A 72,089-nucleotide genomic window follows, 5' to 3' on the forward strand; every position below is an offset into this window, starting at 1 on the left:
ATACGATAGTATCCTATTATAAAATAAATTGCTTCGTAGATTAATAGATATTTTAAAATTACATATATTGATTCAACATATTTCGAGATGTTAAAGATATTTCGATATTAAATGTATTATTATATTTAAAGATATTTGTGTTTTTTATTTGTGTGTGCGTGTGTGTGTGTGTTTGTGTGTATGTGTTAGATTTTATATGTTTCTTTATTATTTTTATTTAAAACCTTATATATAATGATAATTTAATAATTTTGAAAAACTTTAATGTGTAAGAAATTTTAAACTTAAATTGATTTGACTGCTATCATAATGTTGACATTATACACAATATATGATAAATAATAAAATTATTCATAAAATAATCGAAAAATTGTAAGAGTCGAAAAATAAATATTTTACGAGATATTTTTTATGATTTATGTAAAATTTTGTCAACTTAAAGTAATCTTTTATCAATTTAAAATATCACATAAATTATTCAATTTTTGGCTATCTTACTCTTATAATTTTTTCGGAAATATTGTGAGGAATCGATATATATATATATATATATATATATATATATATATATATATATATATATATAAGCAAATAAAATATAACTTTATCATTGAATTTGTACCAGCTTGTTGTAAATTTAAAATAATCCATTGATCTTTCTCAAGAAAGAGTTCAATTTTTGAATTCGATGGTGTTAACCAAATATTTGACCAAGTTATGGTAAAATTGGACTTCGATTCCGTAGTATAAGTAATAGGTATATAATATTGTTTCTCATCCAACTTGTTGTGAAATTGTACTGATATAGTTACAATATTATTAGAATAATTTCGCATCACCTCCAACACGGGGAAACATTTCTGCATGGCCCAGGAATATACTGTGCTTTCCACATTAAACTGATACTCGGAATCCCATTCATCTATGACACTTTGCATGGCATTCCATAAATTATCAGCAGTTTTTTCCATAGACTTAGTGTAACTATAAGATTTAACATGATGGTAAATGTTAATAATGTTAAACACTATGTATAATCAGCATCATAAAAAAGAAAATAACAATTTACACAATTTTCTTCGTACTTATGTATATATAAAAAATTAAACTATTACTAACATAGAAATATTTAAACTTTACAATATAATTTTAATATGCATAAATAATTATTTTAATTTTTATTACAAAAATTAAAGTAATTTTTATATTATCCGCATGTTGGTAAAACTTGTTTCGCCAAAGATTGTTTAGTTTGAATTGTTTATAATTCGGAAACTATCAATCTCTATCACTTATTTAGTATAAAAAACTCGAGTTGAAATTTATTCGAGAAAAATTTATAAATATATAACAGGATATAAATGTGACTCTTAAAATATTCATATTTTTTAAATAATAAAAGGATGTATATTGTCAAACTTATTATATGTAAATTTAGATTTTCTCTTCCTATACAATTTACATACATATATTACATTACAATATAATACTCACTGATTTTTTAAATATATGTTGAGAACTTTTGAAAATCCGTCATGCGATAATATTTGTTCTAACATGCGCCATATAATGGAACCTATGATTATTGAAATTAAAAAGAAATGTTTTAATAAATTATAATTTAAAATACCTTTCGTAATACATAAGTTTTTAAATAGCATTTAATTAAAACTAATTTTGTAACAAAGTTTGCAACTAATTGTAACAATTATATAGCAAATAATTAAGTATATGTAAAAACATTAATTTCAATAGTAGATAGATATTTACAGTTATAATTTAAAAATTATATTATGTAATTTAATAAAAACTATACAAAAAAGAGAAGTTAGTTTTTAGTTTTACATATTCTTTTAATACTGTCATTGCACAAAATATAATAAAATATGATAATAATAATAAAGTTAAATTACAAATACATTTGTTTATAATTTACATATTTAACTTTTCATGAAATTAACTTTCAGATGTTTAAAATTTATTTATTCAATGTTATTTACATACCTTTGAAATGAGAAAGAGAAGGAAATAAATAATTTTCCAGGTAACTATCATATTCTACAGCACAATTGATAACGACATAAGAATTTAAATCGAATAATTCTTGTTGAATTTGAACTACAAATAAATCCATTATCCGAAACTTTGGTAAAGCCTAAATGCAATATAATCAATATAATTAATGAAAAATAAAAGACTTAAAGTATATATACAAATTGGCTTTATTAAGTGCTTCTGTTAAAAATAATGTTTGTTCTTTCCTTAATAATTTAAATATAAACACATACATTCCTTATTTTTTATTAAATTTCTTTGTGTAGAATTATGAATTCTTAAAAAATTTGGAAAATATATTTTCTTTATATTTAAGAAATAAAATAACCTTATCGATAATATCTGTTTGGAAAAATATAGCAAAACCTTCGTTTAACCATAATTGAAACCAATTAGATGGACACAATAGATTGCCAATATATTTTTGTGTTATCTTACGTACTATTGAAGGTGCAATTATCATTTTGCGTGCGGTAGTATCTAATTCTTCATTATACATGATATCCGTTTCTCTAAAAATGATTATACTAATATGTCTACTTTATAAATGTATGAAAAATTTCGGATAATAATATAATTTTTTAATTAAATACCTTAACTTATTATAGAATATATATCTATTTTTAATTACATATACTACCTGTAAAAGACGAATCCAAAGATATCTTTGACTTTGTCTTGTAAATTCGAGATTGCGACATGATCCACTTTACTCTCAGATGAAACAAGAGTGCCCTCAACGACTTTCTCTGAATTATGCCAATATATATAATTTTTCAAGTACATAGTAACATTTTCAATAACATATAGCGCAAATTTTACATGCGGTATCAGTTGCGATCTGCACCACATGCTAACAGTCTCATTCAAGTTAATCCGATGAAAATCAAACACCATATAAATGCTACATTATCTATGGAGATTAAAGCAGTCGTGTTAAAATATATCCACACCATATCATCCTCTACCAGTCTAGATGTTCGTATCGGCATATTCGACAAAGCTCTGTACTTCCGATGATGCTTTATGTAAATATCAAAAGTAATTCCTAATTCGGGCTTATTCCAAAACGGAAATATTTGCTGTTCTTTTAATTGGATACCTGTTGTGATTAACCACCTGTGCCACATTTTAACTATATGCTTTAAATAATGGTTAACTTTAGACAATTATAAGCGCAGAATGCGTAAAGATACAATTTGTTATTTCAATATCATTTCATATGATTTCATATATTTTTTTACATACTCTTGATCTCTGTTTATGTACGGAGTTCCGAAAGAGTTTTTTGCGATATTAATTGGAATTTTAACCTTTATGTATAGATTGTACATTCCAGGCAACAAGACATTTTCGCAATTGAACACGAATGTATTGTTTTCATAATAATTTGTTGATATGTTTTTACAAACATTCATTTCACTGTTATTTTGCGTTAATTTCCACGTCCTTACATTATTTATTGGGTCCAGCATATGAAAACTTATATTTTGTGTTGCATGAATAATATAAATAGTAATTGTGCAGTACAAGATTTATATAAAGAAAGATACAACACAATACAATTTATTTATAAATAAAAGAAATCATTAATAAAAAGTAATTATAACTTAATGAAATGTTATATTAGATAATTTTTTTGAAAATGAATATTGGAAAACATAAAGAACATGTTTAGATGATTCCGAAAAGAACAAACAAATTAAACAGTAATTTTATTTGTTTATTTCAAGTTCAATTTCATCTTTATGATTACTTCTAGTGCAATTACATATTTCTGTGTTCTTCATATTCTAGTATTCTATATGTATAACAAGTTTTAAAAACTTTAATTTCTTCCTTACATATACATGTTAAATTTATAGAAGCATTAAAATATATGAGAAATGGAGAGATATTCTCAATATAGCCGGATATTATGAGTGGATATTATGTTTACTAACATGTTATCTTCAAAGTTTATATGTCTCTCCTAATATTAAGTAAGAGATGTATTAAAAACGAACGAACAATAAACATGTACCAAAATAAAGTTTATTTGAAACTTAATTGATATAACAATTCGGATCAAAAAAAGACGATATTAGTATATGTATAAAAGAATATGAAAAAAAGACGATATTAGTATATGTCATGTCACTTTCATTTTTTCGGACAAAATATTAATCTACTGCTCGTTCGTCATTCGCGTTAATTACATATTTAATTAAAAATGTTCTATTTAAGTAACATTAGGAGAGAATTTTTGAGAAACATTGGCTTTAGGCATTCATTAAAAAAAAATTTTTAAAAACAAAATACAGATAACATTAAATATTTTAAATATAATTTTATAGCTATGGTGTGTGTAAATTTAAACGCATATAATAATATTATAACGTCAATAAATACCTGGCTTAGAGAGATTTCATATTTTCAATATCAAAATATGATTAAATGATGTTATTACAATATACTTTTAAATATCTTCTTATTAGCTACATTATTTATAGAAAATAAAAATAATAATTGCAATATAGAAACATATCTTTTGAAAAGGAATGTCTCGTTTAAGAAGCAAAATAACTGCCTTATTATTCAACGTATTTTTGTATATATACATTCAAAGAAAAGGAGATTTATAAATATTTTATTGTAAATTTATTTAAGTAAATTAATTTATATAAAGTCTTACTCTACTTGTTGAACCAGACGTTTAAGTTAAGTTTAATTCCAAATAAACATTCAACAGCAATCTTATCGCTTCAAAAGACTGTTATAAACTGACGGCACTGTCGGCATACCTGATAGTAAATATACAAGATACATTGTGTATGTGTGTGTGTGTGTGTGTGTGTGTGTGTGCGCGCGCACGTCTTGTAAATATTTTACACACACCTTGATTGTATGTGTATATAACATAGGAATATTTTACTTATCGATAAAAATTAATATGTATATATTTGTTTTTATATGTTGTCTTTTTGTATACATTCTTTGTATTCCGTTTTCACATTTAAAGTTTTTATTTATAACGATGATTTTTCTGGAACGTTTGCAAGATAAAATTAATTGAGAAATCGCGTGTACACTCAATATATAAGATAAAAATATTCTGTATTTTATATATTATATCTTTATTATATCTTTTTTAGAAAATTCCAGAATTTAATTTAACTAAGTTTAAGAATGTAAAATAAATAAAAAAGCATTGTTCATATCGTATCGTAAGAGATGTCATTAAAATATCCATATCATTAAAATATTTTACACTATATTTCCTATTTGGCATTAATTTGTACGCAAATTAATATATTCGATCATTTAATCGCTATAGAGGCTGAAAATCCATTTTTTTCACATAGAATTGATTCTAAATTATTAATTATAGAAATTAGGGATAGTTTTCATCATGCATCGTCATAGTAGCCACAAGATAGATTTATAAAATTTCGATTACAAATCAATTAGTCGTTATAATATAAAGCAATATACAGTTAATCATGTCATTGACGGAATGATTTAAATGTCAGTAAAATTTTCAATAAATTTTAATTGCACATTTTCTGCTTTTAACTCAGAACAACTAAGTAATAATAAAATGATTGCAAATAATAGTATAAATATTCCCTTGCTTAAAAAATATGCTTATTTAAATTTTCGAATTTCTAAATGGTTTATTTTTAACAGTGAAACGACTAAGTAATAAATAGAGAAATTTTTTTATATTAATGCATAGAAAACAATATTGACACAGTAAATAAGTCTTCACATCTTCCTTTCTAGTACGCAAGAATTGTAGAATGATTTAATATAAGATGTTGGAATGGTGAAAATGTTCGATAACATTTGATAGAGAATTTCACTTTATGACGCAATAAATTGTATTAAATTGTATTAAATTTTATATAAATTTAAATTAATTACCTTTTTTTTATTTATCTTTAATTTACCTTTTTTGCGTTTTTCTTCGACTTGCGAGTTCGACCGCCATTTTTAAGTTTCATATTCGTGTTCAGGAGGTAAAAATATGTAGAAATTGAGTATTCTTACCTATTATTTCATATAGGTGAGTTTTCCAAAGGTTTACCTTATTTTTGTATTTATTATTTTTATCCTTTTTCAGTCTATATCTCCAAAGCTATTTGAGTCCGACCCTTATATATATATATATATATATATATATATATATATATATATATATATACGAAATTACTCGGGAAGATCTCCCCTATAACATATTTAAAAATAAAGCAAATCGATGAACAAATAAAGTAGAATGTTTATGTCAATATTTCTCACATTTATTTGTTAATAACTTTTGAATAAAGAACGACCGCCGGCTAAAACCTTCAGAATGTTAATCAGGGATAATATCTTCACAACATACGTCAATAACACATTTGTGCGAAGGTGGGCCCTTTTTATGCATAATTACCAAATTTAGTTACGAAGTTTTTAATAAATATAATATTTGTTTCAACTTGTAGGTGTTTACTGCTGTTATTTTTTATGCAGTTATGGCTCTGAAATATGTACTATGAATTTTCAAAATAGCTTTATGAACGTCGATAAATTTATACCAATATTATGAGATCACTTATCGACTATGTGAGAAGAGAATAACAAAAATTATATTAATATTGCGAATAAATTTATACATATTATCTTCTACTAAAAGAGCGAAGAATGCATCATGAAAAAGCTAACAAATATAAAATATCGTAAAACGGAACACACGATATCATCGAATAAAGTTTCCGAGCATTTTAATTTATCGGACTCTATATATATACCTCTAAGGCTATTTAGAAATAAAATTATGGGAAATATGTTGAGTTCATATATTAACCTTTTTTGCATGTTCGAAAAATGAGCGACAATCGGAATGTTAATGTAATGGTTGAAATATTTGTCCCATACATTGACATATTCATTAATTCGAAAAACGATATTTCTCTCGCTATGATACTCCGGGATGTTTATAATATTATTTCTTTAATTGCGGAAAGTTCAATTGTGAATTACAAAATTTGGAATTACATCATTCGATTATATACAGGTATTTCTTTATTATGGCGATTACAAATGATAAACGGTTACAAAAACAAGATAATGAGCATCTTTATTTAATATATGCTATAAAAATTAATTGCTTATATTGTTTATAAAAAATTAATTCTATTCTATATTATTTCTTATTTTAATTTTATGAGCAATAAACGGGTCTGCAAAATAGCTGTTATGTTGATGTTATACTTGCTTGGCCGTGTTCCTTCATAGCAAAGAAAAAAGAAAAATTAAAGAAATCTTAATTTACATTTCTCCACTCTTCGTTGATAACTTTTTTATTTCAAAGATGTAAGGAATATTCGTTGTTTTTCGATTTGATCTATTTTGATTGAAGATTGAAATTTATAGGTTTAAAGATCAAGAAATATTTTCTCTCTTCACAGATTATCAATATTCATAATGAATTAAACACACAACTTTGAATTCGTTGGTATCGAATAAGTGTTTTGGTCGATTATTGAAAAATACATGATAAATGCAGTATTAATGACATATTTAATTGAACTGCTTATATAATGCTAAATGTTTTCGTATTATATGTATAAGCATAGATTAAGAAGAAGATCATTTACAAAGATTATAAAGTGTAATTATTTATCTACTTTTCGTTTTTGGATTAATTAAAAATTGTAAAGGTAATTATTATTATAATAGCGAGTAATAAAAGTATCAAGTTTTATATTTTCTATATATTTTCAATCTATATATTTTAAATTTAATACACATACTTGCTAATTTAATTAATACATCCGAATTATAATGTTAAGTAAACATATATATTTAAGAATATTAAATTAATGTCATAAATGTATATGTATATGTATATAATAATATTTATGATAAATACATACATGTATATATAAATATTTATTATAAGTACATAATATTATAAATACGTATAAATATGTAATACTTATTATAATATGTATATATATATATATGTGTGTGTGTGTATATACATATATGTATTTATAATAAATATTACGTAAATATAAATCGTAACTACCTATATAAATATTAAATCTTATAAAAAGACCAACATATGTATAAATAACTTAAAATATAATTAAAAACAATTAAAGAATTATTAACAATTATATGAAAATAGTGATTAACATATAATAGCGGTTACATACATCAATTCATATATCTTAAAACAATTATGCTACATTTTCGGTTTCCAAATAGTTTATCGCGTTATAGATCTTTATATTTTTAATCAATGATTAAAGATTGAAGAAATATTGTCTGTTTTTCAATCTCTGACCAGCGTGTTTCTATTTTACGTTCAACATCCGAAAGAATTGATTGTTCAACCTCCTTTTTAATGAATTCTTTTATCTAAAAAAGATTATTTTAAGTTATCATCAGTAAATGATTTCGTAAATGTTATCGCATTATTATACAATCAAAGTTTCATTATTGACAGAATTATAAAACAAAATATGTAGAAGATTGTATATAAAATATATAACATATACAAATTGTGTGTTTTATTCGTTGTTACAAACTTCTGTGGTAGGTACGAGAGCTAATATTGAACATTTTTTGATAATAAACTTATATTCGCAAATGTATAGTTTCAATGCGATAGCAAATAAAAAAATAATACTTTCAGTCTAGCGTTTTAATGAAGACAACCTATCAAACGTTGCGTGGTAGGTGCATACTAAAGTCCTGCACGGGCTGTCGATTTATGAGACCTATTTTCCTATACACTGATTGAGCGGCAAAGGAAGTGCAATAGAAGTGTTTTGTTATATTTTTATTTTTAAATTATTGTTTTGTTCTTTTTTTTTTCAAAAAATGTTTCAAACAACAATTGCTCAAAATGAGCTAATTTATCGTTGTATGCATGGCAATGTCGGACTATGTTTCTGTTGATTCTATCAAAAATTTAACATCTCTAGCAAGGCTCTGAACAATATGAAAGTATTATTTTCGGATCGTGTTAAAATTATGAATTTGCAAACGTACGTTTACTATCAAAAAATTCAATTTTAGCACTTCTACCTAGCAAAAATGTGTGTAACATCGATCTTCAAACAACATATTGTAAAAAATAAATTTTATAATAAAAATTTAACGATAAATATCGAACTTTGATTCATTAAAATTACCTCGCCCAATTGTTCCTCAGAATACACATTGTTAATTATAACAATTAATACCGCCACCTCATTGATTTTCCTATCAGAACAAAATAGTATATTTATAATTAATATGTACAGTAAACTTTCGTAGCTATGTACTTTGAATTATGAAATATGAATTGTTACCCGTAATAAATTATAAATTTTCTGATATATTTTAATATATCTTTAAGCATATATTTAGTATTTTTGGCAAGATTAAAAAGAAAAATATTACCACATAAGGTTTCAGTTTTCTCTACCGATTTGGATTGATTATAAGATAGAAAATTGTTCATAAAATTATGTCGAAATGTTTCAAAACTAGCTGGTAATTTTTCCTCTATATAATTGAATATAATTATAAAACTTTCACTGTAAGCTAAACACTCTAAAATTGTGTAATCAATCTCTTTCATGGAAAAATTAAAACTTTTAATCCATATATTATGATCTGGCGTTTTCAAACCATTACAATATGTCCACCTCTTCCATCCAGGCGAAAGTCTACAGAAGAAAATTCAGAAAATAAGTAAAAATATTCTAGCGAAATTGTGCTAATTGTTTTAGTATTACATAAATAATTTTTGACGCAAATCATAATTAATTTCTCAATCATGCACATATAAAAAATACCTCTATAAAAAATCAAGTATTATAAGAAGAATTACTTGTTTCTTATAGGATTTATCAGATTCCATTTCAATTGTTCATATGCCGTCTCTTTGCATATGTAATCATTCATAAGACATTTCCACTTTGCGAGTTCTTGCTTTAAATCATTCAGTATGCTCATCATAGCTATCTTTGCTGAACAAATTCCATTCTAATTCAAGCGGCTTTCGCACTTCCTAAAATAGCATCATTTTATTTAAATTTTTTTCATATCTTCTTTTTTCGATGTTATATATAAATATGTCTTAAATGTACATATTACGTACAAATATCGGTTTTAAAAATTTCAAATTTGTAAATACTCATTTCTTATAAAACAGATATTTACAAATAGATTAATATGTGTTATATAGAATGTGATAAAATTAAAAATTTAAGTCAATTTGTATAAAATATTTTATGAAGTTTCTAATATCGCCACAAATATTTTATAACCGAAGAAAATTAATATAAAGCAAATAATTGTAATTGTATTCTATAATTTTCTAAAATTAAGTATAATTTATATTATTTATACTCTAAATTTCACAATATTAATATTACAAGGAAATAGCAATTCGAAAAATTCAAAATTTAAAAAATGTAATTATTAATTATTTATTTTCTAACGACATTCCGAACATTGAAAAGGAAATCGTGAAAAGATCGAAACGTACGTATGTATTATTTTCTTTTTTCAATCGAATCAATTTTTTGAGACATATTTTTGTATATTTATACCTAACTGATTATTAATATATTATGTCTCTTAGAGCTTTTATTATTATTTCTATGTTCTTTACGCTCTAACATCCTGCGCCACGGTCTTCCTTTTTATTACGTTTTGTAATTATTAAATTTAAAAACTAAGCGTCTCTTGAATTTAAATTTTTGAGTTTTGTTAGCGAAGAAGAAACTATATCATTAAGTTCATTTTTTTCAATTCTCTACATGAATCTAATTTTTAAAAATTTATTTCACTATCGGTATATCGATATATGAAATCACGATTATGATTTGTATTATGCATTGGCTCAATAGAAAATTTCTAGATTTTGTGTTTACCTTGAATTGAGGATAAAATTCAAAGAATGCGAAAATATTCGACATAAATTCAAAAGCTTTGATCATAGGATACCATGCTATATAATCTTCCTCTTTTCGCAAATAATTAACGAGTTCCCAAAATACGGAGAATTCAAGTTTCTTCTCTATCGCAAAATGAAATGCGTCATCGATGATTTGCGCTCGATTGAGAACATGTATATTTCTGTATTCTTCAGAATTTAAATATCGCGCAATTTTTCGCCAATTCTCAGTTTCATAATTGACACGATAGTATCCTATTATAAAACAAATTGCTTTTATCGATTATTAGGTACTTTGAAATTACATATATTGATTTAACATATTTTAAAATGTTAAAGATATTTTGATATTAAATGTATTATTATATTTAAAGATGTTTTTGTTTTCTATTTATTTATTTACTATCTTTATATGTGTGTGTGTGTTAGATTTGACATGTTTCTTCACTGTTTTTAATTAAAACCTTACATATGATAATTCAATAAATTTGAAAAACTTTAATGCTAGAAATTTTGTTTGAACTTAAATTGGTTTGATTATTATCACAATGTTGAAATTATACATACAATATAATAGATAATAAAAAAGTTTATCATTCATTGTTTACCAGCTTGTTGTAAGTTTAAAATGATCCATTGATCTTTCTCAACAAAGAGTTCAATTTTTGAATTCGATGGTGTTAACCAAATATTTGACCAAGTTATGATAAAATTGGACTTTGATTCCGTAGTATAAGTAATAGGTATATAATATTGTTTCTCATCCAACTTGTTGTGAAATTGTGCTGATATAGTTACAATATTATTAGAATAATTTCGCCTCACCTCCAATGTGGGAAAACATGTCTGCATAACCCACGAATATACCATACTTTTTACATTAAACTGATACTTATAATCTAATTCATCTATGATGGTTTGTATAACATTCCATAAATTATCGGAAGTTGTTTCCAAAGGCTTAACATGTCTATAAGATTTAACATTGTGGCAATAATATTAAACATTGTGTATAATTGATCAGCATCGTAAAAGAAAATCATAATTTGCGTAATTTATAGTTACACATTTTAATGTTATAATGTAAGTTTCATAGAAATATAGAAATTTTTTAATTTTAAAATATAATTTAATATTTAATACACTCGTCAACAAAATTATTGCATAGGTAATTTAATGTCAAATTTTCGCAAAACTTCAAATAAGTATAACCGTCAAAAATGGTCACATTTGAAAATTTTTTTTTCATTATCTTTTTTCACTTTCATTTTCAAATTTTATACTATCCATACGTTTGTATGTTACTTGGTTTTTGAAATATTATATAATTTGCATTTGAAATATTACATAATTTGCATTACACAGTTTGTAATTTAAAAATGATTAAACTGTACTTTACTTCTTAAGAAAAACTCAAGTTGAAATTCATTCAAGAAACATTCATAAATAAAAATAACAGCGGAAATCTGAGACTCTTCAAATATGTATCTCTTTTAAACAATAAAGAAAGAAAACATATTGTCAAATTTATTATACAGGGTGATTCATTTTAATCTTAACAGAGAAATGTTTCGAAAATATGCAATTTTACAAAAAAACTTTCCAAATAAAAGTTGTATGGTATAGAGAGGGACGTACAATGGTAACCTTCATTTGACCTTGAGACGTCTACTAAGGTCAGATGAAGGTCAACTTAAGTTTTTTAAATGGAAGGCCCTATTATTTATTATTCATTCTTGTAGTTTATCTCGAGAGCTTTCCAAAATACTATAATAAAGTATTTCTTCATTAAGCAATTGTTTCGAAGAAAAAATATGTAAATTGCAATTAACAATTACATATTTTCTTAAATACAACCATGTTTTTCCTTTACACCAATTGATTCCTCTCATTATTTTGTACATAAAAGTATTAAGGTAAGATAATCGGAAAATAAATATTTTATTAGATATTTTATGGTTTATGTAAAATTAAGAAATTATTTCAAGCCTCATAACTCGAAAAGTACTCAATGAAGAAATACTTTATTATAGTGTTTTGGAAAGCTCTTGAGATAAGCTACAAGAATAAATAATAAAAAATAGGGACTTCTATTTAAAAAACTTAAGTTGACCTTCATCTGACCTTAAGTAGACATCTCAAGGTCAAATGAAAGTCACCATTGTACGTCACCCTCTATACCATACAACTTTTATTTGGAAAGTTTTTTTGTAAAATTGCATATTTTCGAAATATTTCTCTGTTAAGATTAAAATGAATCACCCTGTATATTTCGGTTTTCTTTTTTACTACGATGTATTTATATTATTATATTACAATATATTATACTCACTGGTTGTTCAAATATATGTTGATAGTTTTTGAAAATATACTACGCGACAATGTTCGTTCTAACATGCGCCATATGATGGAGCCTATAATGATACAAATAAAAAAATAATTTATAATATATTTAAAATGCTCCTATTGTGCATTGCTTATAAGTTCGTTACATAAATAAATCTGAAATTAAAATTAAGTAACAAAGTTTGCGTATTTGAACCTATCTAACAAAAGTTAAAAAAATATTTAGTATATTTCAATGAAAAACAAGCAAAAAAATATAATAATTATAACAGATAGAAAGTATAAACGATTAGATAAATTTGATAAATTTTATTTACCTCAAATTCTTTTTGGTCGTGATAGTGATAGCATTACATCATAAAAAAATAAAAGATATAAGAAAAAAGAGAGGTAAACAATACATATATAACATGATTAAAAATTAAAAAGGAAAAAAATAAAATAAGAAAAAGTGAAAACAGACATAAAAAAATGTACGATAATTTTTAATTATTTTGTTTATATATACTATATAACTAAGATATCGAATCGGCTGTTTATTAAAGGGAATGAGCGTTTGAATAAAAAAAATCAATCTTATCTGAATATCTTTTTGTTGACAAACTATTAATAGACGTATATCTACCATATACAGGCATTTCGATAAAACACCCATGAAAAAACAAGCTCAGCTGAGATGCATTCAGAATATGCCAATTGAGTAACATTAAGTTATCGAAACAATCAGTGCAATCATTTATAACTTTATGTAAAAATGTGAGACCAAAAAGAAAGTCTTCTATTATGTAGATATAGCATTCAATTTAGTTCATTATAGGCATAATCATGACAAGTGCCATGATGCCCATAAACGTATTTAAAAAAAAAAAACATATTTTATGCAAGATATTGAACACATTCTCAATCAAAATGCTATACTGATAAGAAAATTATAATAGAAGTAAACTTTATGGAAATGAATTACCGCACAATAAAATAATTGAATAATATTGACATTAATGAACTATTTACATATTCAAAAAATAAAGCCTAGTTTCTGAAATACAGTAATTACAATTGTTCGAATATGTGTAGGAAGAATCTGTTTATATTTAAATATATTTAAATTTAATAAATTAAATCATTATACAAAATCATATTTATGTCTTTTCATATTTTTCGCAATTGTAACATGTGCAATTGTAACATGTTATAATTGGAAACAATATAAGGAAATAGGTCTTAAGATTTTGATATTATTTTCTTATTGTCATAGCAAGAATTAATTTGTAATAAAATATTATAATAAAATAATAATAAATAAGTAAATAATATAAATAAATAGTAAATAAATAAGTTGCAAATTACAAATAACTTTGTTTATAATTGATTCTTCTGATATTCATTCTTCTTTATGATATTGATTTCTTTATGATATTGAATTATAGCTTATTTGTTTATTTATACAATGTTATATGTACATACCTTTAACACGAGAAAGAAAAATGTATAGATAATTTTTAATATCGTCTTCATATTCTATAGAACTTAAATTGACATAAGTATTGAGATCAAGTAATTCATGTTAAATTTGAACTATAAACAAATTCATCATCCGAAAATCTGGCACAGTCTAGAAGTATAATTCGAGTAAAATTAATCGAGAAAAAGAAGTTGTTAAGACACATATAAAAAATTATAATCAATCGATGCTAAACATAATTTTATATATTTTGTACATTATAAAGTTTGAAACTATAGCAAAGCGTGTTTTTATATTTAAGTGTGTCATGGTCATAGACGTAGAATACATAGACTTCGCGTTTGGCTAAAAAGTTGAACAAATTTGAGAAGGAGATAACATGGTTTCGAGGTATGAGTTTCTCTATCTATCAATAACAAGAGTGGGGCAAAAATTTAATATGGTACGATAACACTACATTTGACATATGTCTTGATCGATTTCTCTCCCCCATCACGCGTCGTTAGACAAAGAAGAAACTGTCATAAAAATAAACTCTCTCTTTCTAAAATTTGACGTTGCCAAAACAATGGAGAGAGTGGGAATGCGTAGTCTATATATTATACGTCTATGGTCATGGTTTAAAAAAAGTAAATGTTCTTATAACTACATAAAAAATAAATTTATAAGATTTTTGTTTAATAATTTTAGGTTAGAAATTCCTCTTTAATAATTTTAACAATTAAGGATTAAAAGGCTTTATATAAATAACAATATGAATAACACAAATTTAAATTTCACAGCAAAGAAGAGCCAGACGCGTATAGTGTTATATATGATAGTATATTATATATGATAATTTTTTGAAAATTAATTTTTCGATGAAATTGATTAATTGTATATGGCGCACAAATTTTTCTTGATCCATATACCAAATGTACAATTAAGTTTTAAAAAAAATCCGAGATTTTTCATAAATCCCTCTTTACACTTCTAAGGAAACATCGGGGAGAAAAATTACTGGGCGAAGTTGGATCGAGAATCGAACCCGAATTTTTCGCTTCTCGGACGATTGCTCTTACCCCCGACTAAGCTATTCAGACTTTATACTTCTACCTCGATATTTCTCATTTTGCTTACAAATATCTATTACTAATAATTATTAACACCATGTTTCGGCCAAGCGTATGGCGCACTCCTATTCGCGTCTGACTCCTATTTGTTATAAAATTAAAATTTGTGTTAATAATGTTAGTTTTGGTAAAACTTTAGAAAAAGACACCAGGGTCGAATCGTCTTGACCTTGACATATGTTGTCAAGGTTACTGTCCTGAGTAACATTCGAAAGATTTTACTCGTTGCTTATTAAAAAGTTATTAACAATAGCGTATATACAACATAGAAAATTAAAATAACCTTGACTTTCTTAGAAGTCAAATCAACATTGCTTAGGAATTCATGTAGTCGCATGTTGCATATAATTCGTGGAAATTCTTTTTGTTAATAACTTTTTAATAAACAATGAGCGACGACTAAAATCTTTTGAATGTTACTCAAGACAGTGACTTTGACAACATATGGCAAGGCCAAGACGATTCGAGTCTGGTGTCTTTCTCTAAAGTTTTACATTCGAATTAGCATATTTTTCAATTGAAAAAATATCCAAAAAAATTTACGCAAATATTTAAGAATTTTCTGTATACATTGTTGTACTATTAATTACTTTGACTGCATTTTCAAAAATAGAATTAAAGATAAAATTACCTCATCGATAATATATACTTGGAAAAATACATTAAAGCCTTCATTTAACCATACAGGAAACCAATAAAATGGATTGAACAGATTGCCAACATATTTTTGTATCATCTTACGTACTACTGAGGGTGCAATTATCATTTTGCGTGCTATAGTATCCAATTCTTCATTATACATGATATCTGTTTCTCTAAAAATTATTATACTAATATGTATGCTGTATGAATGTATGAAAAATTTTAGATATATTAATATAAATTTTTATTTAAATACATTAGATTATTATTAAATTATTATATAATATATATCTATTTTTAATTATATGTGTATATTACCTGTGAAAGACGAATCCCAAAATATGTTTGACTTCATCTTGTAAATTCGGGATTGCGATATGATCTACTTTGCTCTCAGATAAAACAGTAGTCCACTCAAGGAAACTCTTCGAATTATTCCAATAATTTCTCAAGTACATAGTAATACTTTTAATAATATATGACGCAAATTTTATATACGGTATCAATTGCGGTCTGCACCACATGCTAATGGTATCAGTCATTTTGAATCGATGAAAATCAAACACCACAAATGCTATATTATTTATAGAATTCAAAACAGTTTTGTTAAAATGTGTCCATGTTTCATCATATAACAGTTCAGACGATTCTCCTATCGGCATATTCGACAAAGCTTTATAAATTCGATGATGCTTTATGGAAATATCAAAAGTAATTTTTGATTTTGACTTGTTCCAAAACGGAAATAATTGCTGCTCTCTTGTTGGGATACCCATTATGATTAACAACCTGCTACATTTTAACGATTTGTAAATAATTACTAATGTTAGACAATTATAAGCGTAAATACAAAAATATACACAATTTGTTTTTGATATTTTAATATATTCTTCTACCTACTTTTTATCTCCATTTTCGTTCATGTACGGAATTCCGAAAAACTCTCTTACTATATTAATCGGAATTTTGAACCATATATACAGATTGTATGTTCCTGGCAATATGGTAGCATTGAAATGGTAGATAACAATATTGGTTTCATAATGTGTTCTTGTTGATAATAGTTCAGAAATGTTTCCACTGGGAATTTGCTTTAATTCCGAACTCATTAATGATATCGATTTTATTATTGAATTCGATAGATGAAAATTTATAAATTGTGTTGCATATTTGATATAAATAGTGATTACATATTCTCCCGCCAAGATATTGTGGGTAAAATTTAACTTTATATTATAATGCAATGGAAATATATTGTCTAACAAATGTTTGTAATTTAACGCATTGCATTGCACGATATCCGATTCTTTATCGGTATGATCCTTCATTGCTATTGCAGCAATGTATATTATACTACTACTCAAGAATAGTTTTAATAATCTCATGTTAAATTTCTTTCAGGTATCTATATAAATCATTTCTGTTATTAGAAACATATATACAAGAAATATATACAAACGTAATGTTAAATACAAATACAAATATGATAGAATTTAAAAATATAAACTTATTGAAGAACGTACTTATGTAATTCTGAAAAGGAGAAAACACATTAATCATAATTTTTATTTCTCTAAAATTCAATTACTTTGAAGATTTCTTCTTACATATTTTTATGTTTTGCGTTTTATAGCAACTGACTTCTGTACGTGATGAACTTTGTGTATTTACTAACATGTTACTTTCAAAGTGTGTTTGTTTCTTTCAACCTTAAGAGAGTGATGTATTAAAATCGAACGAAGAATAAACGAACAATAAACCGATATTAAATTTATTAAAAGTTTTGTTGATATAATTATTCGGATCAAACTTTTAACATAAAAATGTTAAAAATCACTTTGTTAGCATTTGTCATAGAATAAATTTATTCGAATAAAATATTAACCTATCCCACATTCTTCATTCTTATTCGTTATATATATTTAAATTACATATCATATTCTATTTATATAACTTTTTTTAGCGTATATTTATTATTAACTTTACAAACTATATATTCTAAATATTTATTAAAAAAATTTTGTTTTAAAACAAAATATAAATAGTATTAAATATTTTTAAGATAATTTAATAGAGACAATGAAAGGTAGAACATACACATATTTTATAACGTCAAAAAAGTTGCCTGTATTTTACATTTTCTCTATTTTAAGTCAAATTATGCCGTTACATGTCTAAATATATTGTTAGCTAGCATATATGCAAGGAATGAAAATAGTATTTGCAATAAATAAATATATTCAACCGAAAGTAGAAATGTCTCTTTTAAGAAATAAAATAGTTGATTGTTATTTCACACATTCTTACTCCATATGCATACATCCAAAAAAAAGAAATGTTGAAGTGGAATATTTTATTGAATATTTAATTCATGTCTTACCCTATTTGTTGAACTCACAACTATAGGTTTAATATCAAAGGCATGAACAGTCAATCTGCGATCTTATAGCTTCAAGAGACTACCATAAACTGACGGCGCTCTCATGTTATAGATACGGCATACCAGATAATAAACAGGTAAGGTACGTAGTATTATATAGATATCGCCTTGATTATTCATAACACAGAAGTATGTCATCGATGGAAGTCAATACGTATATATTTATTTAGTCTTTGTATTCTTTTATATTCCTTGTTTTTATATTTAAAACTTCCCTTTGTAAGGACAATTTTTCTGGGAAAACATTCGCAAGAGAGAATTAAAATTGAGAAGATTCTTCCCTAAATATATATAAGATAAAGATATTTTGTATATTATATTATATTTTTTTCATAAAAAAGTATTTTTTCTTCAAGAGCTTATTGTATAAAATAAATAAAAGAGACTTGCCTATATCGTATCACTTGAGATATTTTATGTTATACTTTCTATTTGGCACTAATCCTATACAAGTGCGGCGATGTCTAATATTGTTTTTTACTTTGCTTATAACGTTTGTGAATAATAATTTCTATTTATTGTTCTAATATTATGAGCAATAAACGGAATAACTTGCGTTGATATTGCGTATTGATATTGTATTTGCTAGAGGCAATGTTTCTTCATGACAAAGAAGAAAAAAATGTTAATTTACATTTCTTCGCTACATTTTGAGATAATTTTCTTATTTCAGAAATTTCAGTAACACATTTGTTATATGTGTTCCAATTCGATTAATTTTGATTGAAGAAAAAATTGTTATTATTAATAAGATTATTAAGATTAAACTTTTCATATAATGTTAATACTTTCTAATGTTACGTATAAACATACATGAATACAAACTCCATTCAAGGATTCGAAAAGCATAATTATTTATCTATTTCTCATTCTCAATTCAAATTAAAAATTGAAATAGTAAATATTAATAAGTCGTATTATACATATATAATAAGTTTTATTTCTTATACATATTTCAAATTTAATACATATTTGATATTACGTAATTTGTGTATTTTGATATAATATATTTTAATATATGTAAATTTTAATATTTAATAGAAAGTTGTATATTTAAATAAAGTTAATATCATATATGTACACATATACATATATATATACAGGGCGATCCTGAAAAACGATCCGTCTATAAAATGACATATTCCTGACACCATTCTAAGACAATTTTTCCTTTACCAAAATTTGATTTGAAGCGTAGTTTTTGAATTATGAGCAAAAATAGTTAGTAAATCACGCGTCGAGTACAGAAGGCAGGCAGGAGCGGCGCGGCGTGCCGCGAGCGCGGGCGCAGCTGACCGCCCGACGGGTGATTATCACCGCATGAGTCGCTAACTATTTTATCTTATAACATAAAATTATGCTTTAAATAAAATTTTGGTAAAGAAGAAAATGTCTTAGAATTACGTCAGAAATACGTGTTGCTTAAAATAACGTTATTTTAATAATGAAAAGTTGTTCCGGATCGCCGGCCGTCCGACGTTGCAATCAGCTGATTGCTACACGCGATGTGTGTATGGCGGAGTGTGTGCGTAAGAGAGAGAGAGAAAGAGAGAGAAAGAGGGAGAGAGGGAGGGTAGGAGGGACAGACATTCATACACACGCACGCACTTTTTTTCTCGCTCTCTTTCTCTCTTTTACGCAACACTCATACACTCTCTCATTCAGTCTCACTCACACTCTCTCGGTCACTCACTCACTCACTCACCTGCTTACTCACTTGCTCATTCACCTTGTAGCAGCGTAGCGAATCTTCATGCTATGTATTGTTGTATCTGCTGCACGGTTATGATTGCTAGAGATGCGCGACACATTGAAATTTTTTCGATTATTAGTCTCACACTCGATTGACACAATACAGATTACGCGATAACGAGTTTACTGTTTATTCACTCACTATTGATTTATCGATACCAAAAATTACTTTCAAAGAAACGCGAATGCAAACAGCACATGACTCGACGCGAAGCGACGGACCGCGGAGACTGCGCGACCACAAGAGTTATGTTGCCAGAAACGCGACACGCGACATCTAACAAACGACTTGCGCGTGGCGCGTGATTAACGCGAGATAAGACGAACGATCGGCTAAAACCTTCGCATTGCGAATGCGGTAGAAAACATGAAACGTATAATGACATACTTACAAAATTAATTATTTATTATAAATAATAACTATTAATAATTTCAAATTATAATAAATAATTATTATTTTAAAAAGCATGTGTTATACGTTATTACGTTTTCGAAATTATTGCATTCACGATGCGAAGATTTAAGTCAATCGCAAGAATAATGTAATTAAAATTACATTTGGAAAAATTTATTTTTATTCTGCTCACAATGAAATGTTCCAACGTGAAAATGTATTGGTCGCTCTGAAAAGAGCGGATTGACTAAAAAAAATTTTAAAGCAGATGCTCAAAATGCCCGCCATCCATCCTAATGCAAGCTCTCATGCGTTTTAATAAGTTTCTTTCGACGTTTTCCATTATTTCTTCGTCAATATTCCAAATAGCGAATCGTAATCTTGTCTCCAGATCTTCAATATCTTCGGGAAGCGTTTTATAAATTACTTCCTTGCAGTATCCCCATAAGAAAAAATCTAGAGGATTGAGATCCGGAGATCTTGCGGGCCAACGTATCGGGCCGTACCGACCCATCCAGCGTCCGGGAAAATTCTCGTTTAAGTAATTCGTAACGATCCTGGCGTTGTGTGGCCCAGCACCGTCTTGTTGGAAGATAATATCGTTTCTTTCAAATAATGGCACATCTTCTAAGAAATGTGGTAGATTTTCTGTTAATAAATCGACGTAGATTCTTCCAGTTAAAATATCTGGAAGAATAACTGGACCAAGTATTTCAGTGCCCATTATTCCAGCCCATACATTAATCTTCCAACGAGTTTGAAAATTTCGAAATCGCGTGACTCTGGGATTTTCTTCGCTCCAAAAGTGCATATTATGCACATTAAAAATTCCTTCTTGTGTGAATAGCGATTCATCGCTGAATATCACACGAGAGGAATATCTGGGATCTCGATCGACGTTTCGCAGAAAATTTTCGCAAAACGTTCGTCTTGATAATCGCAGGCTTATTGATTGCATCATCGATCGTGCGTCTAATTTATACGATCTTCGCTGGGGGTCTATGCCCCTCCTCGCCTCCCGCGACCAATCACTAATTAGCGTCCGCTACATTCGCGATTGGTCGCGGGAGGCGAGGAGGGGCATAGACCCCCAGCGAAGATCGTATAAATTAGACGCACGATCGATGATGCAATCAATAAGCCTGCGATTATCAGCGATTATCAATAAGCGCGAAGAAGATATGGCAGCGTACACAAGTCAAGAATATTATGACATGCTGATGGCACTTGGCGAGTGTCACGGGCAGCAAAACCCTGCTGCAAGAAGATACGCCGAATTATATCCAAACCGAAGACATCCATCGGGTCGCGTCATACTTAGAGCAGCTCAAAGACTGTATGATACTGGCAGTGTCCTGCCGAACAAACACGACGCTGGGAGAAATCGCGATGTTAGAAATGTACGGAACACGGAGAGAGTTATACGTACTTTTGAGGATAATCCCGAAACAAGTATTCGGGTAGTTGCTCGAGAACACGATTTATCCTATACAACCGTACAAAGAATATTAAAAGAAGAAAAGTTGCACGCGTTTCATTATACACGCGTGCAGCATTTACGACCAGCAGATTACCCTGCAAGACGAACGTTTTGCGAAAATTTTCTGCGAAACGTCGATCGAGATCCCAGATATTCCTCTCGTGTGATATTCAGCGATGAATCGCTATTCACACAAGAAGGAATTTTTAATGTGCATAATATGCACTTTTGGAGCGAAGAAAATCCCAGAGTCACGCGATTTCGAAATTTTCAAACTCGTTGGAAGATTAATGTATGGGCTGGAATAATGGGCACTGAAATACTTGGTCCAGTTATTCTTCCAGATATTTTAACTGGAAGAATCTACGTCGATTTATTAACAGAAATTCTACCACATTTCTTAGAAGATGTGCCATTATTTGAAAGAAACGATATTATCTTCCAACAAGACGGTGCTGGGCCACACAACGCCAGGATCGTTACGAATTACTTAAACGAGAATTTTCCCGGACGCTGGATGGGTCGGTACGGCCCGATACGTTGGCCCGCAAGATCTCCGGATCTCAATCCTCTAGATTTTTTCTTATGGGGATACTGCAAGGAAGTAATTTATAAAACGCTTCCCGAAGATATTGAAGATCTGGAGACAAGATTACGATTCGCTATTTGGAATATTGACGAAGAAATAATGGAAAACGTCGAAAGAAACTTATTAAAACGCATGAGAGCTTGCATTAGGATGGATGGCGGGCATTTTGAGCATCTGCTTTAAAATTTTTTTTAGTCAATCCGCTCTTTTCAGAGCGACCAATACATTTTCACGTTGGAACATTTCATTGTGAGCAGAATAAAAATAAATTTTTCCAAATGTAATTTTAATTACATTATTCTTGCGATTGACTTAAATCTTCGCATCGTGAATGCAATAATTTCGAAAACGTAATAACGTATAACACATGCTTTTTAAAATAATAATTATTTATTATAATTTGAAATTATTAATAGTTATTATTTATAATAAATAATTAATTTTGTAAGTATGTCATTATACGTTTCATGTTTTCTACCGCATTCGCAATGCGAAGGTTTTAGCCGATCGTTCGTCTTATCTCGCGTCAATCACGCGCCACGCGCAAGTCGTTTGTTAGATGTCGCGTGTCGCGTTTCTGGCAACATAACTCTTGTGGTCGCGCAGTCTCCGCGGTCCGTCGCTTCGCGTCGAGTCATGTGCTGTTTGCATTCGCGTTTCTTTGAAAGTAATTTTTGGTATCGATAAATCAATAGTGAGTGAATAAACAGTAAACTCGTTATCGCGTAATCTGTATTGTGTCAATCGAGTGTGAGACTAATAATCGAAAAAATTTCAATGTGTCGCGCATCTCTAGCAATCATAACCGTGCAGCAGATACAACAATACATAGCATGAAGATTCGCTACGCTGCTACAAGGTGAATGAGCAAGTGAGTAAGCAGGTGAGTGAGTGAGTGAGTGACCGAGAGAGTGTGAGTGAGACTGAATGAGAGAGTGTATGAGTGTTGCGTAAAAGAGAGAAAGAGAGCGAGAAAAAAAGTGCGTGCGTGTGTATGAATGTCTGTCCCTCCTACCCTCCCTCTCTCCCTCTTTCTCTCTCTTTCTCTCTCTCTCTTACGCACACACTCCGCCATACACACATCGCGTGTAGCAATCAGCTGATTGCAACGTCGGACGGCCGGCGATCCGGAACAACTTTTCATTATTAAAATAACGTTATTTTAAGCAACACGTATTTCTGACGTAATTCTAAGACATTTTCTTCTTTACCAAAATTTTATTTAAAGCATAATTTTATGTTATAAGATAAAATAGTTAGCGACTCATGCGGTGATAATCACCCGTCGGGCGGTCAGCTGCGCCCGCGCTCGCGGTACGCCGCGCCGCTCCTGCCTGCCTTCTGTACTCGACGCGTGATTTACTAACTATTTTTGCTCATAATTCAAAAACTACGCTTCAAATCAAATTTTGGTAAAGGAAAAATTGTCTTAGAATGGTGTCAGGAATATGTCATTTTATAGACGGATCGTTTTTCAGGATCGCCCTGTATATATATATATATATATATATATATATATATATATATATATATATACATGTATATGTATATATATATATTATATATATATATATATATATATATATATAATATATGTACATATATATACACATATATGTGTGAGTGTGTGTGTAAATTAATAAATTTGTAAATTAACAAACATTCATGCTGTGGTTTGGAAGCAATTCGACGCATTATAGATCTTTATGTTTTCAATCGATGAATAAAGATTCAAGAAAGTATCTCTGTCTTATGGATCTCTAACAAGCGTGTGTGTGTTATTAGCTTGCATTCAACCAGGAACGAATTCGTTCTTCAACCTCAGTATTAATGAAATATTGTATCTAAAGAAAATTATTTTAGCAATTATCATGAATAAATGATTTCGTAATTGTTGCATTATTATGCAAGCAGAATCTCATTATTTACATAATTATAAAAGAATATACGCAGAAAATTATTTATAAAATATATAACATATACACAGAGTTTCATGGTATCTTATCAATTGCTATGCCATAAGGGCTAAAATTAAACATTTATTTGACAATAAACTTATGTTTGCAAATTTATAGTTTGAATACCATAACAAATAAATGATACTTTCATTCTAGTGTCTTGATGAAGACAACGCTACTGCATGGTACGTGCATATTAGAGTCCTGCACCGGCGATGGGCTAGTCTATTTGGGACCTTCTTTCTTACTCGCTGAGCGGTAGAGGAACTGCAAGAAATGTTTTTTCTATGTCTTCTTTTAATTATTATTTTGGTTTATTTAAAAAAATATTACAATAACTATCCAAACTGATTTACTTCATCGTTGCATGTACGATAACGACCATCAATTTCTGTTAATTCTATCAAAAATCTAGCACTTCTATCAAGGCATTAATATATGCAAAGTATCATTTTTGTATTGTCACGTTGAAATTACGAATTTGCGAACATAAATATATTGTCAAAAAATACTCAATTTTAGCATATCCATCTATTCCATAAGAATTTATAACATCGACCTTGAAACACCGTGTATTGTAAGAAATAAACGTTATAATAAATTTTTAACAAATAAATACGTATATATATATATATATATATATATATATATATATATATATAATTCTGATTCATTAAAATTAAACGTTCAAATCTCCCTTACAACACATATTGTTAATTATAACAGTTAATGCTACAATCTTATCAACAGGCTTATAAAAACAAAATAGTAAATACATAATTGATACAAATAATAAACTTTCGAGTTTGAATTTGAATCAGAGATGCAAAAAGAAATGCTGTGTGTATTCATCAAACACACACGCACACAATATATTTTACGTAAATATAATTAACATCTATATAAATACTAAATCGACATTACAAAAGGCTAATATAATGTTAAAAACGTTCACGTAATTAAGAACAATTAAAAATTATTAACGCTTATATAAATTATTAATAGTTATATATACCGATTTATTACTGATTTGATATTTATTATAGTGATTTAGTATATATATAAATTTATAAATATTATCTTAAACATTATTATCTCAAACATGATATATTTTTGATACATCTAAACAATTCAATGTTTTATAAATCTAGTTTTTCAATAGCTAAATAAGAAATGAAAATATTTTATTTGTCTTTCGATCTCCGACCATCGTGTTTCTATCTTGCGTTCAATATCATCAAGAATTTCAAAGGGATATCTGGATTCTCTAATCTCGTTTCTGATGAACTTTCTTATCTAAAAAAGATTTTAACAATTGTCAGCAATAAATGATTTTATAATTGCCTCATTATCACACATTCGAAGTATCATTATAAATAGAATTATAGGAGAAGATTATATAAAATATGTTACAATATCATAGTGAGTAAATTTAATATAAAAAAATTTAATTAAATATGTTTTATAATAAGACATAATAAGTGTATGGAGTTCTGATTCATTAAAATTTACCTCGTCTAATTGTATCTCGGAATACACATTGTTAATTATAACAATTAATGTTGCAATCTTGCTGACTGATCTACGAGAACAAAACAATAAGTTTATTATAATTAATTCAATCAATTTTCATGTGCCTATGTGTATATAATATATCTTTGCTGTGTGCAATACGTGTATATGTTCATTAAGCAATGTTTTTACCTGTATTTTATTTTTTGGAAGTTATTTAATATGTCTTTAAGCATGAACTTAGCATTTCTCGCAATAGTAGAAAGAAAAGTATTAGCAATTAAAGCTTCTGTTGAGTTAACTTGATCAAAAGGTAGTTTAAAAGAATGGTGTAAATAAATTTCTCGTAATTTTTTGTCTAAATAATTGATTATGATTTCAGAATTTTTATTGTAAGCAAGACATTCTAAAATTGTATGATCCATTTCTTTCATATAATTATCAAAAACTGTATACCATAAACGACCTGTCTCTCGCAAACCATTACAATATATCCATCTTTTCCATCCGGGCATAAATCTATAAAAATTCAGAAAAGAATATTTTCTAATGAAATTGTGCTAATTGTTCTAGTATTACATAAATAATGTTTGACATAAGTGATAATTAATTTCTCTAACATATGCACAATATAAAAAATATTCCTATAAAGAATCAAGTATTATAGAAAGAATTACTTTTGTTTAGGATTTTTTAGATGCCATTGCATCAGTTGAAAGGCCTTCGTTTTGCATGATACATCATGTACTATAATACATTTCCACTTTGCGAGTTCTTGCTTTAAAATACATGTAAAATAATCATCGTTATTTTCGGTTTGCCACAAATCTATTTCAAGTTTCCATGCTATAAATTCAAGCTTTAATTTTACCTAAAATTCGGCAAAAAATATAGCATCTTTTTATTTCTTTCACTTTATTTACAGAAATAGATTTAATATATGTGCAAATGTATAGGTATTTTTACTAGAAAATATTATTTTAATAAATATTTATTTTAATAAAATTTTATAGCATCAACTATATATACTACAATATCCATATTAACCGATCATTTATTTGAATAATGATATAAATAAATTATATCACATTTAAATACATTTATTATTGATATATATATATATATATATATATATATATATATATCAATAATAAATGTATTTAAATGTAATATAATTATATATATATATATATATATATATATATATATATATATATACAGGGTGAGCCATTTTAATTAACGCACGCAATTATTTCGGAAACAAAGCATTTTAGAGAAAAATGTTTCTGACAAAACTTTTATGGTTTCGAGGGGTCCATAAGATGGTATCATTGGTTTGATACTGAAGAGTCATTTGAAGGTCACGTGAAGGTCACTTCAATTTTTTTAAATGGAACACCCTATATATTTTTGCACACTCTTGTAGCTTATCTCGAGAGCTTTCCAAAACACTATAATTAAGTACCTTTTCGTTAAGTACTTTTTGAGTTATGAGGCTTGAAATAATTTCTTAATTTTACATAAACCGTAAAATATCTTGTAAAATATTCATTTTTCGATTATCTTACCTTAATACTTTTACGTACAAAATAATGAGAGAAATCAATTGGTGTAAAGAAAACACATAGTTGTTTTTAAGAAAAAGTATGGAATTGTTAATTGCAAATTACATATTTTTTCTTCAAAACAACTATGTGTTTTCTTTAGACCAATTGATTCCTCTCATTATTTTGTACGTAAAAGTATTAAGGTAAGATAATCGAAAAATGAATATTTTACAAGATATTTTACGGTTTATGTAAAATTAAGAAATTATTTCAAGCCTCATAACTCAAAAAGTACTTAACGAAATGGTACTTAATTATAGTGTTTTGGAAAGCTCTCGAGATAAGCTACAAGAGTGTGCAAAAATATATAGGGTGTTCCATTTAAAAAAATTGAAGTGACCTTCACGTGACCTTCAAATGACACTTCAGTGTCAAACCAATGATACCATCTTATGGCCCCCTCGAAACCATAAAACTTTTGTCTGAAACATTTTTCTCTAAAATGCTTTGTTTCCGAAATAATTGCGTGCGTTAATTAAAATGGCTCACCCTGTATATATATATATATATATATACAGGGTGTCCTAGACCACCCGTACACCCTTTTTCTTCCAAAAACTAAGCATTTTAAAGAAAAATGTTTCAGACAAAAGTTGTTTGGTTTCAAGGGGGCCATAAGATGGTACCATTGGTTTGACCTTGAAGAGTCATTTGAAGGTCACGTGAAGGTCACTTCAATTTTTTTAAATGGAATACCCTATATATTTTTGCACATTCTTGTAGCTCATCTCGAGAACTTTCCAAAACACTATAATTAAGTTAGTTTTCATTAAGTACTTTCCGAGTTATGAGGCTTGAAATAATTTCTTAATTTTACGTAATATTCATTTTTCGATTATCTTACCTTAATACTTTTATGTACAAAATAATAAGAGGAATCAATTGGTGTAAAAGAAACACAGTTATTTTTAAGAAAAAATATGTAATTGTTAATTACAAATTACATATTTTTTCTTCGAAACAACTATGTGTTTTCTTTACACCAATTGATTCCTCTCATTATTTTGTACATAAAAGTATTAAGGTAAGATAATCGAAAAATGAATATTTTACAAGATATTTTATGATTTACGTAAAATTAAGAAATTATTTCAAGCCTCATAACTCGGAAAGTTCTTAATGAAAACTAACTTAATTATAGTGTTTTGGAAAGCTCTCGAGATGAGCTACAAGAATGTGTAAAAATATATAGGGTATTCCATTTAAAAAAATTGAAGTGACCTTCACGTGACCTTCAAATGAATCTTCAAGGTCAAACCAATGGTACCATCTTATGGCCCCCTCGAAACCAAACAACTTTTGTCTGAAACATTTTTCTCTAAAATGCTTAGTTTTTGAAAGAAAATGGTTGTACGTGTGGTCTAGGACACCCTGTATATATACAGGGTGGCCCATTTTAATCCATCCAGTCGAATATCTCGAAAACCAAGCCCGGGAGAGAAAAATATTTCAGACAAAAGTTGTATGGTTTCGAGGGGGCCATAAGATGGTACCATTGGTTTGACCTTGAAGAGTCATTTGAAGGTCACGTGAAGGTCACTTCAATTTTTTTAAATGGAACATCCTATATATTTTTGCACATTCTTGTAGCTTATCTCGAAAGCTTTCCAAAACACTATAATTAAGTTAGTTTTCATTAAGTACTTTCCGAGTTATGAGGCTTGAAATAATTTCTTAATTTTACGTAATATTCATTTTTCGATTATCTTATCTTAATACTTTTATGTACAAAATAATGAGAGGAATCAATTGGTGTAAAGAAAACACATAGTTGTTTTGAAGAAAAAATATGTAATTTGCAATTAACAATTCCATATTTTTTCTTAAAAACAACTATGTGTTTTCTTTACACCAATTGATTCCTCTCATTATTTTGTATGTAAAAGTATTAAGGTAAGATATTCGAAAAATGAATATTTTACAAGATATTTTACGGTTTATGTAAAATTAAGAAATTATTTCAAGCCTCATAACTCAAAAAGTACTTAACGAAAAGGTACTTAATTATAGTATTTTGGAAAGCTCTCGAGATAAGCTACAAGAATGTGCAAAAATATATAGGGTGTTCCATTTAAAAAAATTGAAGTGACCTTTACGTGACCTTCAAATGACTTTTCAAGGTCAAACCAATGGTACCATCTTATGGCCCCCTCGAAACCAAACAACTTTTGTCTGAAACATTTTTCTCTCCCGGGCTTGGTTTTCGAGATATTCGACTGGATGTATTAAAATGGGCCACTCTGTATATACATGTGGGAGACCGGGGACAAAAGTAACAGCGTCATGAAAGTAACAAGCCTCCTACTAAACTACACAATATATTGAATAATTTGTACTATATAGTCAAACGCGTACGCCCCGATTCTCTTCCTTTTCAGCTAATTGTTGTAGAACGATCGCGTCGGTTGCACATGCAGGAGTGAAGTTAGTGTATTTGCATTATTCACCTAAGTATTTCTTGTTTTAGTTTTTTTGTATCTATGCCTAATTAAAGTGTATATATTGGCGTAATTATTTGCCGGTTCATTCTTCTAAAATGTATTCATAAGTTTTTATAGTTGATTTGGCTAAGTCTTGCATCATATTTAGGTAATACTTTTATTCTAAAAAATACGTTTGAGGACAAAAGTAACATGACCCTCTGTGGACGAAAGTAACATGTTTCAATGCTTAGAATGTAAGGGCTGGTCCCATAATAATTGTACCAAAGGCGATTATTATTACGTATGCCATAATTGTGATTCGGAATAGATACCAATCTGTTTTGTATAAGTAGTTATCATACAATTTTTACACTATTATTTAGAATTAAACTATTATTTAAACTTAGAAAAGTACAAAACTAGTGTGATATTAAGTATAATTATTTTATGATATTACTTATAATTATTTTGCTTAACGAAGATTATTTCTTTTAAGTTTTTCAAAGATGATAAAATTAAATATTTATTTTATTTTTTATTTTAATATAATATAATACAAATTTAAAAAAAAAAGTTATCTTGCTTAATAAAAGATTATAATAAAAGTTGCCTTAAATTGAAAAAAGTCATATTTATCTTATTCCGAAAATAAAAACTGGTACTTTTATCCCCAGACTATGTTATTTTCGTCTCAGGCCACCAGGATAAAAGTAACAATCAACGTAATTGCGAAAAGCTATAATAATTCTTTAAATATTTTGTTCAGTTCCTTATTTTAATCTTTATGATAAGTCGATTATCACGCATGCAGCGCCATCCGTACGCGATTACGATACTCAAGAGCCGATCGCAAGGAACTACTTTATAATATGGCTGCGATTGATCAACCACAAAATTCACGTTGTCCATAAGATTATACCGAAGATCTCAAATACAGTGTTCAAGTTTTTACCAAAGAGTTCAATCGAGAATAGTTCTTTCTCCATTACCTCCTTCTCCATTATCGGCCTAAACATTGGTCCTTCGAGCCGGATTCACTGCAGGAAGGAAAGACGTACAAAGAACAAAGGAGGAAGTTCATACGAGAGCACGAAGATCGGTAATCATACAAGGACATTGTAATCGGCGCAGCCAAGAGAGAATATTACCAAGTCAGCAGTACGTAATTACGCACGGCGCTCTCTTTCTCGCACTCAAGCGAGATACAGCCGTCCTTCTCCTACGGATTACACGGCGCTCTCTTTCTCGCGCTCAAGCGAGATACGGCCGTCCTTCTCCTACGGACTACGCACGGCGCTTTCTTTCTCGCACTCAAGCGAGATACAGCCGTCCTTCTCCTACGGATTACACGGCGCTCTCTTTTTCGCGCTCAAGCGAGATACGGCCGTCCTTCTCCTACGGACTACGCACGGCGCTTTCTTTCTCGCACTCAAGCGAGATACAGCCGTCCTTCTCCTACGGATTACACGGCGCTCTCTTTCTCGCGCTCAAGCGAGATACGGCCGTCCTTCTCCTACGGATTACACGGCGCTCTCTTTCTCGCGCTCAAGCGAGATACGGCCGTCCTTCTCCTACGGACTACGCACGACGCTTTCTTTCTCGCACTCAAGCGAGATACAGCCATCCTTCTCCTCCGGACCACACACGGCACACGGCGCTCTCTCTTTCGCTCAGGCGAACCATAGACGTCCTTTTCTTAGGGTGAAAGAAACAGTACGACCAACCCAATGACAGGAAGTACAAAATTACGTGGTCAGAGTTACAAAGACTATATTGTAATAAGGTTAAGGTAAACCTTATATTAAATAAATATTACGTTAAGTTAGCATAGCAATCAGCTAAATACGATAACAAGTTCAGTCATTAGACATTGATATTAATCTGTGTTAATTACGTCCGATGAGCAAAATGGAACAAAAGGCTCAATTAATTAGACAGCGTGGTAGAGTTAGAGCGAGACTCACTAATTTTAAAACTTTTGTAGCGAAACTTGAGGATGAACCTGAAAAACGAGTAGAATTAGCCAGTCGAATAGAAAAGGCAGAACAGTTATGGATAGAATTCGATACAATTCAAAACAAGATTGAAGATATAGATGAATCCGATGAACAAGAAATAGAACGAACAAATTTTGAGGATTCTTATCACAAGATAATTACCGATGCGCGAAGACTATCCATGACTGATCAACCAGCCGTTTTTCCGACCGCTCGCGTCGACGCACAACCAGTAATACAAGGTGAACAATTTGCGATTCGCCCAATCGTCAAATTGCCCAATATCGATTTGCCTAAATTTGATGGAAATTATGAACGATGGATACCTTTTCGGGATTTGTTTGAATCTCTTATCGCTTCAAACCACGCGTTACCTAATGTACAAAAACTACACTACTTGAGATCTGCTTTGACAGGTGAAGCTGCAAAGGTAATCAATTCGTTAGAAATTACAAATGATAATTACGCGGTAGCGTGGAATTTATTAAAGCAAAGATTTGAAAATAAACGATTGATCGTACAGTATCTTATTCAAATGTTACTTGATATTCCAGCTATCACTAGAGAATCATATGCAGATCTCAGGCAATTAGTTGATAATATTACACAATATACAGTCGCTAACAAAACTCGGTCAACCGGTAGAGAGTTGGAGCACAATGATTATACATATTATCTTACCAAAAATAGATAAAGGATCTCGTAGAGAATGGGAGTCAAAACGATCTGCAATAGAAGCGTTTCCTACGTTGACCGAATTTATTGATTATCTTATTAATCGTAGTGCCTTTTTAGAAGCGGTAAATCGAGCAAATCAGAATTCGCAAGGTATGACTGCAAATACCTATCGAAAAGATGTTAAATTGCCTCCAGGCCATCACAAAAGTGTGACGCAAGCATATGTAACAAGCGATTCATCGTGTCCAATATGTTCCGAGAGTCATAGTCTGCGAGAATGTCAGGTATTTCTTAAAATGTCGGTAAACGAAAGAATTTTAGAAATAAAAAAGAAACGTTTATGCATAAAATGTTTTAAGGCATTTCATGGGCGGAACTGTAGAGTGTCTAATTGTAAAACTTGTAACGGCTACCATAATACTCTTCTACATAAGAGCAATTCTAACCACGAGACGTTAAACAAGCTCGAAGTGCAACCGATTAATAGTACCAAGCAAGTAGCACAACTTGCTGTTGATCCGGAAACAAACGAATCATCCACTGTTCTTAATCATTGCAGTATTAGGGAGACTAGCCAAGTTCTTCTCGCTACAGCTATTATTCACATTCGCGATTGTTACGAAAAAACACATGAATGTCGCGCACTTCTCGACAATGGATCGCAATCCAATTTTATGACAAAAGAATTAAGCGAACAGTTAAATTTAAAACAAGAAACTATTAATACTAAGATTATAGGCATTAGCAACATTCCGATCAACACTGTGCAAAGAGTTCGTGCAATGATTCAATCGCGAATAAATTCATTTCAGTGTAAAACGTCTTTTTTAGTAATCAATCAAATATCAGAGTGCCTGCCCATGATCGAAATCAGCCAAAATCAATTGGATATACCATCCAATATAACTTTAGCAGACCCAAGTTATGGCATTCCAGGGAAGATAGATGTACTATTGGGTGCCTCCATTTTTTGGGAACTCTTGTGCACCAGGCAAATACAACGAATGAAGAATTCCCCTGTTTTTCAAGAAACACTCCTGGGTTGGATAATTTCAGGCTCAGTATATGCTAATAATATGAAGCAACACGAGGAATCGTACTGTGGAATGTCAACTGACAACGCGCTGCAGCAACAATTAGAAAAGTTCTGGGAGATTGAAGAAGTGGAAATGCCAGTACATTATTCAAATGAAGAGATACAATGTGAAGAATATTTTGTTTCTACTCACAGTAGGAACAAAGACGGTCGCTTTGTAGTACAACTACCGCTAAAGGAAAATATAGAAAAATTGGGAGAATCCTTCGACATAGCAGAAAAACGATTAAAGGCATTAGAGAGGAAATTAGAAAGGCAACCAGAATTAAAGGAACACTATCATGAGTTCATAGTGGAGTATTTAAAATTAGGTCACATGACCGAAATGCAATCCGATGAAAGACATGCCAAACTAGCATATTACATTCCTCATCACGCAGTAGTAAAAGAAGAGAGTACAACTACAAAGGTAAGAGTTGTTTTTGATGCATCATGCAAGACATCGTCCGGAAAATCCTTAAATGATATACTCATGGTAGGACCAACGATCCAAGAAAATTTAATGGATATCATTATTCGATTCCGGCAATATAAATATGCAATGACCGCTGATATAGTCAAAATGTACAGGCAAGTTATGCTGAAGCAAGAAGATCGCAAATTACAACGTATTTTGTGGAGATGGGATAGAAAAAAACCTATACAAATATTTGAGCTTAACACCATCACTTATGGAATGGCTAGCTCATCATTTTTAGCGATTAGATGCTTACAAGAAGCAGCTCAACAGATGGAATATAAGTTTAAAGATGCCAGCGACGTAATAAGAAGAGATTTTTACGTAGATGATCTATTAACAGGAGCGGATACAGTGAAAGCACTTATACAACTGAAACAAGAAATTACATGCATACTGGATTCCAGCAAATTTGAATTAAGAAAATGGATATCAAACGTACCGGAAATCGGTGATCAAATGGGCAACAGAGAAAAGGAAGTCACAATGAGTGAATCAATTAAGATACTCGGGCTATGGTGGAACCCTACAGCCGATAATTTTCAGTATCGTATTAAAATAAATAATAATGAAACCAAGATTACGAAACGCAACATATTAGCCAGGGTAGCACAGGTATATGATCCACTCGGACTAGTAGGCCCCATAGTAGTGCAAATTAAAATTCTTATACAGCGACTTTGGCAATCAAAATGTAACTGGGATGAAGAAGTTACAAATGATATAAAGAATATGTGGATACAATGGAAATCTTAGATTTCAAGCGTAGAAGAGCTGCTAATTCCAAGAAGGATAATCTGTGATAACCCAGTAGAAATAGAATTGCACGGATTCTGCGACGCTTCGGAATCAGCATATGGCGCCTGTATATATCTTCGTAGCACTAACTCAAGATCAGAATATACTGTGAGATTATTATGTGCCAAATCAAGGGTGGCGCCCATCAAAAAGATATCATTACCAAGATTGGAGCTATGCGGAGCGGTGCTATTAGCTAAATTAGGTAGAAACGTGCTGCAGAGGTTAACAGTACAAATACATAAAGTTTATTACTGGAGCGATTCAACTATAGTATTATCCTGGATAGCAAGAGAACCTGCACAATGGAAAACATTTGTAGCAAACAGGGTGGCTGAAATACAGCGGGAGACAAAAGAAGCACTATGGTATCACGTCAAGTCGGAAGACAATCCTGCTGATCTCCTATCTAGAGGAGTAAATCCTGACAAGTTAAAAGACAAGAAAATGTGGTGGGAAGGCCCACAAGTTCTACATCAAAATTCAGATTTTGTGCCATTCAGTGACGAAAACATTCAAGGAGACGTGATAGAAAGGCGTACAACAAGCCTATTTGTTCATAACGGAGAAAGGGACGTCTATTTAGAGATTATCGAAAAATTTTCATCACTATCGCGAGCACAGCGAGTGATTGCTTACTGTCTACGTTTTAAAAACAATGGAATAAAAAGGTCATCACAAAAAACGAAGTCGATAACAGTAGAAGAAAAACAACAAGCCATGAAAGCACTCGTCAAAGGATGCCAAATTCATAGTTTTCCACAGGAATGGCATAATCTTCGTAATAAAACAAAATTGCATTCAAAGAGCAGACTACTGACATTGCACCCATTTTTGGATGACGATGGTATTATTCGTGTGGGCGGAAGGTTGTGCAATGCGTCAATAGAATATTCACCGAAACATCCCATCATTTTACCTAATAAGCATCACCTCACTACCCTGATAATTAGAGACACACATTATAGGAATTTACATGCCGGAGCACAAGCTGTTTTAACGATAATACATAACACTTATTGGCCGATCTCGGGCAAAGAAGCAATACATCGAGTATTAAGATCCTGTATAGTATGCTTTCGCGCAAAACCGATAACTGCAAAGCAATTGATGGGTAATTTGCCGGCAGTAAGAGTTACTCAACAATCACGCGCTTTTTTATATGCAGGAGTGGATTACGCAGGTCCATTCACAATAAAGATATCGCGAAACAAAACGAGCAAAGCTTATTTATCTATTTTTATTTGTTTGGTGACAAAAGCGGTGCACTTCGAACTAGTATCTGACTTAACTACAGCGTCATTTCTTAACGCAATGAAACGTTTTTTTGCCCGAAGAGGTAAATGCATAACCATATATTCGGATAATGGTATTACTTTTGTAGGTGCTAACAATCAACTTTCAGAACTCAAAAATTACTTAGTAAAAGCATCGACTCAAAATCAAATTAATGAATATTTAGCAGAACAATTCATTAATTGGAAATTCATCCCTCCATATTCACCCCATATGGGAGGATTGTGGGAAGTAGCCGTGAAATCGGCAAAAACTCACATGCGAAAAATTATCGGAGCAACAGCATTGAGTTTTGAAGAGCTATACACAATATTAACATTAATCGAAGCTTGTTTAAACTCAAGACCTATTACACCATTATCTAATGATCCGAAAGATCTGCAGCCTTTGACCCCTGGTCACTTTCTAATAGGAGAAGCCATGACTGCAATTCCGGAACAAAATCTCGTTGATGTATCGATGAATCGCTTGACGCGTTACCAATTAATTACTCAAATGAAACAGCATTTTTGGAATAGATGGTCCAAAGAATATATCGCGCAGTTACAACAGCGAGTTAAGTGGAAGCAAGCGAGTCCCGTAAATATAAAACCAGGAACTATGGTAATTTTAAAAAACGAAAACACCCCTCCAATGACATGGCCATTAGGACGAGTTATAGAAGTACATCCAGGAGGAGATGGAATCACTAGAGTAGTTACACTCAAAACTAGCCGCGGAATATGTAAGCGAGCAATAACTAAAATATGCATTCTACCAATTGAAGACAATAATTCAGTTTAAGTTTAAGATAAGTTTAAGTTTAACCAATTCGTTAGGTAATGTTCTTCATAAGTTTTTATTTATATGTACCTATCGGCGAATATACGCTTATCTCTTTGATTATTTGTATTGAAAGGTTTATACCTGTCAAGGGGGGCAGGATGTTCAGTTCCTTATTTTAATCTTTATGATAAGTCGATTATCACGCATGCAGCGCCATCCGTACGCGATTACGATACTCAAGAGCCGATCGCAAGGAACTACTTTATAATATGGCTGCGATTGATCAACCACAAAATTCACGTTGTCCATAAGATTATACCGAAGATCTCAAATACAGTGTTCAAGTTTTTACCAAAGAGTTCAATCGAGAATAGTTCTTTCTCCATTACCTCCTTCTCCATTATCGGCCTAAACATATTTATCATTTGAGATGGAAACATAGGTATAGTATGTAACAAGTAATTATAATATTTGAACGGCCGCCTTTAAAGGCAAGGTTTCCCTCATTTTGACGCGAATATTCGACGGATACGACGCGCATGCCTATCGATCTATAATGATCGAGATGTGAGAGCCTCGTCTCTGCTCGTCCTCTTTCGTTCTGGGGCGCTCGCACAGTCAACATCGAGGAATCGACTATCCTATTGACCTGCCCGATCGGGAAATAAAAAAGGAAATTGGAGAAGTACGAAAATCGAGGAAGTGAGGTCTGGCCAACACTTTCTGAATTCTCATCGTCTTCCTCACACAAGAGAAGGAATTTGAGGCCCCGGAACAGGTGAGAGAGCCAACGAGGGATAGAAAATAAGACATCTCGAGGAGCAATGAGATAAGTGATTTGGCAAGAGATCTCACGAATTATTAATATATATTTTGTAATTCATTTTTGATTGATTCGACTGAACCTCTATCTATTGTCAGCATTACCACATAAAATAAAATTGTTACAAGTAATAGAGCAATAAATGGAGTTTTTTAACATATAATCTTTTTTTTATATCTCTAACGATAATTAATTAGTGACGTATAATACAAAAAATGTTACTTTTGTGTCCGGTCTCCCCTATATATATATATATATATGTATATATATGTCAATAATATATGTATTTAGATGTGATGCAACTTTGTATATATTGATATGTCGATGAATTTGCTTTGCGATCCTCTGTTTTTAATTGATCTAACTTAAATATGCTGCATGTCACACAAATATCGATTTCAAAAATTTGTAAATTTTCTTTATAAAACAATCATTTACAAATTCTTTAAAAAAATAAGCATTTAAAAATGGATTAATATGTATTGTATATAATTGAATAAAATTAAAAATATAATTCAGTCTATGCAAAGTATTTCCAAGTTTTAATATCCGCCATAAATATTTAATAACGAAAGAAAATAAATATAATGTAAATAATTGTAATTGTAACCTATAATTTTATAAAATTAAATATAAATTATATTATTTAAAATATATCATATTATATTATGTAAATTCTACACGATATTAGTATTATAGGATAAACCGAATACAAATAGTCCAAAATTTATAACATGTAGTTATTAAATTTAAAAAAACATGCCTTTTAAATTTACATATTATTTTGAAATGAGATTTTTTACTTTTGGCGAAGAAGAAACTATATCATTAAGTTCATTTTTTCAATTCTCTACATGAATCTAATTTTTAAAGATTTATTTTACTATCGGTATATCGATATATGAAATCACGATTATGATTTTTATTATGCATTGGCTCAATAGAAAATTTCTAGATTTTGTGTTTACCTTGGATTGAGGATAAAATTCAAAGAATGCGAAAATATTCGACATAAATTCAAAAGCTTTGATCATAGGATACCATGCTATATAATCTTTCTCTTTTCGCAAATAATTAACGAGTTCCCAAAATACGGAGAATTCAAGTTTCTTCTCTATTGCGAAATGAAATGCGTCATCGATGATTTGCGCTCGATTGAGAACATGTATATTTCTGTATTCTTCAGAATTTAAGTATCGCGCAATTTTTCGCCAATTCTCGGTATCATAATTGATACGATAGTATCCTATTATAAAATAAATTGCTTCGTAGATTAATAGATATTTTAAAATTACATATATTGATTCAACATATTTCGAGATGTTAAAGATATTTCGATATTAAATGTATTATTATATTTAAAGATATTTGTGTTTTTTATTTGTGTGTGCGTGTGTGTGTGTGTTTGTGTGTATGTGTTAGATTTTATATGTTTCTTTATTATTTTTATTTAAAACCTTATATATAATGATAATTTAATAATTTTGAAAAACTTTAATGTGTAAGAAATTTTAAACTTAAATTGATTTGACTGCTATCATAATGTTGACATTATACACAATATATGATAAATAATAAAATTATTCATAAAATAATCGAAAAATTGTAAGAGTCGAAAAATAAATATTTTACGAGATATTTTTTATGATTTATGTAAAATTTTGTCAACTTAAAGTAATCTTTTATCAATTTAAAATATCACATAAATTATTCAATTTTTGGCTATCTTACTCTTATAATTTTTTCGGAAATATTGTGAGGAATCGATATATATATATATATATATATATATATATATATATATATATATATATATATATATATCGATTCCTCACAATATTTCCGAAAAAATTATAAGAGTAAGATAGCCAAAAATTGAATATATATATATATATAAGCAAATAAAATATAACTTTATCATTGAATTTGTACCAGCTTGTTGTAAATTTAAAATAATCCATTGATCTTTCTCAAGAAAGAGTTCAATTTTTGAATTCGATGGTGTTAACCAAATATTTGACCAAGTTATGGTAAAATTGGACTTCGATTCCGTAGTATAAGTAATAGGTATATAATATTGTTTCTCATCCAACTTGTTGTGAAATTGTACTGATATAATTACAATATTATTAGAATAATTTCGCATCACCTCCAACACGGGGAAACATTTCTGCATGGCCCAGGAATATACTGTGCTTTCCACATTAAACTGATACTCGGAATCCCATTCATCTATGACACTTTGCATGGCATTCCATAAATTATCAGCAGTTTTTTCCATAGACTTAGTGTAACTATAAGATTTAACATGATGGTAAATGTTAATAATGTTAAACACTATGTATAATCAACATCATAAAAAAGAAAATAACAATTTACACAATTTTCTTCGTACTTATGTATATATAAAAAATTAAACTATTACTAACATAGAAATATTTAAACTTTACAATATAATTTTAATATGCATAAATAATTATTTTAATTTTTATTACAAAAATTAAAGTAATTTTTATATTATCCGCATGTTGGTAAAACTTGTTTCGCCAAAGATTGTTTAGTTTGAATTGTTTATAATTCGGAAACTATCAATCTCTATCACTTATTTAGTATAAAAAACTCGAGTTGAAATTTATTCGAGAAAAATTTATAAATATATAACAGGATATAAATGTGACTCTTAAAATATTCATATTTTTTAAATAATAAAAGGATGTATATTGTCAAACTTATTATATGTAAATTTAGATTTTCTCTTCCTATACAATTTACATACATATATTACATTACAATATAATACTCACTGATTTTTTAAATATATGTTGAGAACTTTTGAAAATTCGTCATGCGATAATATTTGTTCTAACATGCGCCATATAATGGAACCTATGATTATTGAAATTAAAAAGAAATGATTTAATAAATTATAATTTAAAATACCTTTCGTAATACATAAGTTTTTAAATAGCATTTAATTAAAACTAATTTTGTAACAAAGTTTGCAACTAATTGTAACAATTATATAGCAAATAATTAAGTATATGTAAAAACATTAATTTCAATAGTAGATAGATATTTACAGTTATAATTTAAAAATTATATTATGTAATTTAATAAAAACTATACAAAAAAGAGAAGTTAGTTTTTAGTTTTACATATTCTTTTAATACTGTCATTGCACAAAATATAATAAAATATGATAATAATAATAAAGTTAAATTACAAATACATTTGTTTATAATTTACATATTTAACTTTTCATGAAATTAACTTTCAGATGTTTAAAATTTATTTATTCAATGTTATTTACATACCTTTGAAATGAGAAAGAGAAGGAAATAAATAATTTTCCAGGTAACTATCATATTCTACAGCACAATTGATAACGACATAAGAATTTAAATCGAATAATTCTTGTTGAATTTGAACTACAAATAAATCCATTATCCGAAAATTTGGTAAAGCCTAAATGCAATATAATCAATATAATCAATCTATAATTAATGAAAAATAAAAGACTTAAAGTATATATAAAAATTGGCTTTATTAAGTGCTTCTGTTAAAAATAATGTTTGTTCTTTCCTTAATAATTTAAATATAAACACATACATTCCTTATTTTTTATTAAATTTCTTTGTGTAGAATTATGAATTCTTAAAAAATTTGGAAAATATATTTTCTTTATATTTAAGAAATAAAATAATCTTATCGATAATATCTGTTTGGAAAAATATAGCAAAACCTTCGTTTAACCATAATTGAAACCAATTAGATGGACACAATAGATTGCCAATATATTTTTGTGTTATCTTACGTACTATTGAAGGTGCAATTATCATTTTGGGTGCGGTAATATCTAATTCTTCATTATACATGATATCCGTTTCTCTAAAAATGATTATACTAATATGTCTACTTTATAAATGTATGAAAAATTTCGGATAATAATATAATTTTTTAATTAAATACCTTAACTTATTATAGAATATATATCTATTTTTAATTACATATACTACCTGTAAAAGACGAATCCAAAGATATCTTTGACTTTGTCTTGTAAATTCGAGATTGCGACATGATCCACTTTACTCTCAGATGAAACAAGAGTGCCCTCAACGACTTTCTCTGAATTATGCCAATATATATAATTTTTCAAGTACATAGTAACATTTTCAATAACATATAGCGCAAATTTTACATGCGGTATCAGTTGCGATCTGCACCACATGCTAACAGTCTCATTCAAGTTAATCCGATGAAAATCAAACACCATAAATGCTACATTATCTATGGAGATTAAAGCAGTCGTGTTAAAATATGTCCACACCATATCATCCTCTACCAGTCTAGATGTTCGTATCGGCATATTCGACAAAGCTCTGTACTTCCGATGATGCTTTATGTAAATATCAAAAGTAATTCCTAATTCGGGCTTATTCCAAAACGGAAATATTTGCTGTTCTTTTAATTGGATACCTGTTGTGATTAACCACCTGCCACATTTTAACGATATGCTTTAAATAATGGTTAACTTTAGACAATTATAAGCGCAGAATGCGTAAAGATACAATTTGTTATTTCAATATCATTTCATATGATTTCATATATTATTTTACTTACTCTTGATCTCTGTTTATGTACGGAGTTCCGAAAGAGTTTTTTGCGATATTAATTGGAATTTTAACCTTTATGTATAGATTGTACATTCCAGGCAACAAGACATTTTCGCAATTGAACACGAATGTATTGTTTTCATAATAATTTGTTGATATGTTTTTACAAACATTCATTTCACTGTTATTTTGCGTTAATTTCCACGTCCTTACATTATTTATTGGGTCCAGCATATGAAAACTTATATTTTGCGTTGCATGAATAATATAAATAGTAATTGTGCAGTCGCAAATGAAATAATCGTTGACTAATCTTAACTTCATGTTATAGTGTAATGGCATTATATAATTTGACAATTTATTGATTAATGCGCTGCGTCGTGCGCTTTCTATAATTGTTTTATCAATAGAAATTATTGTTGCCATTGTAGCAATGTATATTAAACTACTACTTAATAATAGTTTTATGAATGTCATGTTAAACTTCACTCGGATATCTATAAAAACGTTTCCTTATTAGAAACAAGGTACACAGAATATGCAATTCAATTGACTTTTGTGTAAAAAAGCTTCAAGAAAATTTATATTAATTTTTAAGAAAATAAGATTTATATAAAGAAAGATACAACACAATACAATTTATTTATAAATAAAAGAAATCATTAATAAAAAGTAATTATAACTTAATGAAATGTTATATTAGATAATTTTTTTGAAAATGAATATTGGAAAACATAAAGAACATGTTTAGATAATTCCGAAAAGAACAAACAAAGTAAACAGTAATTTTATTTGTTTATTTCAAGTTCAGTTTCATCTCTATGATTTCTTCTAGTGCAATTACATATTTCTGTGTTCTTCATATTCTAGTATTCTATGATATATATATAACAAGTTTTAAAAACTTTAATTTCTTCCTTACATATACATGTTAAATTTATAGAAGCATTAAAATATGTGAGAAATGGAGAGATATTCTCAATATAGCCGGATATTATGAGTGGATTGTATGTTTACTAACATGTTATCTTCAAAGTTTATATGTCTCTCCTAATATTAAGTAAGAGATGTATTAAAAACGAACGAACAATAAACATGTACCAAAATAAAGTTTATTTGAAACTTAATTGATATAACAATTCGGATCAAATATGAAAAAAAGACGATATTAGTATATGTCATGTCACTTTCATTTTTTCGGACAAAATATTAATCTACTGCTCGTTCGTCATTCACGTTCATTACATATTTAATTAAAAATGTTCTATTTAAGTAACATTAGGAGAGAATTTTTGAGAAACATTGGCTTTAGGCATTCATTATAAAAAAAATATTTTAAAAACAAAATACAGATAACATTAAATATTTTTAATATAATTTTATAGCTATGGTGTGTGTAAATTTAAACGCATATAATAATATTATAACGTCAATAAATACTTGGCTTAGAGAGATTTCATATTTTCAATATTAAAATATGATTAAATGATGTTATTACAATATACTTTCAAATATCTTCTTATTAGCTACATTATTTATAGAAAATAAAAATAATAATTGCAATATAGAAACATGTCTTTTGAAAAGGAATGTCTCGTTTAAGAAGCAAAATAACTGCCTTATTATTCAACGTATTTTTGTATATATACATTCAAAGAAAAGGAGATTTATAAATATTTTATTGTAAATTTATTTAAGTAAATTAATTTATATAAAGTCTTACTCTCCTTGTTGAACCAGACGTTTAAGTTAAGTTTAATTCCAAATAAACATTCAATAGCAATCTTATCGCTTCAAAAGACTGTTATAAACTGACGGCACTGTCGGCATACCTGATAGTAAATATACAAGATACATTGTGTATGTGTGTGTGTGTGTGTGCGCGCGCGTCTTGTAAATATTTTACACACACCTTGATTGTATGTGTATATAACATAGGAATATTTTACTTGTCGATAAAAATTAATATGTATATATTTGTTTTTATATGTTGTCTTTTTGTATACATTCTTTGTATTCCGTTTTCATATTTAAAGTTTTTATTTATAACGATGATTTTTCTGGAACGTTTGCAAGATAAAATTAATTGAGTAATCGCGTGTACACTCGATATATAAGATAAAAATATTCTGTATTTTATATATTATATCTATCTTTTTTAGAAAATTCCAGAATTTAATTTAACTAAGTTTAAGAATGTAAAATAAATAAAAAAGCATTGTCCATATCATATCGTAAGAGATGTCATTAAAATATCCATATCATTAAAATATTTTACACTATATTTCCTATTTGGCATTAATTTGTACGCAAATTAATATATTCGATCATTTAATCGCTATAGAGGCTGAAAATCCATTTTTTTCACATAGAATTGATTCTAAATTATTAATTATAGAAATTAGGGATAGCTTTCATCATGCATCGTCTTAGTAGCCACAAGATAGATTTATAAAATTTCGATTACAAATCAATTAGTCGTTATAATATAAAGCAATATACAGTTAATCATGACATTGACGGAATGATTTAAATGTCAGTAAAATTTTTAATAAATTTTAAATGCACATTTTCTGCTTTTAACTCAGAACAACTAAGTAATAATAAAATGATTGCAAATAATAGTATAAATATTCCCTTGCTTAAAAAATATGTTTATTTAATTTTTCGAATTTCTAAATGGTTTATTTTTAACAGTGAAACGACTAAGCAATAAATAGAGAAATTTTTTTATATTAATGCATAGAAAACAATATTGACACAGTAAATAAGTCTTCACATCTTCCTTTCTAGTACGCAAGAATTGTAGAATGATTTAATATAAGATGTTGGAATGCTGAAAATGCTCGATAACATTTGATAGAGAATTTCACTTTATGAGGCAATAAAATTTAGGGTAATTATGCATAAAAGGGCCCACCCTCGCACAAATGTGTCATTGACATATGTTGTTAAGGTCTTATCTCTAATTAATATTCTGAAGGTTTTAGCCGGCGGTCATTCTTTATTCAAAAATGATTAAAGTATTTATGCTGTAAGTTGTAAAGCGAGGTCTACCTTGCTTACCGGATATTTCTTAATTGTATTAAATTGTATTAAATTCTATATAAATTTAAATTGATTACCTTTTTTTTATTTACCTTTAATTTACCTTTTTTTGCGTTTTTCTCCGACTTGCGAGTTTGACCGCCATTTTTAAGTTTCATATTCGTGTTCAGGAGGTAAAAATACGTAGAAATTGGGTATTCTTACCTATTATTTCATATAGGTGAGTTTTCCAAAGGTTTACCTTATTTTTGTATTTATTATTTTTATCCTTTTTCAGTCTATATCTCCAAAGCTATTTGAGTTTGACCCTTATATATATATACGAAATTACTCGGGAAGATCTCCCCTATAACATATTTAAAAATAAAACAAATCGATGAACAAATAAAGTAGAATGTTTATGTCAATATTTCTCACATTTATTTGTTAATAACTTTTGAATAACGAACGACCGCCGGCTAAAACCTTCAGAATGTTAATCAGGGATAATATCTTCACAACATACGTCAATAACACATTTGTGCGAAGGTGGGCCCTTTTTATGCATAATTACCAAATTTAGTTACGAAGTTTTTAATAAATATAATATTTGTTTCAACTTGTAGGTGTTTACTGCTGTTATTTTTTATGCAGTTATGGCTCTGAAATATGTACTATGAATTTTCAAAATAGCTTTATGAACGTCGATAAATTTATACCAATATTATGAGATCACTTATCGACTATGTGAGAAGAGAATAACAAAAATTATATTAATATTGCGAATAAATTTATACATATTATCTTCTACTAAAAGAGCGAAGAATGCATCATGAAAAAGCTAACAAATATAAAATATCGTAAAATGGAACACACGATATCATCGAATAAAGTTTCCGAGCATTTTAATTTATCGGACTCTATATATATACCTCTAAGGCTATTTAGAAATAAAATTATGGGAAATATGTTGAGTTCATATATTAACCTTTTTTGCATGTTCGAAAAATGAGCGACAATCGGAATGTTAATGTAATGGTTGAAATATTTGTCCCATACATTGACATATTCATTAATTCGGAAAACGATATTTCTCTCGCTATGATACTCCGGGATGTTTATAATATTATTTCTTTAATTGCGGAAAGTTCAATTGTGAATTACAAAATTTGGAATTACATCATTCGATTATATACAGGTATTTCTTTATTATGGCGATTACAAATGATAAACGGTTACAAAAACAAGATAATGAGCATCTTTATTTAATATATGATATAAAAATTAATTGCTTATATTGTTTATAAAAAATTAATTCTATTCTATATTATTTCTTATTTTAATTTTATGAGCAATAAACGGGTCTGCAAAATAGCTGTTTATTTTGATGTTATACTTGCTTGGCCGTGTTCCTTCATAGCAAAGAAAAAAGAAAAATTAAAGAAATCTTAATTTACATTTCTCCACTCTTCGTTGATAACTTTTTTATTTCAAAGATGTAAGGAATATTCGTTGTTTTTCGAATTGATCTATTTTGATTGAAGATTGAAATTTATAGGTTTAAAGATCAAGAAACATTTTCTCTCTTCACAGATTATCAATATTCATAATGAATTAAACACACAACTTTGAATTCGTTGGTATCGAATAAGTGTTTTGGTCGATTATTGAAAAATACATGATAAATGCAGTATTAATGACATATTTAATTGAACTGCTTATATAATGCTAAATGTTTTCGTATTATATGTATAAGCATAGATTAAGAAGAAGATCATTTACAAAGATTATAAAGTGTAATTATTTATCTACTTTTCGTTTTTGGATTAATTAAAAATTGTAAAGGTAATTATTATTATAATAGCGAGTAATAAAAGTATCAAGTTTTATATTTTCTATATATTTTCAATCTATATATTTTAAATTTAATACACATACTTGCTAATTTAATTAATACATCCGAATTATAATGTTAAGTAAACATATATATTTAAGAATATTAAATTAATGTCATAAATGTATATGTATATGTATACAATAATATTTATGATAAATACATACATGTATATATAAATATTTATTATAAGTACATAATATTATAAATACGTATAAATATGTAATACTTATTATAATATGTATATATATATATATATATGTGTGTGTGTGTATATACATATATGTATTTATAATAAATATTGCGTAAATATAATTCGTAACTATCTATATAAATATTAAATCTTATAAAAAGACCAACATATGTATAAATAACTTAAAATATAATTAAAAACAATTAAAGAATTATTAACAATTATATGAAAATAGTGATTAACATATAATAGCGGTTACATACATCAATTCATATATCTTAAAACAATTATGCTACATTTTCGGTTTCCAAATAGTTTATCGCGTTATAGATCTTTATATTTTTAATCAATGATTAAAGATTGAAGAAATATTGTCTGTTTTTCAATCTCTGACCAGCGTGTTTCTATTTTACGTTCAACATCCGAAAGAATTGATTGTTCAACCTCCTTTTTAATGAATTCTTTTATCTAAAAAAAATTATTTTAAGTTATCATCAGTAAATGATTTCGTAAATGTTATCGCATTATTATACAATCAAAGTTTCATTATTGACAGAATTATAAAACAAAATATGTAGAAGATTGTATATAAAATATATAACATATACAAATTGTGTGTTTTATTCGTTGTTACAAACTTCTATGGTAGGTACGAGAGCTAATATTGAACATTTTTTGATAATAAACTTATATTCGCAAATGTATAGTTTCAATGCGATAGCAAATAAAAAAATAATACTTTCAGTCTAGCGTTTTAATGAAGACAACCTATCAAACGTTGCGTGGTAGGTGCATACTAAAGTCCTGCACGGGCTGTCGATTTATGAGACCTATTTTCCTATACACTGATTGAGCGGCAAAGGAAGTGCAATAGAAGTGTTTTGTTATATTTTTATTTTTAAATTATTGTTTTGTTCTTTTTTTTTCAAAAAATGTTTCAAACAACAATTGCTCAAAATGAGCTAATTTGTCGTTGTATGCATGGCAATGTCGGACTATGTTTCTGTTGATTCTATCAAAAATTTAACATCTCTAGCAAGGCTCTGAACAATATGAAAGTATTATTTTCGGATCGTGTTAAAATTATGAATTTGCAAACATACGTTTACTATCAAAAAATTCAATTTTAGCACTTCTACCTAGCAAAAATGTGTGTAACATCGATCTTCAAACAACATATTGTAAAAAATAAATTTTATAATAAAAATTTAACGATAAATATCGAACTTTGATTCATTAAAATTACCTCGTCCAATTGTTCCTCAGAATACACATTGTTAATTATAACAATTAATACCGCCACCTCATTGATTTTCCTATCAGAACAAAATAGTATATTTATAATTAATATGTACAGTAAACTTTCGTAGCTATGTACTTTGAATTATGAAATATGAATTGTTACCCGTAATAAATTATAAATTTTCTGATATATTTTAATATATCTTTAAGCATATATTTAGTATTTTTGGCAAGATTAAAAAGAAAAATATTACCACATAAGGTTTCAGTTTTCTCTACCGATTTGGATTGATTATAAGATAGAAAATTGTTCATAAAATTATGTCGAAATGTTTCAAAACTAGCTGGTAATTTTTCCTCTATATAATTGAATATAATTATAAAACTTTCACTGTAAGCTAAACACTCTAAAATTGTGTAATCAATCTCTTTCATGGAAAAATTAAAACTTTTAATCCATATATTATGATCTGGCGTTTTCAAACCATTACAATATGTCCACCTCTTCCATCCAGGCGAAAGTCTACAGAAGAAAATTCAGAAAATAAGTAAAAATATTCTAGCGAAATTGTGCTAATTGTTCTAGTATTACATAAATAATTTTTGACGCAAATCATAATTAATTTCTCAAACATGCACATATAAAAAATACCTCTATAAAAAATCAAGTATTATAAGAAGAATTACTTGTTTCTTATAGGATTTATCAGATTCCATTTCAATTGTTCATATGCCGTCTCTTTGCATATGTAATCATTCATAAGACATTTCCACTTTGCGAGTTCTTGCTTTAAACATTCAGTATGCTCATCATAGCTATCTTTGCTGAACAAATTCCATTCTAATTCAAGCGGCTTTCGCACTTCCTAAAATAGCATCATTTTATTTAAATTTTTTTCATATCTTCTTTTTTCGATGTTATATATAAATATGTCTTAAATGTACATATCACGTACAAATATCGGTTTTAAAAATTTCAAATTTGTAAATACTCATTTCTTATAAAACAGATATTTACAAATAGATTAATATGTGTTATATAGAATGTGATAAAATTAAAAATTTAAGTCAATTTGTATAAAATATTTTATGAAGTTTCTAATATCGCCACAAATATTTTATAACCGAAGAAAATTAATATAAAGCAAATAATTGTAATTGTATTTTATAATTTTCTAAAATTAAGTATAATTTATATTATTTATACTATAAATTTCACAATATTAATATTACAAGGAAATAGCAATTCGAAAAATTCAAAATTTAAAAAATGTAATTATTAATTATTTATTTTCTAACGACATTCCGAACATTGAAAAGGAAATCGTGAAAAGATTGAAATGTACGTATGTATTATTTTCTTTCTTCAATCGAATCAATTTTTTCAGACATATTTTTGTATATTTATACCTAACTGATTATTAATATATTATGTCTCTTAGAGCTTTTATTATTATTTCTATGTTCTTTACGCTCTAACATCCTGCGCCACGGTCTTCCTTTTTATTACGTTTTGTAATTATTAAATTTAAAAACTAAGCGTCTCTTGAAATTAAATTTTTGAGTTTTGTTAGCGAAGAAGAAACTATATCATTAAGTTCATTTTTTTCAATTCTCTACATGAATCTAATTTTTAAAAATTTATCTCACTATCGGTATATCGATATATGAAATCACGATTATGATTTGTATTATGCATTGGCTCAATAGAAAATTTCTAGATTTTGTGTTTACCTTGAATTGAGGATAAAATTCAAAGAATGCGAAGATATTCGACATAAATTCAAAAGCTTTGATCATAGGATACCATGCTATATAATCTTCCTCTTTTCGCAAATAATTAACGAGTTCCCAAAATACGGAGAATTCAAGTTTCTTCTCTATCGCAAAATGAAATGCGTCATCGATGATTTGCGCTCGATTGAGAACATGTATATTTCTGTATTCTTCAGAATTTAAATATCGCGCAATTTTTCGCCAATTCTCAGTTTCATAATTGACACGATAGTATCCTATTATAAAACAAATTGCTTTTATCGATTATTAGGTACTTTGAAATTACTTATATTGATTTAACATATTTTAAAATGTTAAAGATATTTTGATATTAAATGTATTATTATATTTAAAGATGTTTTTGTTTTCTATTTATTTATTTACTATCTTTATATGTGTGTGTGTGTTAGATTTGACATGTTTCTTCACTGTTTTTAATTAAAACCTTACATATGATAATTCAATAATTTTGAAAAACTTTAATGCTAGAAATTTTGTTTGAACTTAAATTGGTTTGATTATTATCACAATGTTGAAATTATACATACAATATAATAGATAATAAAAAAGTTTATCATTCATTGTTTACCAGCTTCTTGTAAGTTTAAAATGATCCATTGATCTTTCTCAACAAAGAGTTCAATTTTTGAATTCGATGGTGTTAACCAAATATTTGACCAAGTTATGATAAAACTGGACTTCGATTCCGTAGTATAAGTAATAGGTATATAATATTGTTTCTCATCCGACTTGTTGTGAAATTGTGCTGATATAGTTACAATATTATTAGAATAATTTCGCATCACCTCCAATGTGGGAAAACATGTCTGCATAACCCACGAATATATCATACTTTTTACATTAAACTGATACTTATAATCTAATTCATCTATGATGGTTTGTATAACATTCCATAAATTATCGGAAGTTGTTTCCAAAGGCTTAACATGTCTATAAGATTTAACATTGTGGCAATAATATTAAACATTGTGTATAATTGATCAGCATCGTAAAAGAAAATCATAATTTGCGTTATTTATAGTTACACATTTTAATGTTATAATGTAAGTTTCATAGAAATATAGAAATTTTTTAATTTTAAAATATAATTTAATATTTAATAAACTCGTCAACAAAATTATTGCATAGGTAATTTAATGTCAAATTTTCGCAAAACTTTAAATAAGTATAACCGTCAAAAATGGTCACATTTGAAAATTTTTTTTTCATTATCTTTTTTCACTTTCATTTTCAAATTTTATACTATCCATACGTTTGTATGTTACTTGGTTTTTGAAATATTATATAATTTGCATTTGAAATATTACATAATTTGCATTACACAGTTTGTAATTTAAAAATGATTAAACTGTACTTTACTTCTTAAGAAAAACTCAAGTTGAAATTCATTCAAGAAACATTCATAAATAAAAATAACAGCGGAAATCTGAGACTCTTCAAATATGTATCTCTTTTAAACAATAAAGAAAGAAAACATATTGTCAAATTTATTATACAGGGTGATTCATTTTAATCTTAACAGAGAAATGTTTCGAAAATATGCAATTTTACAAAAAAACTTTCCAAATAAAAGTTGTATGGTATAGAGAGGGACGTACAATGGTAACCTTCATTTGACCTTGAGACGTCTACTAAGGTCAGATGAAGGTCAACTTAAGTTTTTTAAATGGAAGGCCCTATTATTTATTATTCATTCTTGTAGTTTATCTCGAGAGCTTTCCAAAATACTATAATAAAGTATTCCTTCATTAAGCAATTGTTTCGAAGGAAAAATATGTAAATTGCAATTAACAATTACATATTTTTTTAAATACAACCATGTTTTTCCTTTACACCAATTGATTCCTCTCATTATTTTGTACATAAAAGTATTAAGGTAAGATAATCGAAAAATGAATATTTTACAAGATATTTTACGGTTTATGTAAAATTAAGAAATTATTTCAAGCCTCATAACTCGAAAAGTACTCAATGAAGAAATACTTTATTATAGTGTTTTGGAAAGCTCTCGAGATAAGCTACAAGAATAAATAATAAAAAATAGGGACTTCTATTTAAAAAAATTAAGTTGACCTTCATCTGACCTTAAGTAGACATCTCAAGGTCAAATGAAAGTCACCATTGTACGTCCCCCTCTATACCATACAACATTTATTTGGAAAGTTTTTTTGTAAAATTGCATATTTTCGAAATATTTCTCTGTTAAGATTAAAATGAATCACCCTGTATATTTCGGTTTTCTTTTTTACTACGATGTATTTATATTATTATATTACAATATATTATACTCACTGGTTGTTCAAATATATGTTGATAGTTTTTGAAAATATACTACGCGACAATGTTCGTTCTAACATGCGCCATATGATGGAGCCTATAATGATACAAATAAAAAAATGATTTATAATATATTTAAAATGCTCCTATTGTGCATTGCTTATAAGTTCGTTATATAAATAAATCTGAAATTAAAATTAAGTAACCAAGTTTGCGTATTTAAACCTATCTAACAAAAGTTAAAAAAATATTTAGTATATTTCAATGAAAAACAAGCAAAAAAATATAATAATTATAACAGATAGAAAGTATAAACGATTAGATAAATTTGATAAATTTTATTTACCTCAAATTCTTTTTGGTCGTGATAGTGATAGCATTACATCATAAAAAAATAAAAGATATAAGAAAAAAGAGAGGTAAACAATACATATATAACATGATTAAAAATTAAAAAGGAAAAAAATAAAATAAGAAAAAGTGAAAACAGACATAAAAAAATGTACGATAATTTTTAATTATTTTGTTTATATATACTATATAACTAAGATATCGAATCGGCTGTTTATTAAAGGGAATGAGCGTTTGAATAAAAAAAATCAATCTTATCTGAATATCTTTTTGTTGACAAACTATTAATAGACGTATATCTACCATATACAGGCATTTCGATAAAACACCCATGAAAAAACAAGCTCAGCTGAGATGCATTCAGAATATGCCAATTGAGTAACATTAAGTTATCGAAACAATCAGTGCAATCATTTATAACTTTATGTAAAAATGTGAGACCAAAAAGAAAGTCTTCTATTATGTAGATATAGCATTCAATTTAGTTCATTATAGGCATAATCATGACAAGTGCCATGATGCCCATAAACGTATTTTAAAAAAAAAAACATATTTTATGCAAGATATTGAACACATTCTCAATCAAAATGCTATACTGATAAGAAAATTATAATAGAAGTAAACTTTATGGAAATGAATTACCGCACAATAAAATAATTGAATAATATTGACATTAATGAACTATTTACATATTCAAAAAATAAAGCCTAGTTTCTGAAATACAGTAATTACAATTGTTCGAATATGTGTAGGAAGAATCTGTTTATATTTAAATATATTTAAATTTAATAAATTAAATCATTATACAAAATCATATTTATGTCTTTTCATATTTTTCGCAATTGTAACATGTTATAATTGGAAACAATATAAGGAAATAGGTCTTAAGATTTTGATATTATTTTCTTATTGTCATAGCGAGAATTAATTTGTAATAAAATATTATAATAAAATAATAATAAATAAGTAAATAATATAAATAAATAGTAAATAAATAAGTTGCAAATTACAAATAACTTTGTTTATAATTGATTCTTCTGATATTCATTCTTCTTTATAATATTGATTTCTTTATAATATTGAATTATAGCTTATTTGTTTATTTATACAATGTTATATGTACATACCTTTAACACGAGAAAGAAAAATGTATAGATAATTTTTAATATCGTCTTCATATTCTATAGAACTTAAATTGACATAAGTATTGAGATCAAGTAATTCATGTTGAATTTGAACTATAAACAAATTCATCATCCGAAAATCTGGCACAGTCTAGAAGTATAATTCGAGTAAAATTAATCGAGAAAAAGAAGTTGTTAAGACACATATAAAAAATTATAATCAATCGATGCTAAACATAATTTTATATATTTTGTACATTATAAAGTTTGAAACTATAGCAAAGCGTGTTTTTATATTTAAGTGTGTCATGGTCATAGACGTAGAATACATAGACTTCGCGTTTGGCTAAAAAGTTGAACAAATTTGAGAAGGAGATAACATGGTTTCGAGGTATGAGTTTCTCTATCTATCAATAACAAGAGTGGGGCAAAAATTTAATATGGTACCATAACACTACATTTGACATATGTCTTGATCGATTTCTCTCCCCCATCACGCGTCGTTAGACAAAGAAGAAACTGTCATAAAAATAAGCTCTCTCTTTCTAAAATTTGACGTTGCCAAAACAATGGAGAGAGTGGGAATGCGTAGTCTATATATTATACGTCTATGGTCATGGTTTAAAAAAAGTAAATGTTCTTATAACTACATAAAAAATAAATTTATAAGATTTTTGTTTAATAATTTTAGGTTAGAAATTCCTCTTTAATAATTTTAACAATTAAGGATTAAAAGGCTTTATATAAATAACAATATGAATAACACAAATTTAAATTTCACAGCAAAGAAGAGCCAGACGCGTATAGTGTTATATATGATAGTATATTATATATGATAATTTTTTGAAAATTAATTTTTCGATGAAATTGATTAATTGTATATGGCGCACAAATTTTTCTTGATCCATATACCAAATGTACAATTAAGTTTTAAAAAAAATCCGAGATTTTTCATAAATCCCTCTTTACACTTCTAAGGAAACATCGGGGAGAAAAATTACTGGGCGAAGTTGGATCGAGAATCGAACCCGAATTTTTCGCTTCTCGGACGATTGCTCTTACCCCCGACTAAGCTATTCAGACTTTATACTTCTACCTCGATATTTCTCATTTTGCTTACAAATATCTATTACTAATAATTATTAACACCATGTTTCGGCCAAGCGTATGGCGCACTCCTATTCGCGTCTGACTCCTATTTGTTATAAAATTAAAATTTGTGTTAATAATGTTAGTTTTGGTAAAACTTTAGAAAAAGACACCAGGGTCGAATCGTCTTGACCTTGACATATGTTGTCAAGGTTACTGTCCTGAGTAACATTCGAAAGATTTTACTCGTTGCTTATTAAAAAGTTATTAACAAAAGCGTATATACAACATAGAAAATTAAAATAACCTTGACTTTCTTAGAAGTCAAATCAACATTGCTTAGGAATTCATATAGTCGCATGTTGCATATAATTCGTGGAAATTCTTTTTGTTAATAACTTTTTAATAAACAATGAGCGACGACTAAAATCTTTTGAATGTTACTCAAGACAGTGACTTTGACAACATATGGCAAGGCCAAGACGATTCGAGTCTGGTGTCTTTCTCTAAAGTTTTACATTCGAATTAGCATATTTTTCAATTGAAAAAATATCCAAAAAAATTTACGCAAATATTTAAGAATTTTCTGTATACATTGTTGTACTATTAATTACTTTGACTGCATTTTCAAAAATAGAATTAAAGATAAAATTACCTCATCGATAATATATACTTGGAAAAATACATTAAAGCCTTCATTTAACCATACAGGAAACCAATAAAATGGATTGAACAGATTGCCAACATATTTTTGTATCATCTTACGTACTACTGAGGGTGCAATTATCATTTTGCGTGCTATAGTATCCAATTCTTCATTATACATGATATCTGTTTCTCTAAAAATTATTATACTAATATGTATGCTGTATGAATGTATGAAAAATTTTAGAGATATATTAATATAAATTTTTATTTAAATACATTAGATTATTATTAAATTATTATATAATATATATCTATTTTTAATTATATGTGTATATTACCTGTGAAAGACGAATCCCAAAATATGTTTGACTTCATCTTGTAAATTCGGGATTGCGATATGATCTACTTTGCTCTGAGATAAAACAGTAGTCCACTCAAGGAAACTCTTCGAATTATTCCAATAATTTCTCAAGTACATAGTAATACTTTTAATAATATATGACGCAAATTTTATATACGGTATCAATTGCGGTCTGCACCACATGCTAATGGTATCAGTCATTTTGAATCGATGAAAATCAAACACCACAAATGCTATATTATCTATAGAATTCAAAACAGTTTTGTTAAAATGTGTCCATGTTTCATCATATAACAGTTCAGACGATTCTCCTATCGGCATATTTGACAAAGCTTTATAAATTCGATGATGCTTTATGGAAATATCAAAAGTAATTTTTGATTTTGACTTGTTCCAAAACGGAAATAATTGCTGCTCTCTTGTTGGGATACCCATTATGATTAACAACCTGCTACATTTTAACGATTTGTAAATAATTACTAATGTTAGACAATTATAAGCGTAAATACAAAAATATACATAATTTGTTTTTGATATTTTAATATATTCTTCTACCTACTTTTTATCTCCATTTTCGTTCATGTACGGAATTCCGAAAAACTCTCTTACTATATTAATCGGAATTTCGAACCATATATGCAGATTGTATATTCCTGGCAATATGGTAGCATTGAAATTGCAGAGGACAATATTGGTTTTAAAATCATAATCTGTTGTTTTTAGTTCAGAAATGTTTCCACTGGGAATTTCCTTTAATTCCGAACTCATTAATGATATCGATTTTATTATTGAATTCGATAGATGAAAATTTATAAATTGTGTTGCATATTTGATATAAATAGTGATTACATATTCACTCGCCAAGATATTGAGGATAAAATTTAACTTTATATTATAATGCAATGGAAATATATTGTCTAACAAATTGTAATTTAACGCATTGCATTGCACGATATCCGATTCTTTATCGGTAGGATCCTTCATTGCTATTGCAGCAATGTATATTATACTACTACTCAAGAATAGTTTTAATAATCTCATGTTAAATTTCTTTCAGGTATCTATATAAATCATTTCCGTTATTAGAAACATATGTACAAGAAATATATACAAACGTAATGTTAAATACAAATACAAATATGATAGAATTTAAAAATATAAACTTATTGAAGAACGTACTTATGTAATTCTGAAAAGGAGAAATCACATTAATCATAATTTTTATTTCTCTGAAATTCAATTACTTTCAAGATTTCTTCTTACATATTTTTATGTTTTGCGTTTTATAGCAACTGACTTCTGTACGTGATGAACTTTGTGTATTTACTAACATGTTACTTTCAAAGTGTGTTTGTTTCTTTCAACCTTAAGAGAGTGATGTATTAAAATCGAACGAAGAATAAACGAACAATAAACCGATATTAAATTTATTAAAAGTTTTGTTGATATAATTATTCGGATCAAACTTTTAACATAAAAATGTTAAAAATCACTTTGTTAGCATTTGTCATAGAATAAATTTATTCGAATAAAATATTAACCTATCTCACATTCTTCATTCTTATTCGTTATATATATTTAAATTATCATATTCCATTTATATAACTTTTTTTAGCGAATATTTATTATTAACTTTACAAAATATATATTCTAAATATTTATTAAAAAAATTTTGTTTCAAAACAAAATATAAATAGTATTAAATATTTTTGAGATAATTTAATAGAGACAATGAAAGGTAGAACATACACATATTTTATAACGTCAAAAAAGTTGCCTGTATTTTACATTTTCTGTATTTTAAGTCAAATTATGCCGTTACATGTCTAAATATATTGTTAGCTAGCATATATGCAAGGAATGAAAATAGTATTTGCAATAAATAAATACATTCAACCGAAAGTAGAAATGTCTCTTTTAAGAAATAAAATAGTTGATTGTTATTTCACACATTCTTACTCCATATGCATACATTCAAAAAAAAGAAATGTAGAAGTAGAATATTTTATTGAATATTTAATTCATGTCTTACCCTATTTGTTGAACTCACAATTATAGGTTTAATATCAAAAGCATGAACAGTCAATCTGCGATCTTATAGCTTCAAGAGGCTATCACAAACTGACGGCGCTAACATGTTACAGATACGGCATACCAGATAATAAACAGGTAATGTACATAGTATTATATAGATATCGCCTTGGTTATACATAACACAGGAGTATGTTACTCATCGATAGAAGTCAATTCGTATATATTTATTTAGCCTTTGTATTCTTTTATATTCCTTGTTTTTATATTTAAAACTTCCCTTTGTAAGGACAATTTTTCTGGGAAAACATTCGCGAGAGAGAATTAAAATTGAGAAGATTCTTCCCTAAATATATATAAGATAAAGATATTTTGTATATTATATTATATTTTTTTTATAAGAATGTATTTTTTCTTCAAGAGCTTATTGTATAAAATAAATAAAAGAGTCTTGCCTATATCGTATCACTTGAGATATTTTATGTTATACTTTCTATTTGGCACTAATCCTATACAAGTGCGGCGATGTATAATATTGTTTTTTACTTTGCTTATAACGTTTGTGAATAATTATTTCTATTTTTATCATTTATTGTTCTAATATTATAAGCAATAAACGGAATAATATTATAAGCAATAAACGGAATAACTTGCTTTATTTTGATATTGTATTTGCTACAGGCAATGTTTTTTCATGGCAAAGAAGAAAAAATGTTAATTTACATTTCTCCACTACATTTTAAGATAAATTTCTTATTTCAGAAATTTCAGAAACACATTTGTTATATGTATTCTGATGCGATCAATTTTGACTGACGAAAAAATTTATAAATTTAAAGATCATAAAACAGTTTCTCTCTCGACTCTCTCGATCATCAATGTTCATAAAGAACAAATCAAATCATTTTTGAATTTATTAGTGTGGAATCAGTATTTTGGCTGGTATTTCGAAATACACAATGGGTGCAGTATCAATAACACATTTAATTAAGTTTTTTATCATGTTAATACTCTTTCATGTTACGTTTAAACATACATGAATACAAACTCCATTCGAAAAGCATAATTATTTATCTACTTCTCATTCTCAGTTTAAATTAAAAATTGAAATAGTAAATATTAATAAGTCGTATTATATATAATAAGTTTTATTTCTTATACATATTTCAAATTTAATACATATCTAGTATTATGTGATATATTTTAATATATGTTATAAATTTTAATATTTAACAGAAAGTTGTATATTTAAATTAAGTTAATATCATATATATACACACATACATGTATGTATATATATATGAATATGTGTATGTGTGTGTGTGTGTGTATGTGTGTGTAAATTAATAAATTTGGAAATATATTTCAATATATTTCAAACATGATATATTTTTGATATTTCTAAATAATTCGATGTTTTATAAATCTAGTTTATCAATAGCTGAATAGGAGCTGAAAATATTTTATCTCTGTCGATCTCCGACCACCGTATTGCTAGCTTGCGTTCAATATCATCAAGACTTTCAAATGGATACCTGGATTCTCTAATTTCATTTCTGATGAATACATTTATCTAAAAAAGATTTTAACAATTGTCAGCAATAAATGATTTTGTAATTGCCTTATTATCACACATTCGAAGTATCATTATAGAATTATAGAAGAAGATTATATAAAATATGTTACAATATCATAGTGAGTAAATTTAATAGTAGATACGGGCTAATATGGTACGTCAAAACAAACCCCCACCACTCGGCCCCTGGCGCCGCGCCGCTGGACGCAGCGTATGCAATCTGGTAGCCTTCCTTTCGGAGCATATTCTCGAGAAACAAAAAACGATTACCTGTATACCTACAAACTGACAAAGGTAAAGAATTTATCACGAGTGCTGTAAATTCTTAAAAGAAGAAAACATCTGTTTTCATATAGCTCGTAATTCTGACATTAAAGCAGCTATAGTAGAGTGTATGCAATCTGGTAGCCTTGCTTTCAGAGCATATTCTCGAGAAACAAAAAACGATTACCTGTATACCTACAAACCGACAAAGGTAAAGAATTTATCACGAGTGCTGTAAATTCTTAAAAGACAAAAACATCTGTTTTCATATAGCTCGTAATCCTGATATTAAAGCAGCTATAGTAGAGCGTTTCAATAGAACACTTAAGAAGAGGATGTGGTATTTTACGCATAAAAATACTCATTGTTCAATATTGTTAACGCTTACAATCATACTCGTCATTGATAATGTTTACGCTTACAATCATACTCGTCATTCTAGCAACCCTTTCATTAAAATGAAATCCGCGTCCGTTACGTTGGAAAATGCGCGTATCAAACAACAAAAGTCTAAATACAAAGCGGGTGAACTCGTACGCATCAGAGCAAAAGCAGCGTTTGAGAAAGGATACGAGGGTAGGAGTGAAGAAATATTTTCGATTCATCACGTTATCTGGAAACCGGTTTATATACTAAGTGATTTACAGGGCGAGGGGATTATAGACGGGACTTTTGATGAGCAAGAATTAACGGATTTTAAAGACTTGCGAGAGGGGAAATTTATCATAGACCGTGTCTTAAAAATCAAGGGACGGAATAACAATACAAAATTACTAGTTAGCTGGCGGAGATACTCTTCTGAATTCGATTCTTGGATTCCAGCCTCGAGTTTAATATCAAAATGAGAGGGGAAGAATTTTACATAATCCTCCCGAGCAATAGTAGCATGCGATACGATCTCCGACCTGGTTTATCTGAAACAAAAAATTCCAAAAGAGTCTTAAAGTATATTAAAAATTGTAGTCTCTATCGGGTGGGATTTTAATTTTTTTTATTTTTAACAAAATGGCGGACTTTCAAACTTAAAACATCGATTTTCGGCAAAAATTTTTATATTTTTTTCTTGAAAGAATATAAAAATTTTTGCCGAAAATCGATGTTTTAAGTTTGAAAGTCCGCCATTTTGTTAAAAATAAAAAACATTAAAATCCCACCCAATAGAGACTACAATTTTTAATATACTTTAAGAACCTTTTGGAATTTTTTGTTTCAGATAAACCAGGTCGGAGATCGTATCGCATGCTACTATTGCTCGGGAGGATTATGTAAAATTCTTCCCCTCTCATTTTGATATTAAACTCGAGGCTGGAATCCAAGAATCGAATTCAGAAGAGTATCCCCGCCAGCTAACTAGTAATTTTGTATTGTTATTCCGTCCCTTGATTTTTAAAAAAATAAAAAAATCGAAAAAAGCATCCGATAGGGACTAGAGAATTTTATAAGCTTTTATTTAAAAAAAAAAAACAAGTATCGATCGATCCGTGCTTGAGTTATCCATGGTACCGATTTTGAAAGTGTAGTTTCGAGAAAATCGCGTTTATAATTTTGCAACAAGTTTACACAAAGATAAAACTGATTTTCTTCAACTTACATGAAGTCATCTATACCAGGCACATAAAATAAACCCTCCTCAGTGATATTATCTTCCTCCTTTTGATTTTTGGCAATTCTGCGCTGAATTCTTGTCTCCCGAGTCGCATACTGCGCACGGATGTCGGTCTGGTTGCAACGGCGTATGTCGTTGGACAAAGCGAATTGCGCTGCATTTCTCCCAACTGTTACCCCCATTGTTGCCATTACTTTCAATAATGAAGATGCCCCTTCGTTGAAAATAGAAACTGCTAAATAAGCCGCAGTTTCCACGATTGTAGAACTGCTGTTGGTATATTTTTGGTGGTTATTCTCCATAGTATGTTATTAAAACTTTCGTTGCTGTTTTGGGTATACCCGAGACAACGTTGCAGCAACGTTTCATTAGAAAGGTCAGCATAAATAGGACGAATCGCATCCTAATACTTCTGTAGGTAAGGCGTGAAAACTTTGCTCGTATCTGTCCAACGTGCCCTTGGCTTTAGCTTAATGCCATTCACCACGATTCGGAGCCTTCGGGACAAAGGTGATGTTGTGGTTTTCCTGTTGTCGAACTATAGTGATAAAATGTAGCCCAGATCGCTTCTCGCATTTTTTTCACAGAATCAAAATTCCGACGAATCGCAAGACCATAATACACAGTCAGCTTATCAATCATCTTCTCCGTTAACTTGTTTCTACCACCGATACCTTTATTGTCTTTCTTACATTTTCTGAGTCGCGCGCCCATTCGTTTTTGTATGTGTCCGATACACTCTTTTTTCATTGTCACTTTTTCACTATATGGTTTTGATTCAATAACACCTTTAAAAGTTTTCGAATCACCATCGCCAATATAATTCACGTATCTTACTCCGTACTGCTTTTCGGATTTGTGGAAAATTTTTATTAAAGTTACAAGTTTTTCAACCATCTGTAAGTTTATTCGATAATAATAGACAAACATCATTTGATGATGTTTCTCTCGTAGCTAAAACTCTCGGCGGTTTTGATGAAGATGCTTTAAAAAAAGAATGGATTGCATTAGCATCAGACCTTACAGAGGAAGAAAAACAAAATTTTTCTAAATTAAATTTTGACAATATGTGGAAAGCAATTTTACAACGTCGGCACACGAATAATGTTCCTAAATATTCCAATTTAACGAATATTATAAATACTATTCGAACGCTTCCGAATTCTAATGCCGATCCTGAGAGAATGTTTTCTCTTTTGAACAATTTAAAAACGAAAACACGTAATAGCTTTTCAACGGTTTCCGTTAATGCTATTTGTATGTTTAAGTCCGCATTAAAAACTAGAGGAGAAACAGCTTTAAATAATGCTCATTAATGAAGAGCATTTCTCTTATGTCGGCGGATAAATTATATGCCGCTAATAAAAACAATTTAAAAGTCCATGCGGATGCTGACGTAGCAGGCCCTTCCTGCGATAAATAATTTTAAAATAAATTTTTATATACATCACTTAAAAAATAAGTGTGTAAAGATATATATATATATATATATATATATATATATATATATATATATATATATATATGTATGTAAGGAAATGTGAAATAATATTTTGATCTTTTATCAATTAGAAAATTGATTATATTTTATTATTTTATTATAATTTTATTTTTTATTTTTATTTATTATTTATCATTATTTTATTATTTTATTTTAATTTTATTTTTATTATTATTCATTTATTAAATTTTTTACATTTCCTTTTTAACGGAAGAGACCACCACCTTCTCGCGGTTTCCGTTGAGCAACAAGATGTACGTCATACATTAATACAAAATAATAATAACAAAATACAATTCTATTAAAATAAATTTAAATATTATTTTATTACAATTATTTTTTTAAAGAAATTTTTTTTAATAAAAAAGCGTACATATTGGCCAAGAGTGGAAAAATTTAGATAAAAATTGAGATAAAAATATGTTAGATAAAAATTTAGATAAAAATATGTAAAATTTGTTTTTGTATATGTTATATTCTCTTTTTTAAACAACATATAAACTTTTATAAAAAAAAATCAATAGGAAAATATTATGTGTGATAATAAGTATCGCTGCGATACTTGTAACGATGCAACTTGCATCGCCAACTCGCCAGATCGAGATTTCGAAGATCACATAGCTATTGTATTTAGAGAGATAGGTAAGATACAATAGACCTCTCAGGAGAGAATGAGACAGAAGCTAATCTATCCGTCTTCCTCTGTAAACCGAAGATGACCGAACGTCGAACGTACACGGATGACAGCTTATGCTAAAAAATATGTAATTTGCAATTAACAATTTCATATTTTTTCTTAAAAACAATTATGTGTTTTCTCTACACCAATTGATTCTTCTCATTATTTTGTACAGAAAAGTATTAAGGTAAGATAATCGAAAAATGAATATTTTACAAGATATTTTACGGTTTATGTAAAATTAAGAAATGATTTCAAGCCTCATAACTCGGAAAGTACTTAATGAAAACTAATTTAATTATAGTGTTTTGGAAAGCTCTCGAGATAAGCTACAAGAATATGTAATGAAAAAGAGTAGGTTCCATTTAAGAAATTGAAGGTGACCTTCATGTGACCTTCAAATAACTCTTCAAGGTCAAACCAATGGTACCATGTTATGTCCCCCTCGAAGCCATATAACTTTTGTCTGAAACACTTTCTAGTAAAACTCTTCCTTATCGAGATATTCGACCAGACTTGTCCAGACTTTTTTAACACCCAGTATATATCGGCCTTTATACAACAATTTTAAAAATATAGATTTTTAATCTGTAAATACTTAATCTATAAGATAAAAATATTTATAAGTAACCCGCCGACTGAGTATTGCATGCTAATTACATTTTATATATGCATGATAATTTATATTTTGCGATTTTTGACGACTGAATGACGTGCATTTAAAATCATAGACGTATTATATAATACGTCTATGGCATTGACACGTCACTGATATGTGTAAAACTTTTATTCTCGTTAAGGTCTGCGACGAAGTGACCACGCACTGCATCGTGTGTCTCCTCAACACATTTAGTGAATTGGTTTTTCATTAATTAGAAGGGAGTAATATATATTAGAGAAGAGAGATACATACAGGTAAATCGAGAGAAAGCAAATTTTACTTTTACTTAAATAAAATACTATAAAAAATTCACATTTATGCCCGAGTAATTTTGAATCATTCTCTAAAATATTTTATAAGAAGACGCTATTACATTCAGAAAATAGAAATAATTTCTGCTTGCATGTTACAATATAAATAACATAATCATAACTAATGATCTACAATCCATCTAATCTATACATGTATAAATATATACGAGTCAAATATGTATATATAAATTTAGTATTGTTTTAATACATTCAAAGTTATTTATAGACATGGAATTTATGGAATTAATAAGCAAGAAAAATGAAAGCGTTTTCCATTTTTTGACAAACACAAATAATGCAAAATATTCGTAAGAGATATTTTAGATAATTACACAGGCCCACAAAAAAAAAGTACCCTGTGCTGGCGATCTGACTAGGCTAGTCTTATGTATTTTGGCCCGCTGAATTCGAATCTGACGTCAGAATTGCTCCATCACGTCACATTTTTTTTTAAATCTCAAAAGAGAAAGACGAAAATTTCGTAAAAATCGACATTCTAGGGTAGTAAGACTGCGCTTCTTGAGGAAAAAGTTACCGAAATCATATTTCCATGTATTTTCAGGCATTATAAATCCAAATCTGATTTGTCACACCAATCATACCATCGATTCCATTAACATTTGTCATGAAAAAGTAGCAATCTTCCGTATTCCGTATTTGATTTTAGTTCATTCATAAATCTTATATTGGAAAGAATTAATCTTATATTCTCCAAATCCAAATTTTGAGAAAAATTTTTTCGAAACTTACAGCTTCTAGCTGTTGAGTTCGTATAAGATGCAGAAATTTCTTTATATAGGTCACAAACCTCTTTTCAAATTAATTTGTCTTTAAAGCGCTAGAGATACATGAAAAAAAAGATTGTGCTATCTGGAGGTAAAACCCTATCTTAATATCTTCGCATCTTGATAAATAGAATCTGTTTGCAGTAAATTTTAGGTGTTACAACCTGAAAAAAAAAATGAGCACAAAAAAAAATTGAGCACAACGTTTATATTCTAGGTCGGATTTGGATTTATAATGTCTGAAAATACATTAAAATATGATTTCGGTAACTTTTTCTTCAAGAAGCGCAGTCTTATTACCCTAGAATGTCGATTTTTACGAAATTTTCGTCTAGTTTTGAGATTTAAAAAAAACTGTGACGTGATGGAGCAATTCTGACGTCAGATTCGAATTCAGCGGGCCAAAATACATAAGACTAGCCTAGTCAGATCGCCAGCACAGGGTACTTTTTTTTTTGTGGGCCTGTGTTATTAGATGAAATGTGGCACTTAAATATTTTTGAGACTAAAATTATTAATTTTAATGTTAGAAATTATAAAAAGTATTGTTCATTTTAATTTTCTGTACATTTTAAATAACTTATAATGTCACAACGTATGTTTGTTTCGCAGTTTGTTTCATAATAGAGAGCATACAATCGCAAATATAATTTAGCATAAAATTATTTTTTTTCATCTTTAATATACTATATTTAATAAACCATATTCTTTATATTCTTTACAAACACTTGAAGATTATATTATTATAATCTTTATATTACATTTTTAGTAAATTTTTAAGAAATCTTATTTTAATTTACATTTTATGTTTGATTATTTCTGGATATAATAGAATATATATCGTTCCCAGACAACACTTAAATTTATTTATTCACTTTATTCGAACATCATTTGCGTTTGATATATATTCAATATTTTTAAGTCTGACTTTTTGTATTTCCTATTTCATCATTTATTATAATACTTTTTCTTTTGTTTGATAAACACATCCTGTATTTTATACTAAATTGCAATCATCAATGGCCGATCTGCATGGAATTTCTATTTTCGACTTACTTCGTAATAAACTTGATCATAATTGATCATAAACTCAATTGATGAGAGAAATGTAAATTTCGTTAGCTTGATCGGAAATAATTGGAACTGGGCATTTATATGGACTTTGTAATATAGAAAGAAACTGCAGCTTTATATATTTTTAACTCGCATTATTATCTCATGTGAGAGATTTTTATTTTCGCGGTATCTTTCACTTATTGATTACAGTGACGTAATTTTTAAATGTCACCTGAGGAATTATAAGAAATGTGAATTATAAGACAGCATTAATAAAAAGGAAGCCAAAAAACATCTTAAAGATATCTAAAATATGATAAAACTTGAAGTCATTTTTAAGACGTCTTTTAGAGATGTGTGTTGTCTGAATTTATAAATGCATACATACAATATATACATACATACATATATATATATATATATATATATATATACTCAATAAAAAAAGAAAACAAATAATAAATATTAAAAATTTAAGAAAGAAAAAAATTTAATGATATATATTATTCAAAAAAAAGGAACAAAAATGACATATGTAGAAAATGATTTGAAACTATTTCACATTAATTATCTGTTTGTGCACTTATACATACATATTTTAACACGCATGTGTTTAACCTTCCACTCCATTACATTATGTTCGTTACATAGAACTGATTAATTACACAGGCCTGCGAGGTTCAGTTACAAAAAGCAGAGTAGGTGAATCTGATAGATTTTGTGACGCTGAAAACGAATCTGGCCGCAGAATTTCCCCAGCACGTCAGATTTTTGAGTAATTTGTAGTTGAATGTCTAAAGTGTCTAAAAATTACACATAATTCGTAAAAAAAACTTTTTTTGTTAATAACTTTTGTTAATAACTTTTTAATGAATGACGAGCGACGGCTAAAACGTTTTGAATGTCACTCAGGACAGTGACCTTGACAACATATGTCAAGGTCATTAACTTCACTTTGTTTGTTGGCAGAAACTTTTCGAATCAAATAATATGGCTTTTCTCGCAACTGTTGGTCTGTCAACTCTACTATACTATTTCTCTTACCTACTTTTTCCCTCTATTTTGGATTGCGATCTATTGCTCAGATTTAAGGAGATATTCGGCAAGCCTGTATGTAAGTACATTTATTTATATTGTTATTTATACGAGTTTAAAAGGCAACGAGAAACTTTCCTTTGAGTGCCATAAATTAGATGAAATAAATAAAGAACGCCCTTTTGCGCATACGATTTATATAATTGCGCCAGAAGAATTCCAGACAGAGCTTTCTTTATATACAGGGTGTCAGGAAATTTTTCGCAGTCCAGCAGTGTGAAGGTAGATTGGCTCAAATTTAGAAGGAAGGTCTTCTACTGTTTTGCGATATTTGCAATAATTAACGAAAAATTAATTAAAGAAGATCGGCCAATGCGCGAGGAGAAGAGCCTTCGCCGCGCGCCTACACACTCATTGCTCCTCCCCTCCCCAATCACCGCTTCGCCGCGCGCTGCCATTATGTTACAGTGAGACCGCCTTCACCGCCACGCACTTCTAGCCACGCGCATTGGCCGATCTTCTTTAATTAATTTTTCGTTAATTATTGCAAATATCGCAAAACAGTAGAAGACCTTCCTTCTTAATTTGAGCCAATCTACCTTCACACTTTTGGACTGCGAAAAATTTCCTGACACCCTGTATATAATATTTTATAACATAATTACATATTAAAAAAAATTTTTTTTATATAAAAAAAACTGTACTGCAAAATCTGTTATAACTTATATGGATCGTGTAAAATAGAGGAACTTATAAAGTATAAATGTATAAATAAATCTATATTGATTTATTTTGTTGCCACAGCTTCTTTGAAAGGCAAAGTCGTATGGATAACAGGTGCGTCCAGCGGTATTGGAGAACAGTTAGCCTACGTGTTAGCTAAAGCTGGCTGCAAATTAATCTTGTCCGCTCGGAGGGTCGCTGAATTGGAACAAGTGAAGAAGAAATGTCTGGAAGGTAAATTGACATATTCCTTCCAATAAATTAACGATTTTTCTTCATATAATTTGAAATATTAAATTGTATAAAAATATGCTGAGATTTTTATAAACGTTTCACTCTCTTCTCTTCAGAAAACAAATATTTGAACGACGATGATGTGGAAGTGTACCCTTTAGATGTGCTTAATCTGGACTCGCACGAAAAAGCATTTCTACACGTATAATCAACAAATTTGGCAAAGTACGCTTCACGTATTTACGATTGATCACATTGATTTGCGCAATTCGATGAAATCTTTTATGTATATTTGTCATTTTTTATTATATTAATATTTATTATTTATTTACTATTTATTATTTATTATTTAATACTTATCATTTTTTATTTGATCGATAAAGAATCTTACTACGATATGCATTTCAGTTGGATATACTCGTTAATAATGCTGGTCGAAGTCAAAGAGCACAGTGGGAAAACATTCAAATAGCAGTCGATAGAGAAATATTTGAATTGAATGTATTGTCCATTGTATCTTTAAGTAGATTAGCAGTTAGGTATTTTTTACAAACAGGCTATGGCCAAATTGTCATCAACTCTAGTGCCGCGGGATTTTTTCCGACAATTATGTCAGGGTCCTATAATGGTACTAAACATGCGTTACATGTAAGTACTTTTAAGCCGTATACGACAATTTTGTTGAACGAAAAATTTTGCGAAAATCTTTAAGAGAAATAGGTAGTAATATTATATTATTCGCAGGGTTATTTTAAATCCTTAATGTTAGAACATTCTAAGCACATCGATGTGACAATCGTTTGTCCGGGTCCGATACAGACGAATTTTCTGGCCGAAAGTTTTACAGAAAGATCTGGTGTAGTATGTATTACATGAAACACATTTCAATAAAAAGTAACAAAAAGAGTGAATAAATAAACCACAATTCCACTCATTTTTCTGAGAGTATTTTAGTGAAACTCTCTCTCGAGTTTCGTGAAACACTCTGTGTATTTTGCGTGTTAATTGATTATAATATATACACATATTTAATCAATTGCTGTAATTTGGTTTGTTTAGAAATACGGTATAAACACGGAAATAGCCAAAAATAAAATAAGCGCAAAACGTTGCGCAACTTTAATGGGCATTGCGAATAAGGCAAGCGATTGCGAATAAGGTGGACGAAGTATGGATTGCCAAACCGTCTATGTTGCGATTGCTCTACATATTTTATTGTTTCCCAAATTTTGGAAAATGGTACATATATATCTCCGTTTCATTTATAATTCTCTTACTTACTACTATATAATTAAATCGGTCAAAAAATTCATTCAGTTTTTAAATTTTATTTTTGTTAGATTATCCATTTACTAAACAAAACTTGGTTTAAAATTTTATTGATAATCTCATGTATTATGTAAGATGAAAAAAAATTGAAGAAGCAGAATATGAATATATTTAAAATACATAGCACAAAAAATTATAAATATAATTATATTACAATTAAAGTGATTATTTAAAGTGAGTTTGCAGTTACAAAACTATAGAAAAAAAGAGAACAAAACAAATGAATTTTTCGATCGATTTTAATACAATTGTATGAATTATTAATAATACATAAAATTTATGTTTTTACAAAGGTTCTTGAAGACCCTAGGCCCAAAATATCTAATGAAACTACGGGATGCTAAGGTTCCTAGTCAGAATTAATTGTCATTTTTAAAACAGCCTAATGATAATTAGTATTTATTTTCATATTCTATTTTCATATTCTATTTTGCTAAAGTTTCTCTTACAATTAATGTCATATGAGATGATTCAATATATTTTAAAATATATTAATATAAATATTTCCTGTGGTTGTATATTAAATATTTCTATATTTTCTATTTTTTATGGCATTACATTACTCATAATAATATCTTTATTTTAGAAAAAGAAATATATATTTCAATCTGCTGTTTTGTACATATATAACATTATATTTATTTAATATTATATTACAAATTAATTGCTAGATTGCTTTATATGGATTCTTTAAAATTTGTCATTGTTTCTCGAGCTTTTTACCTCTCACTCTCAAAATAGCTTCCTTGAATAATGAATAATAGAGTTCAATGCCGCATAGAGAGTCGTCGTTTTCGGGGATGGGGCATATTATAAGATTTGGGTTGCAATTTGTGTCAACTATATCTACGCTGGTTATGCACATCTCCGCCGAATGTTTAACCAGAATATTCAACCAGAACAGAGTCGAGGGTATTAAGAAAGATGCAAACAATATCCATCTCCATATTTTTATAATTAAATATAATGTTCATATACAATGCGTACTTTGTTTACAATAGCATATATATAATATATATAACGATTTTCTCGTAATTTGCACATTTTACACTCATGTAGTATTTACGTTAGTTT

At 28.4% G+C, this 72,089-nt stretch overlaps 4 protein-coding genes and 4 pseudogenes across 6 annotated transcripts in view; 2 read left to right on the forward strand and 6 right to left on the reverse strand.

Annotated features, from left to right (window-relative positions):
* The window catches only part of LOC145973623 (aminopeptidase N-like), a 7,380-nt pseudogene extending 3,811 nt beyond the window's left edge, over window positions 1–3,569 (reverse strand). Inside the window, exons 1-7 of the transcript XR_014439519.1 lie at window positions 3,304–3,569; window positions 2,696–3,174; window positions 2,384–2,567; window positions 2,005–2,155; window positions 1,495–1,576; window positions 623–984; window positions 1–13 (exon numbers count right to left, since the gene is read on the reverse strand). The exon at window positions 1–13 is cut by the window's left edge and continues 265 nt beyond it. The product of XR_014439519.1 is annotated as an aminopeptidase N-like (transcript). The remainder of the gene's footprint in view (window positions 14–622; window positions 985–1,494; window positions 1,577–2,004; window positions 2,156–2,383; window positions 2,568–2,695; window positions 3,175–3,303) is intronic.
* Window positions 3,570–8,237: 4,668 nt separating this feature from the next.
* On the reverse strand, window positions 8,238–17,936 carry LOC145973622 (aminopeptidase N-like; annotated as a pseudogene).
* An 8,351-nt stretch (window positions 17,937–26,287) lies between these two features.
* On the reverse strand, window positions 26,288–45,145 carry LOC145973081 (aminopeptidase N-like). Its single transcript, XM_083102259.1, has 12 exons — window positions 45,054–45,145; window positions 43,229–43,718; window positions 42,625–43,101; window positions 42,427–42,496; window positions 41,923–42,073; window positions 41,413–41,494; window positions 40,541–40,902; window positions 39,577–39,854; window positions 27,346–27,539; window positions 26,861–27,187; window positions 26,669–26,738; window positions 26,288–26,452 (listed from the first exon to the last, which is right to left on the reverse strand). Exons 1-12 carry the CDS (start codon window positions 45,076–45,078, stop codon window positions 26,312–26,314), a joined length of 2,667 nt encoding a protein of 888 aa, XP_082958385.1. The 5' UTR covers window positions 45,079–45,145; the 3' UTR covers window positions 26,288–26,311.
* LOC145973160 (uncharacterized) lies at window positions 32,135–37,803 on the forward strand. The gene is made up of 3 exons (XM_083102402.1): window positions 32,135–32,937; window positions 33,491–35,541; window positions 35,683–37,803. Exons 1-3 carry the CDS (start codon window positions 32,598–32,600, stop codon window positions 37,801–37,803), a joined length of 4,512 nt encoding a protein of 1,503 aa, XP_082958528.1. The 5' UTR covers window positions 32,135–32,597.
* Window positions 45,146–48,573: 3,428 nt separating the features above from the next.
* Window positions 48,574–57,869, reverse strand: LOC145972959 (aminopeptidase N-like). Its single transcript, XM_083102008.1, has 11 exons — window positions 57,784–57,869; window positions 57,202–57,675; window positions 56,871–57,054; window positions 55,130–55,277; window positions 53,667–53,748; window positions 51,943–52,304; window positions 51,312–51,589; window positions 50,265–50,443; window positions 49,741–50,100; window positions 49,582–49,651; window positions 48,574–48,803 (listed from the first exon to the last, which is right to left on the reverse strand). Exons 1-11 carry the CDS (start codon window positions 57,804–57,806, stop codon window positions 48,678–48,680), a joined length of 2,286 nt encoding a protein of 761 aa, XP_082958134.1. The 5' UTR covers window positions 57,807–57,869; the 3' UTR covers window positions 48,574–48,677.
* A 4,813-nt stretch (window positions 57,870–62,682) lies between these two features.
* LOC145972955 (uncharacterized) lies at window positions 62,683–63,277 on the reverse strand (annotated as a pseudogene).
* Window positions 63,278–65,682: 2,405 nt separating this feature from the next.
* LOC145973616 (dehydrogenase/reductase SDR family member 7-like) lies at window positions 65,683–71,392 on the forward strand (annotated as a pseudogene). Its single transcript, XR_014439516.1, has 8 exons — window positions 65,683–65,796; window positions 68,664–68,808; window positions 69,534–69,686; window positions 69,803–69,911; window positions 70,095–70,334; window positions 70,431–70,547; window positions 70,746–70,925; window positions 71,309–71,392. The product of XR_014439516.1 is annotated as a dehydrogenase/reductase SDR family member 7-like (transcript).
* Window positions 71,393–71,951: 559 nt separating this feature from the next.
* The window catches only part of LOC145973628 (cytochrome P450 4C1-like), an 11,861-nt gene continuing 11,723 nt past the window's right edge, over window positions 71,952–72,089 (reverse strand). The window contains exon 13 of the mRNA XM_083103147.1: window positions 71,952–72,089. This exon is cut by the window's right edge and continues 174 nt beyond it. The gene's annotated coding sequence lies outside the window, so the exon portion shown is untranslated.

Source organism: Camponotus vicinus, unplaced genomic scaffold (assembly GCF_025532165.1).
Source record: "Camponotus vicinus isolate PSW18456_S1 unplaced genomic scaffold, iyCamVici1.0 SCAF_6, whole genome shotgun sequence".
NCBI classification, from domain to species: Eukaryota; Metazoa; Arthropoda; class Insecta; order Hymenoptera; family Formicidae; genus Camponotus; species Camponotus vicinus.

What these genes read in the sequence shown, in the direction of transcription:
- LOC145973081 (XM_083102259.1), bottom strand. Translation starts at nt 45,078, where the DNA reads ATGTATCTTGTATATTTACTATCAG. An exon ending in TTTGGATTCGTCTTTTACAG is followed by an intron (nt 42,497 to 42,624) that starts GTAGTATATGTA and finishes AATCATTTTTAG; the next exon opens with AGAAACGGATATCATGTATA. An exon ending in TTCTCTTTCTCATTTCAAAG is followed by an intron (nt 41,495 to 41,922) that starts GTATGTAAATAA and finishes CAATAATCATAG; the next exon opens with GTTCCATTATATGGCGCATG.
- LOC145973160 (XM_083102402.1), top strand. Translation starts at nt 32,598, where the DNA reads ATGAGCAAAATGGAACAAAAGGCTCAATTAATTAGACAGCGTGGTAGA. An exon ending in CGCACAACCAGTAATACAAG is followed by an intron (nt 32,938 to 33,490) that starts GTGAACAATTTG and finishes GTGCCTTTTTAG; the next exon opens with AAGCGGTAAATCGAGCAAAT. An exon ending in TATTAGCCAGGGTAGCACAG is followed by an intron (nt 35,542 to 35,682) that starts GTATATGATCCA and finishes TGGAAATCTTAG; the next exon opens with ATTTCAAGCGTAGAAGAGCT.
- LOC145972959 (XM_083102008.1), bottom strand. Translation starts at nt 57,806, where the DNA reads ATGAACGAAAATGGAGATAAAAA. An exon ending in AACATATATTTGAACAACCA is followed by an intron (nt 52,305 to 53,666) that starts GTGAGTATAATA and finishes TAAATCTTATAG; the next exon opens with ACATGTTAAGCCTTTGGAAA. An exon ending in ATAAATCCTATAAGAAACAA is followed by an intron (nt 50,101 to 50,264) that starts GTAATTCTTCTT and finishes TTTCTTCTGTAG; the next exon opens with ACTTTCGCCTGGATGGAAGA.